Source organism: Mytilus trossulus, chromosome 8 (assembly GCF_036588685.1).
Source record: "Mytilus trossulus isolate FHL-02 chromosome 8, PNRI_Mtr1.1.1.hap1, whole genome shotgun sequence".
In the NCBI taxonomy this organism is placed as follows: Eukaryota; Metazoa; Mollusca; class Bivalvia; order Mytilida; family Mytilidae; genus Mytilus; species Mytilus trossulus.
Window position 1 is genome coordinate 34328022 of NC_086380.1, and position 52809 is coordinate 34380830.

At 33.1% G+C, this 52809-nt stretch overlaps 3 protein-coding genes across 7 annotated transcripts; all 3 read right to left on the reverse strand.

Moving 5' to 3' along the window:
- Positions 1–288: 288 nt before the first annotated feature.
- On the reverse strand, positions 289–19719 carry LOC134680870 (piwi-like protein 1). 4 transcript variants are annotated; one of them, XM_063540141.1, is made up of 17 exons: positions 19611–19719; positions 15935–16039; positions 15369–15609; positions 14577–14791; positions 13778–13902; positions 13234–13314; positions 12568–12765; positions 11759–12112; positions 11150–11267; positions 10266–10453; positions 9869–10020; positions 9219–9343; positions 4844–5018; positions 3690–3846; positions 2257–2385; positions 1710–1857; positions 289–1227 (listed from the first exon to the last, which is right to left on the reverse strand). In XM_063540141.1, exons 2-17 carry the CDS (start codon positions 16034–16036, stop codon positions 1111–1113), a joined length of 2625 nt encoding a protein of 874 aa, XP_063396211.1. In that variant the 5' UTR covers positions 16037–16039; positions 19611–19719; the 3' UTR covers positions 289–1110. The 4 variants fall into 4 exon arrangements, with proteins under 4 accessions (XP_063396211.1, XP_063396212.1, XP_063396213.1 ...); XM_063540142.1 differs by lacking the exon at positions 4844–5018 and adding an exon at positions 6978–7152; XM_063540143.1 differs by lacking the exon at positions 19611–19719 and adding an exon at positions 19260–19367.
- Positions 19720–25475: 5756 nt separating this feature from the next.
- Positions 25476–35523, reverse strand: LOC134680871 (uncharacterized). 2 transcript variants are annotated; one of them, XM_063540145.1, is made up of 7 exons: positions 35400–35523; positions 32398–33067; positions 32062–32092; positions 31330–31497; positions 29847–30484; positions 28941–28992; positions 25476–26281 (listed from the first exon to the last, which is right to left on the reverse strand). In XM_063540145.1, exons 2-7 carry the CDS (start codon positions 33058–33060, stop codon positions 25620–25622), a joined length of 2214 nt encoding a protein of 737 aa, XP_063396215.1. In that variant the 5' UTR covers positions 33061–33067; positions 35400–35523; the 3' UTR covers positions 25476–25619. The 2 variants fall into 2 exon arrangements, with proteins under 2 accessions (XP_063396215.1, XP_063396216.1); XM_063540146.1 differs by lacking the exon at positions 28941–28992 and having other exon boundaries at positions 26037–26281.
- A 4651-nt stretch (positions 35524–40174) lies between these two features.
- Positions 40175–52404, reverse strand: LOC134681849 (uncharacterized). Its single transcript, XM_063541492.1, has 7 exons — positions 52371–52404; positions 50429–50664; positions 48284–48736; positions 45180–45246; positions 43292–43450; positions 41624–41784; positions 40175–40377 (listed from the first exon to the last, which is right to left on the reverse strand). Exons 2-7 carry the CDS (start codon positions 50645–50647, stop codon positions 40279–40281), a joined length of 1158 nt encoding a protein of 385 aa, XP_063397562.1. The 5' UTR covers positions 50648–50664; positions 52371–52404; the 3' UTR covers positions 40175–40278.
- Positions 52405–52809: the final 405 nt, after the last annotated feature.

Below are 52809 nucleotides of genomic sequence, written 5' to 3' on the forward strand. Positions count from 1 at the left end.
CAACACCATTTTCCCTTAAAGCTATTTAATTTTAGTAAATGACACCCCACAATAAACAGGCTTCCAGCCCTTTCCAACATTATCTAAAGGTGCAAGTTTTGTATCCACTGAGCAAAAGGGATTAATCTGGAATTAACACACCTTTCATTAGATTGTCATAGCAAAACCTCATAAATAAAATTGGTTTAAAGAAATATCTCCACATATGAATATATACTACAAGTATTTCATATTTTTTGGTGTGTCAATCTATCATTTCACTAAAAAGTTCCCATATCTTTATTTCAAAAAAAAAAAAAAAAAATTAACAAAAATTCTCCAATTTTCTTCAAAATAAGAATTTATTTTAATTTGAAAAAACTTCAATTCAGAGATTCTCCTCACAATCAGACATTTCAACAAGATTCTTTTAATCTTTGTGGTAAATTTTCTTATTAACTTCTATTCTACATGTAATGAACTATAAACAATGATATAAGCAACCTTTGATCACTTGTACACTGATATTGATACACATGATTAAAACATCTGCACTTATACCACAAAGCTTATTCAAAGTCTTTCAACTCAGTAAAATAAAACAGTATAAAAAAAATAACAAAACCTACTCTAAAACAATAAACTATGTATAAAAAAAATGGTAAACAAAAAATCTCATAACATTTTTTTTTTCATTTTTGATTGTACATGTAGTCCCTTGTGGGTCAGTCTTTTGATATATTTAGAAAGGTCTATAGACAACATAGCTGCTATAGACCAATAAAGTTTAAAACCAACTGTGTAATCGTCCAATTAGGTCTATAGATAACATAGTAGCTATAGACCAATAAAGTTTTAACCCAATTATAGCAACAAAAAAATCAGTCGCATAAAACTAAACTGGTAAAATAATCGTTGCTCTGTTTTTAGACAAAACTATAGTTCACCAAATATCTTGCTTCACAAATATAGTCTTTCAAACAGCACCATTTCTAGTCATTGCACAAAAGTACATTGCATCTGAAGTAAACAATTCATGCTCCGATATAGAGCTAGGTAGGCACTTCATTCTGCACAACATCTTTTAAAAAAGTTAACATAGTCCTGTCACTCTTATAACATAGTGTCAGTTTACAAGAAGTAAAGACGATCTGCCAAGGCTGGTGATGGGTCTCTATGAATACTCTGTCCAACAAGGAAGGCAAGCTTATGTGCATACTGGCATGGAGCTGGAACTCGGATTGTACCCTGAAAGATTAAAGAAACAAGAGAATTAATATCAGATAAAACTATATTTTTTATAAAATCATTAAAACAGATTTTGGTCATCCATATGCATGATAAGGACTATGGTTCTCTCTCTCGTTGTTGAAGGCTGTTTGGTTGCCAATAATTGTTAACATCTACTTCATTTGACCTTTGATTGATAGCTGTTTCATTGGTTATAATACTACATCTCCTTACTTTTATATTCACATTACAAGCTAAATTACTCTTAAAGCAACTATGCATCAATGACCATAGTGGTCATTCTATAGAAGATCCATCACCAAATTTACTCCAATAGAAAAGGACCTAGGTTAAGAACATCTCTGTATTATATTGAATAAAAGTTAACCAACAGATGACAAAATGCCTGTTGCCAATGACTATGCTAGCTAAAGATTTCAACAACCTCAAGCTGCATCCTGGGTAATATAAAGACAAAATATTCAATGTATACATCTTACCGGCCAATTGTAATACAGATGGCACATCTTGTAGGTTAATCTCTGCATATGATCTGGTTTAAGTCCTGTTGTATCCCACACAACATTGTAATGAGTTGGGGTAACAGTTCCCTGTCTGACAGACTGACTTACAAGGAAGAAGTCATACCTACAAAAGGATACAAACATGAGTATGCAGTAAAGCACATATACACCAATACACACTTTTGTCATATATCAGTATGTTTTTTTATCTGAATGCAAACCAATAAAAGATCTTGAAATATTTAAGACAGAAACGTGGTAGTTATCAATAGAAGATAATAATGATCTGCAAAAGTGAACATGCTGAAAAACATCACTTGGTTAAATAATTATGATTGAATTTTATGTCATTTTATATTGCAAGTCTCTGACCATCACATGGTTCTACTACATGTTTACATATACTTAACATTATATTCAAGATATTCAAGATAGACATGCAAACTGTACAAAAAATTATAAAGACAACTAATAGTTTACCATATGCAGACTGCTCCTCACTCAATATAGTAATATTACTTACCACTCCGGTTTAGTTACTTCTGTATCAATGATGGTTCCTGGGGGTGGGTTACCCAATTGTCCTCTGTTCAAACTGGCAAAGAATCTGGTGTTGATCCTCTTCTTCACAACCACTACACCAACCTTAGGACTGAAATTATATATTTATAGATGATATTATATTTTCTGCTTCTCAAAAAAGAACAGATTATATAAAGATTACACCAGTAACATAGAATATGGGACTGAAAGAAAGGACATTACGAATGGTGACCTATTGTTGTTAAAATTTCTGTCATTTTGGTCTTGTGTGGAGAGTTTGTCTCATTGGTTATCATACCACATCTTCTTTTTTTATATTATATTTTTCCACTGAATTAAGCCAGTTATCTCCCTTTAGTGTGACAGGAATGACATAATCTAGGTTATTTTAAGGAGGTAGACCATTAAGGAAAATAACTCTTAAAATCATCAATACCTTTGTGTCAACCATTTTCATGAATATATTCTAAGCTTCTATGTTACATAGATTATTTTCTATCTGTTTCGGGTAAATGCTTAAAATACGTTGATGAAACTTGACTTTTACAAACACACAACTGATTTAAAGAGTTGTCTCCCTGAACCAAGGTCTACCACCATAATACATTGAGAAAAATGACCTAAAATGTTCATCAACTGCATCTCCTCAAAGTTTATAGCCTGATGATGATCTGATCTGGTATAAAACAAGGAAATCTTTCAACTAAAACATGATCACAGACCAGTATGTCTTGTTCAGAATAATCTTCCATTTTAATATACCAGTAAACTGTTAACATACTTTGTAGAATCTAAATGTTGTTTGAACTGTTTACCTGTTCTCAATCTGGACAACTGACCAACTTCTATAAAATCTTAACAAATAAGAAAAGTTCCAATTTCCCCCTTTTCCAAAAATTTAATTTGGTTCTTATAATTGATTGACAGATTTTTCAAACTTGTGTGATAGACATTGTCAATATGAACCTTTAATACAAGTTTCAAAAATATCTGACAAGAGTTATACCACAAGGCCACTAACAACGCATGCAACTTCCCATACAATATTAACATTTCTGAGGGGCGCAACTCTTTTTAAAAGTAGTTGATGGCACCGATTTTTGAATTGCATGAGAAATAGCTTATATAAACTTATGATGCTTCTTTTTTTTTTTTTTTTGAAATCCAAAAAGAATTGTAAGAGTGAGATTACTGACAAGTGGAAAGATGCTTGGTATTACTATGTCCGGGCCAGAGTTCGCTAACTGTCAGTCCTCAGGATTTTACCAACAAAATTTTGCTTGGACTGACACAATTTTAGTTTTTTTCAATAGAACTAATAGTGAGGACCAGTAGATTTTCTTCAAGGACCACCAGGGGAAAAAAGATTTTGTGAACTCTGCTGTCCCTGTGGGAATAACATTTGTGACCTACCTGTATTCTGTACCACCTGCTTTCTTGAAACAGTCAATCATCTGTGGTATTTCATGTTCATGTACAGCCTGGAGCTGTCCATCACCCACACCATCTCTAAACACAATAATTCTCTCTGGTAAGGCACCATTTACTTCATGGTACTTCTCAAGGGCACCTGCAATTCATTGTTATTATATTCTTGATCAGAGTTAATTGGTATATTAAATACAACAAATGAAACTCGATTTAATGCTGATTTGATTTTATAATATTTTTAGCAAGAACATATTGTAAAGCATTTGTTTAATAGTCAAGTGTTCTGTTGACTTTTTCAATCATGCATATGCATACAAATACAAAACATTTCTTTTTAAACTCTTTGCTGTTCTAAGAGGAAGAAAATCTAAGGCCAAATAAAAAAGCATGTGTGTTTCCTGTTTCCCTACCTACCCTATATTTTAAGCTTAGAAATAGCCTACCCTAAAGTTTTTTTGGTCATTTTTCAATAAGCACTGTTAAAGTCAGGATTTCTCTCCCATAGACTCAATGTAAAAAAAAATGGTAAAATAAAAAAAAATCCCTACCTACCTACCCTATTTTTTTCAAAGAGGAAACAGGAAACACACATATTATTTTATTTGGCCTAATACTTATTTTAACATAAAAGTCGAATTTATATGTTATTTCATTTGAGCGAGTCATTTATCAGTATAAAAGTAAAACCATGAATTTGCAACTATGGGCATGTGAAATATCGTATATAAATTTAACATATCTGCAGGTCTCTAAAACATATTTACCAAGTCTATAGATTTGTTTCTCTAGGCTTTTCACATACAACTTATATTGAAAATTTGCTAGTAAATCTCTTCTGGATAAATAAAATTACTTGAAGTATTTGAGAATGTTCGAAATTGTGACTTATTAGAATGTAAATCCAATTAAATTTTTCAATCAAACTTGATATTTGATGTTTACTTCCTACCCCCCCCCCCCCCCCCAAAAAAAAATTGAAAAATTATTTCAAATTTTTTTCTGCTTGAACATCCTTTTCTCTAAAACATGCAACTCAAGTTGTTGGTAAATAAAACCCATAAAATCATAACCTACAAGGCATTGATAAGCAAAAAGCAAAGAATTTTTATAAGAGTGTTGTCATTGAATAAGCGTACCTCTCAGTTTTATACATGCTCCATCAACGAGTTCCTGAGTCTGCATTTGGAATGTTGTACTAGAGTAATACCTGGTAAGATTTCTATTCATGCTACAGACAATACCTCCTACAGAACGTCCCTTCTTGGCTGAATCGTGGTATGTATCAATACCTACCACCATCAAACCTTTCAGCTGTAAACAAGAGCTGGCTTTTAAGTAACAAATAACCAACAAACAAAAAGAAAAAGTTGCAATGTGATTACTTTAAAATTGGTGAGTTTTTTTTTTTTTAATTTTAAGCTTTTTTTCAACTGAAATTACTGAACACAAAAGGTTGTCTTGTTGATTTATAATAATTTCTACAGTAAATCAAGTCCAAAGAATTAATGTATTTTCCTTCAACTTTATCCAGTTATCTATTCAGATTGCAGGTCAATAGGGATGCACTTTTATACAAAATTTGACAAAAATTATTCGACAATATTGGGAAGAAATTATCTTTTTTCTCAAAACAGTAACATTACTTGTAATCATATTGCAACACAACATAAACAAAATATATCTTCTCTTGTTAGTAATAAGCATTAAAAAGTTAATAAAGCAATTAGTACAGCTAATGTTCTTGTATACCTGCAATTTAACATCTTTTTTTTTACAATTACAGCAAAATGCCTCAAATGCGGGTAATATCTTTGGTGCACAAATTGCTAAATGAACCTTGAAATCTTTAATAGGTAAGGTATATTACCCTCCTTATGGAATAGTGTAGTCCTACCGACATAAATTGGTTATCTGTTGGACTGGTCTAATATTAAAGGAGGGTAGTAACTTAATGACTTCACAGTTCATCTAGCAAGAAAGCTAACCCAAGATATTTCCTTCACCTACACACATCAGGCATTTTGAAGTCATGTGGCAAGCAACACTAGACCAACCTTTTAGGTGGCTCTGGTTTTTGCTACTGCAGAACTTGTAAACATGGGGTGTTAAATGGTCAAGTAGAAATCTTTGATCTCTGGAATCACTTGTCACAATTTTGAGACAAGAAAGCTTTATAGAGAATTAAATCATTTTGAAATTTGTTAGTAAATAATGCTACAGGCTGTTCCAAAAAAACAAGACATGGGACAAAGAAAAGGCATTTCAAAATCTCATCTATGGTTGGACCTTTTTGTCAAGTTAAAATGTGAAGCAAATCTTAATTGCCTTCTCTTGGTACCATGCATGCTTAATTGGAACAACCCGTATGCTCAAGTTCTCAAAATTAGTAAGCCGCTGTTAATACGCAAAGCAAAATTAGTAACCCTTAAAAAATTTGCTAAGGGTCGATCTTTCTTTAAACTTTTATTGCAAGGTTATATAACCATGTTCCTGTATTTTCTTTTATGTAGAAGAACATTCAAAATATTTGTGGTAAGTACATTTCATCTTTTGAAACTTGAGGCATGTATATTTATATCAACAACATATCCCTTCATCTGAAGAAAAATATTGAATAAGAATGTAGCCTATTCATAAATTCTATTAGAAAGGCATATATAGTTTTTTTTTTTTATTAATCATTGTTTCATAAACTGTAAATAAAACATTTGAAATTAATTATGTTATAACATACAAACAAACAGCAAACAAGCATAGGCCAACATATAAAGCAAAGCATGTCATGCATCAGCAAACATGACATATACACAAAGCAAGGCCAACACATTACATAGAAAGCACATACAAGTATAATCACAGCACAAAAGCAGATGAAATGAAATAAATGAAAATGAACCAAAGATTAACTTATATCTCCACTTGGCTGTCCACTGAGAAAAAGGTATGCATCACAACTAAAAGACAGGCCAGGACCACAAGATAACCAGTTCATTTCTTTGATTAACCAGCCAAGTGTAGACATTCTTACCTTATATTATCAAGTTCCTAGTCCTCTCAACTTTTCAAATTCATACCTTAAAATGGTCACTTCCTCAAAATTAGCCTATCCATCAAACTACACCTATTCAGATCTTGTCGGATGTATACTTCTATAGAGTGACTATTTCAGATGACCTATACTTACCATACAGCAGTGATAATGATTGTACTAGAAAACCTCGAAAAACCCTTATAAACTCAAAATATACAGCCAACTGCTGAAATGCCAACCTTTCATACAGACTTTGAGACCATCAGACAACTCTTGCATCGAATGTTGGAAAGTGCAGCGTGAATAGTATCTTGTCAATGCTGGATTAATGCTGGCAACAACACCACCGACTGACCGACCTTTTTTGGCCGAGTCGTGGTAACTGTCAATACCAATCACCATCAAATTCTTCAGCTGATTGATGGGGAGAAACGAAAAGCAATGTAAATGAGTAGTGATAATATAGATGTAGGAAACGACTGTTTCAGAAAATTGTTTGCATCATTTGTCGAATTTTTTTTAAAAACTTCACAAGGAGATTAACTTCAAATTCTTTGATCAACAGCATTAAACTGGCAATATGAAGCTATTCAATGATAATTTTAATGCTGCATGTGATTAAAACTATTGAATATTCATTCATTTAATCCCTTTCCTAAAAAGCTGATCATAACATTTATTTGTTTAATTTGCTACAATACTGAAAGTCCTTTTTGAAATGCAGGTTCCAGAGCATTGAGGAAATCTTCAATGATAACTGAAGCTCCCAGAGTAAATTACTGAAACAGACATCCCAGAGTGATAATGTTTGAGGAAGCACAACACTCATGATAGCAAGTTTTACTAACCAATGATGTAGCAGTGACAGGAAATACTAAGGAGAGGAAACATAGATCACACATGTTAACAATTCAGAACCAAATGATATAATATATAAGGCCTAAATTTATATATTGTTCGTTTCCCCAAACCCGACCCTGCCAAGCAAGGTTTTGGTTGGTAGGTAGGGAAATAATTTTATTTTTCCAAAAAGCTTGAACAATATCGTACAATCCAGCAAGCCAGGAAATTGGAAATGAATAAAATAATATTTGATTTAGTTTTGACAATAAAATTTTATGAGTAGCACTAATTTTGCAGGGTCGGTCAGGATTGGGGAAACTAACAATATTTTATTTTAGGCCTAAAGCAATAAATATATATGTGTACAGAGCTATTCAATTAAAACTAATGTTGGAGGGTAGGAAAGGAAATTTGTTTTACATGGCTTGAGGGTCATTTGTAGTTTTATGCCATTTAAATATATGCAAAATTACACAAAGATTAATATTGGTAGTTTCTTTTAAAATCCATTTCAAGGGAATAGCTGGATTGTCTTTTCAAATGATTTTTTTTTTTTGCTCAAGGACTGTTTCATAAATAAATGTATGGGAAGGTTTCAGAAGGCACCACACCATGCATACAATTCTAAACGGATATTTTCTTTAAAATAAAATGTTCAAACAATTCTTTCTTAAATAGCCATCATCTATCAAATTTTAAATAAAGTGCATTCTTCCACCGCCCCATACTTTTAATTAAGGGAAAGCCCTAATGTCTAGTGCTATGCATGTTCATGAAATAAATAAATCTAATAGTTTAGCAGTTTTTAAAGCATCACCTCACACATTAAATTCTAATCAAAAACAAATACAGTAAGCACCCACACTGTGCACACAGCTACAACACTTAGTGTTGTAAAAAAACAAAATCACTATTTTTTTTTTCATTCTTCTGAATATTCAAGCATTTATCATGTTAAAATGTCTATAGCATAAATGTTTCTAATGCTGTACCATATCAATGTACATGGGATCCAGTGAAGGTACTTTGAAAACTCCAGAAGGGAATGAGGTCCAACTTTTACAGCCAATTTCCTAATGCATGTAAAGCAAAACTTTGGTTGGCTTGCTTGCTTTGTTCCTATGATTGTTTATACAAGCTTGGTAAATAAGATATACATCTTTAAACAATATATATAGGGGTAGTCGAAACCGTATATGTAATATTTGAATTTAATTGAGTGTTATCCTAATGATTGTACAAAATAAAAACAAAGCAAGGAAGCTAACTAAAGTCTTGCTCTACATGCTTTTGGAAATTAGCTGTAATAAAGTAAAATGTCAACACGATATTCCAACATTGGCTTTTTAGATGGAAAACTGATTGCCTTCCAAGGATATCATGCACATTGAAATGGAACTGCTTTAATACATCCTATAACCCCACACAGATGTTAATTCAAGATTAATGAATCCATTTGATAAGGTCATAATCCCAATATTTACACATATAATAAAATACAAACTATACAATTTTAACACCAATGACAGGATAGTAAGTATGGATAACATACGACTTATATATATTACTCCAGTTAGCAATATCACATTAGATTTATTATACTTAATGTTTCCTTTAGTGGTGCTTTCAAAACTTACTGGAATTTCTAGATGCCAAACCTCTCCACCAAGTTTACAATTCAACTGGATAGCTATTTTAGTAGCGACTGACATCAACATCTGTTTCTTGGACAAAGTTCTGCCTACTACAACCTGACTAGGAACTACAAAATTCATTCAATATTATCAGATTTAAGTGAAATTACAAAAGAATAAATCCCCCACCATGCAAAATCAATATATTAATTGATGAAAGTAGAATTCATTATCTCCCCTTTAAAATGTTAAGACCTGTATACATATCTAAATTTATTGCTCTTATTTCATCCTGTGCTGGTGGATTATCAGTCCCCAAGGTTATCATCAGCTCAGTTGTCAGCCCTTTAGTACTGACATAATCCTTTATTGAATAGTGAAATTCTAAAGAAACTAAGGTTTGAAATCATCAGGCAAATTTGGCTTTAAAATGGATTTGGCTATTGGGTTATTATTGGACAAATAGCTCTTATTTATCTCGGTTCTAAAAGAATCTTTGGCTTTTTGAGTGTTTCTGATGAAAATAAATCCAGAAAAGCACTGTGGACTCCATGAAATTTATACATGTTTTAATTTTTGGATAAATTTGAATGTACAACCATGTTATTTAAAATAAACTTCATGATCACACCACTACAAATTTATTCCCATACCTGGGTGATCAACACAGCAGAATTTTTTGATGGCATCATATCTGTCCTTTCTGTTTGTTGGCAAAATACACAAAGCCATCTGTGTGTCTTGCTGTACTTGCTGTCTAAGAGCAGAGAGGTAGCTATCATTCCTATCATCTGGAATTTCACATCTGAAAAGCGAGAAGGCAATGGCATATAGACTTGTAACAAGCAAGCTAATGAAAAATCTTGTACATTATTCTAACTGCATTCATTGAATCTATTTTCACACAACAAAAGATCATTTATAAACTGGAAAAAGAATACACTATTACAACTGAGGGCTATTCCAGAAAAAAATGTTATGGAGAATTATAGTGTGAAAAGTTGCTCTGATACCCATACCCCATCCTTTGAGTGCCTCAATATAACTTACGGAGTAGGTTGAGCAATCCTCATTCCCATGGGAGGTCCAACTTTGCTCAAGGTTTGGACCAAGTCTTGAGCCATTGCAGAGTTTTTCCTTGTGAACACTATTACCCATCTTTGAAGGTCTACTGGAGTAACCAATTCTTTTCCTCTCATGTCTCTTGACCAATCAGCATCTTCTTGCTTATAATTCAGCTGCAATATGGATATATGTGATTAGTTCATATTTTACACAATACTTCAAAGTACACACACAAGACACAGTTCTCAATCATTTTTTTTACTAGGGAGTACCTTCTTTCACGAGTCATTTTATATCTCAACCTGTTCCACCCAATTACTTCCTTTGTGATTTTTTTATATATGAATTATAAACCAGGGTCTATGCAATGCTAGTATATTGTTGCAATAGAAGAAAATTAAAGTCCTGGTTCCAGCCCCTGTTTGGAAGGAAGTAAAGAAGAATCAGATTTACTCTTAACATTGTTAAGATGATTTTATAGGCACTTTGTATTTTTTAAATGTAAAAAAATTTAAATTATAATATATACCAGTATTCATATTGGTTATTTAACAAAATTTTGAATTATACATTCAACATTATATTTCACACACTGGCAAGTATAAATACCTGTTAACCATTAACAATGAAGTCACAAAATAGTACATTTTCTACCTGATGTTCAGTGGTTAATAAATGTTTCTTGTTTTTATGTAGATAGGACTGTTGGTTTTCTGGTTTCAATGGGTTTACACTTATCATTTATGGGGCCATTTCCAGCTTGCTGTTCTGTGTTAATTTGACATATAATGGTTTACTTTTACAAATTGTGACTTTGATTGAGATTTTGGCACCCATACCATATCTTCTTATATGTATGTAATACTTACAACAGCATCATATCTCTGCATAATCTTCTCTGGAGGAGCAACACGAGCATTAATCTGTACCAGATCTTGTGAGAAGCGAAGCCCCCAACCTCCCATTTCCGTCTTTACAGCTTGGTTACTGAAATTAAAACAAATGAAGGAACATAAAGAGTCGGTCCATCAAAACTCATTACAATGTGTAAAATAACTACAATAAACAACCAAATGTGGCATGACTGCCAATGTCACAACAATCCATTTCGAGTTGGGAGTTCAGTTAAATGAATCATTTTAATTGGCAATTTTTTTAACTAATCATTTGTAATTTGCCTTTTCTTGTTGAAAATTATCTATTTCATTTTTATCTATGTATACTTCTGTTAACTTACTTGTTGATATTGTTTTGAAGGGGTTGGCATATGTTAATGGTCTAATAAAAGTAGAACATGGAATTGCTAATTAGAAATAATTTCAAATCTATGGTCATCAAATGTTGTTCTCTGTTTCAAGATGAACGTTGTTCTTTTAAAATCAAGTCAACGAAAAAGATAAAATGTTCATTAAAATAAATTTTATAAGCAAAGAGTTCAAAATTCTTTATTTTTAGATAAAAGTAGAAAGGTATCTTACGTGTTGATCTGGTTGATGAAGTCTGTTAAGGTTTGTGTTCTACCCTGAGGTGCAATTCTAGTGTGAGCTGCTACATCCTTCATTACACTAAAATCGGCTCTAGCTTCATCTGATAGTCCAGTTAAACAGCACAATTCTGGTAGTAAGTATAATATGTCTGTTCTTCCTACTTTTATGTCCTTTTTCTTAGGTCTGCTTACCAACAAAGGCTGATTGAGGTCATTTATTGTTATGGAATAATTTTTCTTATAATAGTCTACATATGAGATTTCTTCTCCTTTCCTGAGTGTAAATGTTGATGTGGGCCTCTTATCCCATTCAAAATCATCTACACGATATGTCTTGTTATTGTATCTGAAATGTAATACATCAGAAGTTGTACTTTGACTTGTTTGCTCAACAAAATATGTAATGGATATTTATAAAGAGATAACATTACATAAATCAGTCAAGAAACATTGATAAGCTTTTTCTTTCACAAGAGAAAACCAAACTTTAAAATGTCTTTCTTCCTATTTTCGATCAGCAAAGAGATAGTGGTCATAGATTTACATCATCAATTATGGCATCCACTTTTTCAATAAATATCACAGCACAAAAACAAGAAGTTTCCAGGCAAAATTGAATTTTGACCAATTAAGAATTGTATCATATTTTTTGTGTGTTTTCTTTTATATGAATATAATTATACATTAACCGGTTAAGGAAGTATAAATAGTCTGTAAAATGGAGAAAAAAAATTGTATCAATACAATTTCTTTACTATCAAGAATGGCAGAAATTAACAGATACTTAGTCTAGCAACCTACCTTGTCAGTACAATAGATCCTACAAATTTTCTGATACAGTTTTCATAAAAGGCATCTCCAGCAGAACGATTGTACATCTCGTACATAATATCAAGAACTGTATCACTTCTTAAGATCTTGTGAGAAATGTCAGCACACAGTAATGTTTGTGTTTCATATCTCAATATGGAAGTTACAAATCCAGGCATTACTTCAAGTCTAAAAATAGAAAATAATAGCACATTAAAAAGTTTGTTTATTATGTTAAATATTTCTCAAGATACAAACAGTGAAACAAAATGAACTTAAGTTTGTAATCCATGTTTATATTTTGTTCCTGTACATCATATTTGTTTGTTTTTTTGCTTTGCATTAAATTAGTTTTCTTTTTTTTAATTCTTCTACATATTGTTTTGTAAGGGCCTTTTATAGCTTGCAAGATAGTTGGATTTACTCATGGTCTTGGTCTCCCATGGTTAGTTCTAATTGGATATCATACTTTTTGCTCATGTCATATGTCCCCCAAGCACAGCACAGTTTAACTTCCTACAGGAGAGTCTACCCTTTTTTTATAGCAGTTTTTGGTAATGAATCACTAAAACCGCACCCAGAGGTGGGCCTCAGCTGGCCCCTAAAAAAAATTCTTCAAATAGAGCAACATTTAGTCAAAGGACAAAATAAGCTTACTTGTGTTGAGGAATTTGAACTGCCAATTTAGGATTGAAATAATTTCTTCCAATAAGCTGCATATCCACCATTGTTAGAACCCTAAAATATAAAATGTGAAAAATAAAGTGTGAAGTACAAACATGCAACTACATGTAGGAATGAAGCACAATACATTTCCTGTAATAGCTAGTTATTTTGATAATTGATTAACAATCTTTAAAAAAATAAACTAAGAGAAATTCCAGTATTTTAAGTTACAAGTACTTATAATCAAAAGAACTGGTTTTTTTTTTAAATGTTTATTTATATTTAAAAGTTATCTGCTGTTTGATACCAATAATTGCTCGTTATATATATATAATCCTTGCATTTATTTATTTATCTAGAGAACATGTTTTTGATTCAGATAATTTAACACAAGACATCAATGAGACCAAAATACTAATTTAGGGTACACCCATGAAAAGGGATAATAAAGTAAAATTTTGTCAGAATGCTAAATTTAAACAAGAAATATTTTTTTGTCACATTTTGCGCTACATTCACCTGGAATTGTACTCACCTTCTGAAGATTATATTGAAAACTTGTAAACACTGAGGACTAGTGGGTGGCAGTTCATTGGTCAATGTAATGGTCACTCGGACCTGTGTATCATCAAAATTCTTTTTTGAATATACCTCTGTTACCTAAAAATGATATCAATGAGGATCTATTATTTGAACAAGACAGAATACACTACATAAACATGTATATATGTTCCAGAAACCATAGTATAAGTAAATTCGGATAGTGTAGTTTAAATATATCTTTGAAGGGTTCCTTAAGGATGTACTTGGGCGAGGTTTTGGAATTTGTGTCAAATGTTTGGACTCCTTGGTGTTTTTCCAGACAAAACAATGTATAATCTCTTGCCCCATAACACCCATTTATTTTTTCATATAAGATTAAATACCTCATGAATGGTCATTTGCCAAAATTTTAGAAGATTCTTAATTTTCTTTCTTTTGTTTCGAGACCCAATAATACCAATGCAAACATAAGGTAAAAGTCTGAGTCGGTCTTTTCGCGCCATATTTTAAATCTCAATTATCTCGAAAAGGAGGTCCATGACCTATCAATATTTTTATCATTAATTTTTGCTCTACCAGCTTATAGAATCAATTTCAACTTCTTAATTTATTAATTTTCAACTGACCTCACCTAAGTACATCCTTAACATTGCATGCTTTTGTTGTATATAAATTAATGTTCAGAAGAACACCATACAAATACCTAACTAACATAGACCATGCTGCTTTGTTAAATGTGAAGATGTATATCATACAATAATAAATAATAGAAATATTCACTTGCTACATACGTTTTGCTGTAGTTTGTGAGGCAAGAACAGAACCATTCCATCAAAGGCTTTAGTCTTTCCAAGAAGTTCTTCATGGTGAAATAATAAGGCAATTTTCAACCTCTTGCTATCTACAGGTGGGTTGAAATCAACATGGTATTGATATAAATGCCAATCTGGTTTTGATTCAAGTTTGAAATAGTTTGTTTTCACTGGTAATGCTGTCCCTGATGTTCCTATAAAATAAAAGAAAGTTGGTAATTATTTCCAACCTTTTTTCAGGAACACATTCCTTTTAAATGTAACAAAAACTATATTCTGATTTAACTTGCTGTGGTTGCCATATGCCTCCATTGATGTTATAAGCTTATATCAGGAATCTTTTTTGTAATCTGAGCCTTTTACAACTTCTTATGCATTTTGTAGTGGGATCTTTGTTGAAGGGTGTACTACAACTTGAAGTAAATTAAATCAGTCATTTGAAATGTTTCTTCTTTTTTTACCACTATACCTTAGAACCCCCTTAAATTTAAAATCTTGCATTTCTATGTAAAATCTAATTGTTGCAAACTTTTGCATAGTAATCCTTTATTATAAACAAGAACAAAAAAGTTTGTCAATATTGCAACGAAAAAATTGGTGAGTGTGTTTCAAGTGAATCTAGTTACATGTACTTGTGATACTTTAATTTTGACATATAGGACCAAAAAAAACCCCAACACCATTATTTTTAAACAAACAAGCTAGAATTTGAATGAAGCACACCATTCTTAGCATCTTATTTGATGGATTTTATTTGGTATAGTAGTTAACCTCGTTTGTCAGTAATCCATGCAGGCTTAGTTTCTGGATCTGTATAACGAGGTCTTCTTTTAACCTGACTAGCATCACCAGTCCCAATACTCATCTTAGCAAGTTCATCGGCTGGAACCTGGCCTTCGCCCCCGCCCATACCTGGACGTGGTACAGCAGCTCCACCCCTGTAGGTGGCCCTACCACTAGGCCCTGGGGGACCTCCTGCAGGTGCTGGAGCAGGAGCTGAAGAAGTTGGAGCCTGCAAAACAAACAAGAATTTAAAGCATTTCAAACAACTTAAAAGTCTTTATCCAATACATTTTTGCAGTAAAAAAAATCTTTCAAAGCTGTGTACCCCTCCCAATCCAACAAATTCTGTATAATTTTTTTTCTTATTGTTGGAAGCATTACACTGATCTTGAGTTGTTAACAGCCCCAACCTTAGATATTTGGTCACCTTGAACAATTGTCTCATTGGCAATCATACTACATTTCTATATCAAATTATAACAGAAGTAAAACTGACAAAAATATTGAAATTGATCAAGTTTATTAGTATCACAACTCAAAATACATATACTCACTGGCATAGACTGGGACTCTCCTTCCCCTGGTCTTCTGGCTGGCTCTGTCTGATCTGCTCCACGGGCTCGGCCCCGAGCTCTACCTCTAGCACGACCAGACATTTTCTGTGAAAAAAAATGAATTTTCATATGTTTTATTCTTATACTGATTTAGAATTGATTTGCTATGAATTGTGATGTTGCACTTAATAGATATATATAAAAAATTGACATGCGACTTATCTTTATATTACTCAACTTTGTACTCATTTATCAATGAAGATCACTGTTTACTAAAAGAATTTAAAATAGAAATAGAAATGAAAGCTTAAAAATGATGAAAACTCTCTTTATTTCATTATTTATAGTAATTGACCACTCAAAATTTTAAGCGACCAGTATTTACCATTGCAATTTTTAACCAGATGCTCCTCAGGGACCACCTTTGTACGACTGCAGAGATCGTACCCTGAACAGTTGGGAAAGTATGGAGACAACATTCAAGCTTGATACTGCCTGAATTTGGATTGTGTTCAAATTTCTGACACAATATAGATTTCTCACACAAAATAAATGTGGTCGAAGATCTTACAAATTTATTGCTCATTACTGTCAGTGCGCAATTAAAGATTTCATCTTGAAAACTTTTTCAAAAATTTGAAATTTTGAACAAAAAAAATATGAATCCAGTTAAATAACTTGTAACCCCCCCCACCCCAACTGAATCCAAACCTTCTACTTGTGGTAATTTACATTGTGGTACAATTTCAGAGCAATCAAAATATTTATACACAAGTTATTATCATGAAACAAAAACAGGCGCGTAGCTCCCTATACGCCAACACGCAGTTGCGTGCACATCGGTTCGGCATGCAAAAAAAGTATTGCAAAATTTAAAATTTTAAAGAAATCACATATGTTGCCACTTTTTTGATTGATGAAATGTCATTTAATAACGGCACTTTGTATTAAAATAGAAGTTTTATTGGAGATCATGCATGACAAAATCGGACACTAATTAACTTGTATCTTTTACAAGATTTGAATTTGTTATACTCAGTCTAATACATATAGCATCGGAGCACATTCACAGAGTACGGTTTATCTGTTTGGAATGTACAAGATGTACCAATCGGGCCGGCATTAACTCCTTTGATATCGTTGAAATTATGCCACGGCGATGTGTTCGAAGGACTACCAGGGCCACTCATCCTGCAAACACGCCAAAACAGTATTGGAAAGTCTCATTATAATTTGCGTTTATAGACCATATGATAATGGAACTGGAGAGAGGAGTCGCGTCTGGTATTATCAGAAAATCGTTTCTCTGTGCCGTATCTGCTTCCTCGTGTTGTAGGAAATATAACACACGAAAAAATCTCAACATTGTCTGAGACATACGAAACTGACCTGGTATGTTATATGGACGAATTCAATTGGGAGGTCGCTCGATGGCAAACACGTACACTGGTTTATAACATCTCGCGAGTGCTACCGTGGTGATCTATCAGTGTACTACGTTTGTTGAAATCAAATGTACGATCAACAATGAACAATGACAGGTTACCATCGCTAGCATTACTGCATATTCACCGAGATTTCAGTGTGAATATTGACAAATAAATAGAGAATATAAAAAAAGAAGATGTGGTATGATTGCCAAGCTCGTTTCTGCCTAGACCCGAAGAGCAGATTTTGGACAATTTTGAGTAAATTCTGTATCAGAAAAATGTGTAGTTTATGTTTTCAATTAACCATGATTTACTTTATTCAGAAGCTTTATGAATAGTTTTACATTCATAAATTGTTTCTAAGTCATATCTACATCATGTACATGTAGCTCTTCTTTAGACTGTCCTATGACCGAAAACCGAAAAAAACCATTTTCCTGCATAAAAGGGTCCCCAAAAATTTTTCGCCTCGCTTACGCTCGGCGGTAGATGCTTGCATATCGTTTCTTTCTAGCTACGCCCCTGAAAAAAATGCTTGTTTTGAGCCCCCTTATACTTTAACGGTTTGGAACATCATCCCCAAAATTAATCTCAGTCTTCCTTTTGTGGTATTGCACTCAAATTAAATTTCAAAAAGATCTATTAACGAAAACTGAACATATTGTTCGGAAACCAAATATGTCTTCGGATGATAACATCATACCAATACATGATCTCAAAAAACTTAAGTGATCATATAAAAAGATAATTCTTTGGGGAAGTTTTTCCATTCATATTTAAAAAATTAAGTTAAATAACCCATTTTTAGAAAATTTTGTTTATAGCACTGAAATGTAGTGCAAATAATTTTGACGTCTGGCAGGGCTATTTTAAAAATTTTCATTTATCTCTTCCTTTATGTAAGCTTCACCTACTTTATTTTTTCTTTTTTTAAAGAGTTTCAGTGACCCATCGATTCAGACATTTTTACTCGTGTTTTCTAAAGGATGTCAAGATCATCATGTGACTGCCAGAAAAGTGTTGATTTAAGCAAATGACCATAATCGAACCTCTTGTTTATTTACCAATGCAAGACGTGTAAATGTCCAGAGAGATTCGGAATGTTATCATGGTTGGCACTAAAAGCTTAAATCGATCTCTTATAAAGGAGGTGAAAAAAGTATAAAAAATATTTGCATATTTATGTCTCAAGGTCGGGAAAACTCTCGAAGGTAGGTGAAGCTTACATAAATGAAGAGATAAATTGACAATGAACAAATCGATATCCGATTTATATAATTCCAAGGCTGTTAGTTGGCACCAGAAACAACGAAGCAGTGCATCCATTTTGGATGGCAAAACAGCCGATGGACGTCAGAGTAATCTCAAACTACTCAAATAAGGGATTTGTACTCATTTGAGGAAAGGAATAGTTCCATTTGGTGGGTTGTCCCCAACCCCTTAGAAATTTATTTATCAGGGTATGATATGCCTTTAAACTTTTCCAGATGAGCAGGTTTGTCTGCTTTGAATTCTACTCTAGTCAAATTGGCACCCGGTATACTCAAATTTGCACATGGTTAAATCAGCACTTGATATAGTCAATTCCACATCATTGTTGGGTTTGTTTTAAATAAATTTTTAACAGTAATTTAAGCTAAAACTGTAAAAATAAGGAATGGGTTGTCCAGATCATTTTTAGTGTTTACGCAAAAAGAGTTCAATAAGGAAGGGTTTGTCCAGAAATATCTAGCCAAAGGCAAGGGGGCCTCAGAACCGAAAGTTACGAGGACCACAACTTCTCTTTGAGTCGATTGTAGTTTCGGCCGGCCGATATTAACACTGTTAATTATTTGACAAGGAGCTATAGAATGATAAGTGCTACGTTACTGAACAATAATGTCAATATTGTTTACCTCGGCTTCTTTATAACAAAATGGCTGCCTACGTCAATAAAAATCGCATGCTATCTTCACTTATGGTATTGAAAAAAAAGTAAAGAATCTAAAAGAGTCACTTATAATTTATAAGTAAACCAATTTAAATTGTTTAGTAAATTTTGCTTGATGAAGGCAGAACTAACCGCGTTGCTCGTCCCTCAATCCGACAACATACAACACGTGTCAAACCACAAACAAAAGACATTCTTTGGTTGATTGCATCTCAAACAAAACAAACTTTTCATTCACATCTTGCTATGAGCTTAAAGAACATGCAATTTTGTTTGTAATTTATCAAACAAAATTGGTGATTACAAACTTATTTACTTTAAAATTTCTTTGATCTGTTCAATATGTGTGTCACTCTCACTCTTGTTGCTGAAATGGTTAACCGCGGGAAGTATTATCACGTGGTACGATCAAGGGTACGCGATCAAGGACCAATCAAATTGCCCTGTATCATTGATGGACTCAGTAGAGCAGAACGGAGTTTCGGAGCGGTGCAAAACCAGATCTAGTTTAATTTATAACGCTCAATTTTATTTTATTTTAAAAGGTAATGAGGATTGATTTAAAACAAGAAAAAAATAGTATAAATAAAAGCTATAAATAGAGTCATGGCCGTTATCAAGTTTTGCTGAAATTCGAGATGGAATCTTTATTTTCGCGCGGCAAATCATCGAGATTAATAAGGCGTAGCGTGGACTAGCGTTGCCTCGCCTTGGTACGTAGTACACAGCAATAAATTATTAATCCCAGTATTAAATGTAAAAAAAAAATTACACTGAAACCAGGAATATAATATGGTCGGATTACTGTAAACAGATTGAAACAAAACATTACTACTGAATGTTCCGATCAGTTGCTTATGTCACGGCGAACGCATCTAGATATCCCATTGAACTAGAGATAAAGGATACAACAGATACAGTTAAGTCGGCCTCATATCTTGACGAACATCTAGAAATTGACAATGAGGGTCGATTGAAAACAAAATTTTACGACACAAGAGATGATTTCAGCTTTCCAATTGTGAACTTTCCATTTTAAGTAGCAACATTTCGGCAGCACCTGCATGCGGTGTCACATGTCTCCCAATCAGTAATAACCGTGCTATTTCCTATCACGATTTTCTTGAAAGAGGGTTGTTGCTCACAATGAAGCTTTTAAATCAAGTGTTCCAAATGGTGAAGTTGAAGTAATCTCTTCGTAAATTTTACGGCCGACATCACGAGTTGGTTAACCGTTGTGGAATACCCGTTTCACAAATGATATCGGATATGTTCGTTGCAACAATTAATCACGGCACCCTTCCGGAGCACCTGAGATCACCCCTAGTTTTTGGTGGGGTTCGTGTTGTTTATTCTTTAGTTTTCTATGTTGTGTCATGTGTACTATTGTTTGTCTTTTTGTCCTTTTCATTTTAGCAATGCATGGCGTTGTCAGTTTATTTTTGATTTATGAGTTTGACTGTCCCTCCCTCTGGTATCTTTCGTCCCTCTCTCTTGCTTAATATTAAAAAAAGAAGAATGTGTTATGATTGCCAATGAGACAACTCTCCACAAGAGACAACAATAACACAAAAATTAACAATTATATGTCACGGTACGGCCTTCAACAATGAACAAAGCACATACCGCATAGTCAGCGATAAAAGGCCGACCGAAATGACAATGTTAAACAATTCAAACTAGAAAACTATCGGCCTTATTTATGTACAAATTGATCCGTTGTAGTAAAAACATAAACAAACGACAACTACTGAATTACATGCTCCTGACTTGAGAAAGGCACATACATACAGAATATATTAGAGTTAAACATGTTTACTTAGCGGGATCCCAACCCTCCCCCAACCGGAGACATTGATATAACAGTACAACATAAGAACGAACTATAAAAGTCAGTTGAAAAGGCTTAACTCATCTGATCGACAAAAAAAAAAAAAAAAAAGTGGACGTGGACGGGTATGCTTAAGTTTTTCTGTTATACACATTCTAACATCGGACTTCTTAATGTCATTAATAACTGTGTTTTTATATACTGTGTGTATTGTTTGTTTATTCTACATTATCGAGATGTATAGTGGATGATTGAGATCTCATAAAAGATCTTTACTCTCGCCTGTCCTAAGACTCGAACATCTGGCCTGCAGTGTAGGCCAGGTCTTGCCGTATGTTTTTTAATCACTTTAATTTTGGTCATTTATATAATTATATGTTTGGGAATTTAATGTGTCGTCCATTTTCGCTGAACTAGTACAATGAAAGGAGAGAAGGTTCACGAAGGGTATACATCGGCCCTAAATTTTTGATGTTTTTTATATTGTGTAAAAAAATACAAATTTCACATAGAATCTGAATTATACTAATATCACTTTTTTTTATGCCCCACCTACGATAGTAGAGGGACATTATGTTTTCTGGTCTGTGCGTTCGTCCATTCGTTCGTCCGTCCATCTGTCCCGCTTCAGGTTAAAGTTTTTGGTCAAGGTAGTTTTTGATGAAGCTGAAGTCCAATCAACTTGAAACTTTAAGTTAGTACACTTGTTGCTTATGATATGATCTTTCTAATTTTAAAGCCAAATTAGACTTTTGACCCCCATTTCACGGTCCATTGAACGTGGAAAATGATAGTGTGAGTGGGGCATCCGTGTACATTGGACACACTCTTGTTTATATATCCCTGTTTCTTTACAAAAAACTTTGACTTCATGGAGAAGTCAGATGTACATTACTTATCCATCACTAATGTTTTCCATGATCTACTGCCTGCAAATTACTTTAGATAGTCAAAATACAACCAACAAGAATGTGTTCATAGTACACGGATGCCCAACTCGCACTATCATTTTCCATGTTCAGTGGACCGTGAAATTGGGGTCAAAATTTGAATACGGCATTTAAATTAGAAAGATCATATCATAGGTAACATAGTGTAAGTCAGTTATGTTTCAAGTTGATTGGACTTCAAATTCATTAAAAACTACATTGACCAAAAACTTTAACCTGAACTTCGCACTATCATTTTCAAAGTTCAGTAGACCGTGAAATGTAGGTCAAAACTTTAATTAAATTGGCACTAAAATTTGAAAGATCATATCATGGGGAACATGTCTACCAAGTTTAAAGTTGATCGGACGAACGAACGGACGGACGGACGGACAGACCAGAAAACATAATACCCATCTACTATCGTAGGTGGGGCATAAAATATCCTGCAGTTTACTTGCAGAGAGCTGTAGAACCGGACGTGACTGTGATCTTATACATTTACCCCAGCTAAACGAACGATCCAATCTTATGACTGTCGGTAGCAAAAAGACAAAAGAAACCATTTTTCTATTATCATTCAAGTCGCCCGTGAGTGTTGATTTACAATAGTTCATGTACAAGAAAGGGAGATTGTTTTTATTGTCAAAAGAAACTGGAGAAGAAACCATCTAAATATGGTAAGTTGCGCTTTTATGGCCTATCAAGATGAAATAATAAAAATGAAATTTAATGAATAAATAAGACAAAAGGGAAAACAGTTTCTATCTGGAGCTTTCCATTTCCGTTTTATTCCAGACAATGCCAACCCGGGTAGCTTAAAGGACAATTCTACTGATAATGGCTTTTGGACTAAAGTACTCACAGTACTTTTATACAGAAGAAATCCAAATTATATATATATATTTTAATAACCAAAAATTTTACTTTTTGATAAAAACAATTTTAATAATTTATATTCTTATGAACAACTAATATATAGCATATTAATCTATTGCAATAAAATAATAATTTCAAATAAAATTTGTAGATTTAACTAACTAAGTCCTAATATTTGTATAAAATAACATTCGTTTATAGTGGAACATTGTTTTAACAATGAATTAGATACAATTAAATTTGCTTGCTAGTCCCTCTCTGTAGTCACAAATAGATAACTCTGGCTCATTTCCCAATCTTTTTTTTATCTTTATTAAACTCATTTCCCAATCAATCTATCATGAAGGGAAGTAAATGCATGCGCTCATCATTCATAGTCTATTTCAAAAATGATAAAAAGTTCTTTATATTGGTATATAAAAATTTTAAACGTTTCAAATTTATGATTTATATTCGTACATCAATTGTTTTGATACATCAATAACAAAAACTGAAATATATTGCATTGATTCATTTTGTAATTATTCAAAATTATATCAGAAACCAAAACATAATTATAAAAAAATGAACCTGTTAAGGGGAGACAATTCTCGTATAACTTTTTCGAAGTGGCACATAATACCACGGAATGTCACTCATCATACAAATGGCACATCCATATAATTAATTAACTGCGCAATCGTGCTCCACCTTCAATTATGATTCTGAATTATAAATATAACCAAAAGTTGATAATCTATAGATAGTGAAGACTAATGAAAGCTAAAAATATTTTTTTGCACTTTTTTAAAACTTCCTCAGAAAAATTCGCGAGCCACTTGACTTTCATAGCTCAAAATTAACGTTTCTACAGAATATTTGAATAAAAAGTTACAGATTATTCGCTTCTCAAAGTGTAAGACACAATAAAAATCGTATGCTTGCACAATATTACCGAAATACAGATTTAATTAAGTCCTAAACATTTTGACATTTCTTCGTATATTTTTTTTTTTACCGAAAACCGGTTTAAACAAATCACAAGTATGTGTTAAGATCCGACTAAATACCTATTTCCCGATATGGTCAGGTAAAATTGCTATAATATAACACATACACTATTTAATGAGAATACAGATGATTCTATAACGTTTCTGTAAATGAATTCACTACTCTTAAAATGTTAAAACCATTAAGAATACTACGTTATTCTACAACAACCATATGCGACCTTAGGCCAATTTGGCACAACTTTAGGAATATTTTGTTTTAACTTATTTTCGTTCTCTAGTCGAATGTCAGTTGCTCAGTTTATATATCAATTACTTTGATCAAATATGGTTCTTTAGGGTTTGTCATAAAGCTCTTAAACTGTTTCTGTCCTTACAAATACTTCACTGGTTTTAAAAATACCGCTTTAATCGTTCCTGATAAAGAAAATCTTGAAAAAGCACCAAGGACGCGCAATTCATAACGTGTTGTTTCCAGTTTTTACCCCCAGAAAAAAGTTCTTACATTATCAAAACGACAGCAACTCTTCCGGATCACTTCAGATCACCTCCGTTTTGGTTTGGATTCGTATTGGTCTTTAGTTTTCTATTTTGTTTTTGTGTATTTGGTTTTTTTTATCTGTTTTTCTGTTTCATTTTTAACCATGGCGTTGTCAGTTCATCATTTTCAGCTACTAGTAAACACTTGCTACTTTTAATTTTCAAAAATAAACTTTCTTGGATATCAAGCCAGAGGATTTCATTTGTGTTTACAGCTAGTGCAATTATTAAGGTGGTATCCAACACTTGCACTAAAATTAATTTCGCTCGTTTAATTTTCATAAAATTTTGTCAAAGTACTTTCTTTGACCCTTTAACAAAAAATAATAATTTCAGAAATTTTGAACCAAACGTTTAGTCAGAAAAATTACACTGGTTATATAGCAGTTTGACAAACACCAATTTTGATCATTGAGAAGCTTAATATTTGTATTACAACACAACGTACTTAAAATGTTTAGCTGACTTTACAGAATTATCTCCCTGTAGTGTAAGGTACCACCTTAAATGGATTGTGCAGGTAGTTTTGACAGCATTTTATAGGCCAAAAAATAAGAATCTATCTGATCAATCGCATTTAAGTGTTTGTAGATATGCAAATCATGCAAATACTACGTGACGTGAAACACAACACTTTGTGAGGCTCCTATAAAGTGCATATGATGACTGAACATTACTTTTTAATGAAGAGATGTGTAGTGAAGAGGTTATCCGACCGTGCGAGGGCTGAAAGGCCAGTCAAGGTCGTTAAACACTTCCATATACTGAAGAGGTTTCTCACACCTTATCTACCCTCAACTAGTATATTAACCCTTCCAGCAGAAGGAATCATATTTGTTCAGTGTTGATAATTATATTTTTCCGCGTTTCGAAGTATAGAGGAAAATTATTCTCTAGTCTTGTGGGCGATCGGCAATTATAAATTGTGTTTGATATATTTATTGTTATATATAAGTATAGTGTGTACTATATGTTTGTGGCATTGAAAGAGCCAATAGATATTTGCAGATTTGTTTTATTTTTGCATTATTAAACATTTTACGGTTATTTTTCATAAAATATGAAATGACATTTAAAGAACACTGTCTGATTCTTGACTGTAATTATCATTTGATCATGACTATTTTTCTTTCAAAAGACAAAATCACACATATTCTCTAGTGTTTTTTTAATTCTGAAATCCAATTGAATTGAAATACTTGGCATTGAATATGATTTAAACGGTTTTTTATGCTTTCTAACTCAAGTTTGATGTCATGCAAATGGTAAAATGCCTGATCGTGTTTTTCTATGCTCTTTTTATTCTGAAGGTCTTGTGAAGTATATTCTATATTTTGCTTTATTTCATTTAATTCCCGAGTGATATTTTTCACGTGATTGAAACAAAACGACCGTTTCCCTTTTAAATCCTTTTCGGCCTCGGTATCAATATCAAAATGAGAGGTTCGATTTTCTACAATTCCACGCAAAGATTTTTGTATCTTAAAACACTGCTTGTCTATTTTTTTAAGAATTGTTATTTGTTTTTGCATTAGAAAATCGACCTTTTTCTTTAACTCATCTAGTTTTTGCTCCGTACTATCTACCAAGGAAGATAACCCATATTTAGCAGCTCTAGTCACAGTTAGTATATCCGGGCATTTGATATGGTTACTACAAACACATTCTACACAAATGATTGACTCGTGAGTACAACAGAAAAAGCTCATATGTTCCATGTGTAATTCACATACACTTTTCGGAATGGTTTCAGTATTAGCTGGAATAAACCCACTTGGAATATTATCAATATCTGGTTCGGTTGCAGGTATTTCCAATTCTAAAAAAAAAAATACAGCTGATTTCCTAATGCTTGCAAAGTAAAACTTTGTTTGGCCTGCTTTCTTTGTTTGTTTAATTGTTTATACAAGCTTTGTAAACAAGATTGACATTTTTAAACAATTCATATAGGCTTAGTTTCACCAGTATATATCATATTTGAATTTAATTGGATGTTATCCTAATGATTTTACAATATACAAACAAAGCAAGCAAGCTAACCAAAGTTTTGTTTTACATGCATTAGGAAATTAGCTGTAACTATAATTATCTATTACATTAATTAAGCTTTTATTATCATACTAAAGTACACAGATTGTAACCGGTTATTATAGTTTAAAAAAAATGTTACTTTATAATACAAATGGTTAGTCGATTACACGTATTCTCATAATAAATTACACGGGTGGATTCAATGATAATGTTTATTCAAGTAGTTCAAGTACCTTTGCACGAATGATACAAAATCCTGCACACGCAATTGAAAAATTTACGTGAAATAAAAGCGTTGTTATTGGGCTCAAAACAACGGGTATATAATTATTTAACGACCTATGAATCTATTCTACTTTATACTAAAAGGACTCTATATCGGATCAATCCGTTACTTTCATCATGCTAGCTGAAAGTCTTTGAAAGCCTTCGAATTTTCGTTTCTAAATCCACCGTCAATAGTGAGAAGCAGTCAATTCCTACTTAAAAACAATTGGCCCGAGCGAAGATGGAACCTATGACATCCAGTCATTGGATGAGCACTATACCAGGAGATAACAGTTCCAACATTGAAGACAAAAAAATAATAGAAAGAATATTTGTTTCTCTGAAATCATACACCATAAAGTTGGAAATTGTTAAAATTAACGATTACTGGCCCACATTTCTGTAATGACACATGTTACAGGTAACTTGATTACACAGTTCAAAAATGTTATGTTATGCTGTTACACCAATGCCATAGTTAGGGGAAAACGTAAAACAAAAATACTGAATTCCAAGAATAAGTCCTAAAAGTAAAAATTAAACGCTTTCAATCAATGGTACGAGTGAAGATGGTTTATTAAACCTGGTTTATAGCTTGCTAAACCGCTCACTTATTTGATAGTTGTTTAGGACGATTAGGACGATGAGCAGCCAAAACTGTGTGAACATGCATACAGTAAGTTTGTTGTACAGAGGGTAAGGTGCCCGCAAATATTAAAAACCCTGCCACATTATGTATGCACCTGTCTCAAGTCAGGTAATTTAGTGGCTGTCGTTTAATGCTGTGTATTATTCTTTGTTTTATTCATAAATCCGGTTCTCCTTTTAAGTGGATAATACGTTATCATGTCGGAACATTTTAAAGCTTGCTTTGCATGGTACGGATTTTGCTAAAGGACAAGGTCATACAGGGGAATATTACAGGAAATATCTTTTTCATTTGGTCTCTATATTGGCTTTAAACGTTTACAAAGGACAAGGTACGATATAAGGCCTGTTTTTGGCACACCTATTTTCTCATTTTTCCAATTCTGTTTTTAAAAGCTACTTATTATGTTAAAATATTCCCTAATTCTTGAAATTTGATAGGATGAACTCCAAAACCACTAATTTTAGCAACTGGATGAGGTAAGAGGGGTAAATTTTATGTTAATATTCAAATATTGTAATTATTCATTTTAGGGTGTTTTGTACAACTTTTTATTTTTATTTTTAGTTTTGAAGTGCCTGCGCCAACGTGGAACAGGATTTTTTTTATTCGAATGTCATCAGCACTGTTTTTGTTGTCTAAATGGACGACATTTTCTCTGGGTCACGTAGGCGCACCCTATTAAATCTTAAGAAACAATGATCAAAAATTGTATTTTTTTCTTCTTTTGGCGTTTTTGGTGCCCTTTAGCCCCCTAACCTCACCCATTTTCTTAAAAAAAATGGTTTTGAAGTTCAACAAAACAAACTGCAAACCTAAGGGAATATCTAAACGTGATTAGTAGTTTCCAAAACAGAATTTAAAAAATGAGAAAATAGGGGGTCCAAAAACGGGCCGTATCGTGCATTGACCTTCATTCAACTACGCAGCATCCTGTACCTTCTAGTCGTTGTTTGCCGTATGTCTTATTTTCTTATTTTTTATGTTTATTATATTTCGAAGTCGAGTTTTTTTTTTCTGCATGGTTTGAATAGTTTTAAATATTTCCTGTCGGGGTCTTTTATTGTCTACTTTGTTGAAAATATTTTTCTAACCATGTTGAGGTTCGTGCATAGAACTATAATAGTTGTTTTCATTCACATTATTTGATGTCTAGTGAACAGTCGTCTAATTGACAATCTTGCCACAACTCCTTTTTATCATAATGAGGGTATCACAAGCCCAGTAGTCAGCACTTTTTGTGCTGACATGAATTGTCATTGATATGGTTATATTTATAAATTAACTGTTAACAACATTTAGAATTTTTGAAATACTAAGGCTTTTCTACCTCAGGCATAGATTACCTTAGCTGGATTTGGCAAAACTTTTAGGAATTTTGGTCCTCAATGCTCTTCAACTTCGTACTTTATTTGACCTTTTTAACTTTTTTGGATTCGAGCGTCACTGATGAATCTTTTGTAGACGAAACGCGCGTCTGGCGTATATACTAAATTTAGTCCTGGTATCTATGATGAGTTTATTTACATACCCTTCTGATTATTTTCTCCTTTGTTTTGGTTTGCAGGTAAAGCTTTACAGTACTGTAAAAAAATGAAAATAAGCATATAAAAAATAAGGATAAAAAATTTAAATTAACGCCAGACCAGACTCGCGTTTCGTATACAAAAAGGTAATGAGGCCAATTGAGTTACGAGTTTACATTCGGCAATCCTCGGTAGAATCCGTTACTCTCCGAGGGTACGGAATCGGCCGAGTTGAAACGAATGACGAGTTTAAAGAGCATTGATGACGAACAGTTCCAAAATGTTTTGCCAAATACATCTAAGCATTCCTGAGGAAGAAAAGCCTTAGTATTTCAAAAATAAAAAGTTTTGTAGGAAGTTAATTAATAATTATGACAATATCAATGATAATTCATGTCATCACAGAAGTGCTGACTACTGGGCTGGTGAAACCTCAAGGAGTAAAAGCTCAACACAAATGTAAATAACTGCAAGTACTTCTCTAAGAAGGAGTAGGCAAGATGACGGGCAAGTATAAGAGGGGCGAAAAATACCTAAGGGACAGTCAAAATGATAGATCGAAAATAAACTGACAACGCCATGGCTAAAAAAGAAAAAACACAAACAGACAAATAATAGTACACACAAGACACAACACAGAAAACTAGTGACTAAGCAAATACTCAGGCAGTAGGCATATTATATTTCAAAAATTGTAACAGTTTTATATAGCTCTTAAATTCTCAAATAAAATTACTCTGGTACGTTTCTGTTCTTTTGATTTTGCTTCAAGTATTTTCTTTAATTGATAACTTTACAGCTATTATTTGAATTATACGACACTAAATCATTAATTGCTCTTGGTGCTCTTGGTGCTCTTGGTGCTCTTGGTACTCAATAATCTGTTTACTTAAAGTTTAAAATAAACATACCATTTCATATTCAAATATTTGTTCACAAAGTTGTGGATTCTTTGTTTTAATATCATTGTAGATGGAACAAAGACTTATTCCTTGTTGAAAAAGTTTGCTTCTAGGGAATTTTTGTCTTTTCCTTGCAAAGCTCCGTCTGTAATAGAAGTTTGGAAATCCTCTGGCAAACATCAAAACAACATGCGGTTCATTAGTGTTATGAGTAAGGATTAGCCCGGGACAACCCGATGCTCCATGTTCAAATTGGCACTTGACAACAAGCCTGTTTTTATGACGTAGTTCTTCGTAATTGTTGTCATAGTTTTCTGTTATTTTATATTTAGAAGCACAAAATTCTTTTAGGCTTTGTATACGAGTAAGACTTGGATACCACAGTTCAACATCAAAATGAATCTGTTTCTTTTCAATATGTGCTATCAAATGAACAAGTGCGCCGTCGTCCTTCTCTGGATCAACAATGGCAAACTTTGTAAAAGGTGGGGGAAGATTTCTGCTTGCAGCATCTATCTGTAAAACAACGGTGTCCAATTCCTTGCTCTGATAAACTATAGATGGTTTGATATTGAACCGTTTCTTGTTGCAGAATTCTACAGTCATATCCTTCAACTTATGCTCATTCATTTTGTTATCATGACCTCCTTAAAGTAAGAATTTAAAAAAATATAACCGATAACATTATTCATATATCACTAAGCCGATATTAGTCGATGTCTACACGTGGTATAAGGAGATCAGATTGAAATCAACTGTTGTGTTTATTTTTGTACGAAATGAGTGTACAATAGACATGAATTATGCCTTTAAACCAGGTTCAACCCACCTTTTTTTCTTCAAATGTTTTGTACCTAGTCAGGAATATGGCAGTTGTTAACAAATAGTTTTGTTTATATGTGTGAGGGCGTTTGTTTTATTGCCCTTCGGTGTGCCTTTGTTCCTGTGTTTTTATGTTATATTTGATGCGGTTCCCTAGGTTTTGGATTGATACCCGGTTTTTTTTTCTCAATTGATTTTTTGGTTACTTTTGAACACCGGTATACTGCTGTTGACGTTATGAAGTATAAAAGTGTTCAAAACAAAAACAAAATATTTTGCTGTATTTTTAGAAATTAGATAGATGAAAGTTTGCTATTCAGGTCGACAAATCTTTCAGAGACAGAACAATTATATAGCAGTTTAAGTAAGTTAGTAAATATATTTTATATAGTGTCGGCCAGATATGTAAAATTCAACAAGGTAAACATGAGCTATGTAGAGCTCTAAACCGACTTGGTTTACTACAGAATATTTACTGCAGAATATTAATTGTTAATTGAACAAGGAGATGTGGTATAATTTTCAATAAGTTAAACATCCATAGTATACTCATTCACAAAGATGTGTGCAATTAAACGATTCATTATTTTCATAAAATTATGTATGCACATTATAACTGAACTTGTTTTATAGAATGCAGTTGTCGCCATAGTAATACAAAGACATTTACTTATCTGCTGCTCTATACCATGCCAAACGGTCATGATAAAATTCTGTCCAACACGCCAACAACTACTGTTCGTAAACTGACCACGAATGATACCCACAGATTCACTGGCTGTGTTGAGTGCACTGACTTTGTCGGCTTCGTGAATAGCTGGTAAAACCACATTTTCCGCTGAAAATCATAATGTATGTTGAAGTTGTAATGATAGGCAATCGTAAGCCGGGTTGGTGATAACATGAGCAACACTACGGATGCCACATGTGGAGTAGAATCTACTTATTCTTCTGGAGCACCTGAGATCACCCCAAGTTTTTGGAGGAGTTCGTGTTGCTTAGTCTTTAGTTTTATCTGTTGTGTCTTGTGTACTGTTTGTGTTTTTTTGTATTTAGTCATGGTGTTGTTAGTTGATTTTCTATCTATGAGTTTGACTGTTCCTGTGGTATCTTTCACCCCATTTTTTAAAGGATATAACAAATAAAATAATTTTGGGAATTCAATACTACATTTGGTTTCCAGTGTTGTTAATTGTAATTAGAGTCAAATGCAGCCATATTGACGTCCAAAAACTTTCGGCGAAGAAGTCTTGGACACATTTCGGTGTCTCAGTCGTACAAAACAGAAGCGTCTTTCCTTGCTGCTTAGCTTTATTTTATGTCCAATAGAAAATCATTTCATTTTATCAAAAAATATTTTTTCTTATATGACTTAAGAAGACCCATTACACCATATGCTTACCATCTATTAGTTCCAGAAGTGTCTGTTTAAGCTACAAAAATAAAATACAAGTTGAGGTAATACATTGAAGATCTTTTTTGTCAGTGCTTCGATATTAGCCCGGTTCTGAAAGTTATACTAAATTTGGAAAATTAGGGATAATTATATTTTTTTCTGATTTATCAAAACTAGTTGATCTTTTAAGAAAATGAGAAAAAGATAAAATCAGATGTACTCGTCACATATTTTCAGTGCTGACGCCCCTCAGATATGAGCAGATTACATCTTATACTTATACTCCATTGCACATAAGTGGATAGAATTATAGATCTGATGAAGATCTAAGATCATTCTTACACTGCGAGTCATCCTATAAGTGTCTGTCTCCTGAAGAATATCTTTGAGATAATCCGTTGAAAATTCTTCCTGAATCGACCGAATTTGCTTCTTTTGTTCTTTTTTGAAGAACTCTCCAACATCCCCGGCCAAGCCAATAACAGCTGTTTCTAGGATATCCCATAGTTTTTGAAACTGATCTTCAGAAACTTCTGCTGTGTGAGCAAGTTCGTTTCGAACATCACGCAAACTGTTCAGCCATTTAACTTGAGATTCATCCAAATCACAACACTCTCTAACAATAGCACATGCAAGAGTTATATCTAACACCGACACATCTATATCGTCTTTTGGTAAGTATCTGCAAATACAATGTTGCAACACAACACCATTTTCAATTTTGAAATGGCCCTTAGTTGATTTCCCTTTGATGTAATACAGTACTTCAAACTGTCGTTGTCTCAGTTTATGACATCGTGATTGTTTTCTAAAAGTTGTACACCCACAACAAGGTGTATCAATGATATATCTATGGAAGAGTTCATGTCTGTAGTTCTCTAAAAATTTCGAAAATGTAATCTTATCCAAAACTACTCGTTCAAAGTGCTGTCTAATAACATCCTGGGTTTGCCCAAAACAAAATGTCAATAATCTCAAATAATTCTTTCTCTCGGGATTGTTCATAGTATGACTGTGAATAGAAAAAAAAATAATCACAAAAATATCGAAATTACAAAGCGAAAACTCCCCAATCAAATGGTAAAACCGAAATCTCAAACACACCAAACGAATGGATAACAACTGTCATACTCCTTCCTTGGTACAGGCAATTTCTTATGTAGCAAAGTGTGGATTAAACCTGGTTTTGTAGTTAGCTTAACCTATCAATGGTATGACAGTGGCATAAAATTCCATTACATTAACAACGATGTTTATCGGCTTTATTTTTGCATTCGAAATACCATTGGGGGTGCCATTGGTGAATCGGGTACTAGTACTGTCTATTCTTCCGTACTCCTCAGGTGATAGCTTACAGGTGATTTATTTTGTATAATTCCTTTTCCATAGTTTCCAATGTTTATAAAATGTACATGGCCTATCTTGTATATTTGTGTTTTTCTTTGCCTGACACGTAATCGACTTGGATAATTGATTTTCTCATTTTAAAGCATATTGATAACATTAAATTGAACTTTTTAAAAAAGCTACAAAAATAAGGGAGAAAAAAAATGAGGTAAAACAAAGTTTATTGGTATTTTTCAAAGAATCCTCTTAAAGACAAAAGGAAAGTTTTTTAGTTTCTCACTACAGATATGTTAATAACGTTCTGTGACTCAATGACAAACATTTCAATGAGTGAGTGCTTATATTTTTTCCTTAGTTGGTTTTGTAAAAGTCTTAGTTCCGAAAGCTTTTTTTATTTGATCGTCACAAAAAGAGTGTCTGGTGTACCAGATTTGAATCCTGGTATCTATGACATATAGTTCATCAAAGCAAACCTGATATTAAAGGTATTTCTTTTCATGTTTGCGTGTTTTGTAATGGTGTTTTCATGTTTGTCTTCAACTTTTAAGTTTTTAATATCTCTTTGGTACTAGTATCACCAAATTTTTTTTTACAGTCACTATAACGAATTGGTTACGATGAGTCACCATCTACATGTTAATGTTGAGTTAGATAATTGTATACTAGTATCAACGTCTAACGATTGTGTTCTATTTACAATTATAAGATTTTTACAACCCAACGTGAATTTGCTCGATGGGTAATGCATGTACAGCAATAAACGATTACCCTTGTCGATGCACTCGTTTCTTAAGGAAGTCATGTGGGCACTTTTCAGGGGCGGATGCAGGAATTTTCGAAAGGGGGGGGGGGGGGGGGTGCTAACCCAGGGCAAAAGAGGGGTGCAAAACATATGTCCGATACAAATGCATTGATCGGCCCAAATAAAAGGGGGGTTCGCACCCCCGGAACCCCCCCCTCTGGATCCGCCACTGCTCTTTATGTTTGTTATCTTGATTTATCTTTTCTTAGTAGAGTTTTGGGATTTGAATATTGATCACTACAGTCGCCCTTATTTTGTCTAACATGAAAATACCAAATGTAAAGTTGCATGATACAAGACTGCAATTTATGTTCTTTTCTTTGTAACATATGTGCATTTCGAATCAAAGATTTTTGTTTTGTTTTCACAGAATCAATATAGAAAAATAATGGAAATCATCGGATTTGAATATTGAATAGTTGTTTTTTAACATTTCATTTATAGCTAGTAAATGTTAAGTCATATTTGGGACTAGAATTTTAATATTTAGAAATGGCTATAGAAAATATTTTCATTTTTACCAGCTTCTGATCTTTTGTATCAGTGTTTGAATTTTCAAAGTTTTTGATTTTATGTGAAATTTTTGTCATTCTTGAAATATACCTATAAACGCTGTATTGCACATAACCATTTTTTATTACCTTTGATTTCAATTTTCAAAATTCTATTCCCAGCCCTATGTCTAGAAAAGTGTGCTTGTACACATTTTAGTTCAAAGTTTTTGAAAAAAATTAAGAGACCATGAGCTTAATTTTGGATTTTTATTCATTAAAATGTAAGAGATTTATAAAAATTAAAACAGATTTTTGAAACAGGCTTTTAGAGAGTAATTTACGTGACAAGAATGTTTTACATGTTATAATGGTTTTTTGTTTTCTCTTTCAATATCACAAAATTTTACTTGATATCACATATCTATGTGAGTATAAATAAACTCAACATAGATACCATAATATTTTTTTTAATTTTCGCCAAACGCACGTTTCGTCTACAAAAGAAGTAATGTTAAGAAAGGCAAATAAAGTACGAAGATGAAGAACATTGAAGACCAACAAATCCTATAAGTTTTGCAAAAGTAATTTATTCCTGAAGTAAAAAAACCTTAGCATTTCAAATACATCATACATATCTTTTTGAACGAGTCGTATATGTAAAAAACACACTAATATAAACCACAGAATAACGTATACTGCACCTTAATGATATCTGGTATTTAAAAACCTTTAAGCAATCCAAGAAGATGAACTTCTTGCCAAGTGTACTTCCTCAAAGTTCGAACGACAGGAAATAAATAATCGTGTACTCCACATTGTTATATAGTATACGCATGTCTGTTGTGTCAAATTGATTAACATACATGTATGGATAAATGTGAAAGGTTTACTATCACCACATCCTGTTTGATTCTGTAGTAAATGTAATATTAGGAAATTCACATTCAGTTTTTATTATTAAATTCGAGCATATTATTAAGGGTCAATTGAAATTTAATCGACAGGGATTTCTTTTAAATTTTCAAATAAACAATATGTGAATGATATCAACATTTTCAACTGTTTCAGCATACTTAGTTTATAGTACATGACTTAATTCAAATTCGTGCGTGCAATGTTACTTGAACGATTTTGTATATTTTTAAAGTAGAAGAATATCTTCTCATTGAAAATAATCAATATATAATCAATAATTAATATAATTAATGTGACCTGTTGACACCATTTGTAATGCATTCCTTTTCTTCAATGTTTACTTACTACATGTACGTGTTATATTTCGTCTTAGTATTTTTTATATGCACCACCTTCAATAAGTATTTTGTATGACGATAAATGTTCACCTATGTACTCGTTCTATAAACACCAACTTTATATTCGTAAAAATGTTCCGGTACTCTTTATAACAAAATTAGTTTATTTCAATTCACCTGTGTACTTTGCTTTCTTTGACGCCATTTTGTCCTAGGTTGAAGTCGTCCTTTTTTATTGATATTGTGTCATAAATAAAACTTATTCGTTCAGAGTATATCTACTTGTTTTGTTAATAATTCTTTTTGATTGAGTTGAGCCATTTCAATTGATATTTTATTGTGTGTCTTTTTATGTTGTAATGTTACACCACTGTTTCAAGTTAGAGTGAAGGTTGGCGCCTGTTAAAACGTTTGAACCAACTGCAATTAAATGCACCTGTCATAAGTCAGGTGCCTGTTGTTCAGTGGTTGTCGTTTGTTGGTAATGTTCATAAGTGTTTCTCGTTTCTCTTTTTTATATATAGATAAGACCGTAGTTTTTTTTCTGTTTGAATTGGTTTACATTAGTCATTTTATGGCCCTTTATAGGCTTAGCTTGCTTTTCGATGTGAGCCAAGGCTCCGTGTTGAATGTCGATCTTTTACTTTTAATTGTTAACTTTTTACACATTGTGACTTACATGGGATAGTTGTCCTATTTGCGCTCATATCACATCTTATTTATATGTTTGTAATCTAACGGATCTTTGAATGTTTTCAGTTTCTTCATCTGAACAATAGGACCCTACAGAAGGTTGTTTCACACTGACTTTGACGCCCAGATTCATTTTTTGATAGAATTCATGTTAATAATTTAGAAAGAGGTGTCGTAGAGCAATTAGAAGATCCAGCAATATAAAAGATATGAAAATCCATGCGGTACACTGTTTAGGACCATATATGTCTGCTCTGTTCACACATCATTGTAAATACAATAGAGAGGTTTAGCGCTATAAAACCAGTTTGAATCAACCATTTTCTACATTTGAAAATGCCTGTACCAAGTCAGGAATATGACAGTTACTGTTGTTATCCATTCATTTGATGTGTTTTATCATTAAATTTTGATTTTGCCATTTGATTAGGGACTTTCCGTTTCGAATTTTCCTCGGTGTTCAGTATTTTTGTGATTTTACTTTTTATAATGAGAACAAACTATTGGAAAACGATAGAACTCAATTTGGTAAAAAAATATTCAAACTGTTTTTGTTTCCAATGCACACAACGATGCGTGGAACGACTTAACCTTGTGTATTTTGAATTTATTAGAAACACATATTTCATTTGTTAATGATTTTTGTGTGCAACCTATAAATCCTTATGTTTAATTCTTATGGTTGATAATTTGGTCCATACTCAAACGATTTCGTTCACCATCTAGTGTGAGTATCAACAGGTAAATGTTTATTTCATTGTGTTGTATATTTCTCTGCAAGCATGATATGAGACCTTTTTAAAGGGATTTCCCCCCAATATTTAAATCAAATAAATAATCTTAACGCATTAGACAACAATTGAAAATGTTTTATTTTAGATTGCAGTATAAAGACAATAATTGTGCATTGACTTGACATATCAACGGTATAAGGATTCGGCCCGAAACAGGGAAATAGCTCGGCACAACCTCGCATTTCCCCGTTTCTAAGCCTCATCCTTATATATATCATAATATCGTTGATATGTCAAGTCAATGCACTATTATTGTCTCTATATTGTATTTATGCAGCTTCCATAATAATCTCAAAAAGCATTACCCTAATATTCATATTTTCAATTATGTTCACTCTGTAGTCAAAAGACATGCTTTTTTCATACCAATGTGTGCCATGATTCATTTAATACTACATAAATCGGTAAATTGGAAAATAAGCGAGGATCAAATTTGTTTATGAGAGGTATGCCTCGCTGTAATAATAATTAATAAGGATAATTCAAGTACATATATTTGGGATATTGGCTACTCTAAAGCAATTTTTTGAGTTTTTTTATCATCTGAACTTAACAATGAATGAAAATCTTAAATTAAGTTAAAGTTCAGTTTTAGTGAAAAGTTATGTCAACTTAAGTTCTTATCGAATGTCTATTGTATTTACAACGATGTGTGAACAAAGCAGACATATATGGTCCTAAACAGTGTACCACATGGATTTTCATATCTTTTATATCTTATATGATATATGACACGGATCTCAGTTTTCATACAATTACGCAGCGAATAAATTGAAAGTTGTTTATACATACATATGATTCAAAGCATGCCTATAAAGAAGCAGTGTACTTTTTTTGGGCCCTTTTTTTTAACATTTTTTAATTCGAGCTTCACTTATGAGTCTTTTGTTTATTAGATTCCGAGGGTATCACCAGCCCAGTAGCCAGTACCTCGGTACTGGCATGAAAATACGGATTTTTTTGTGTTATTAAAATTTGCTTTTACAAAATGTTAGAAATTATTAACTAGAGGCTCTAATGGGCTTGTGTCGCTCACCTTGGTCTATGTGAATATTAAACAAAGGACGCAGATGAATTCATGACAAAATTGTGTTTTGGTGTTGATGTGTTTGTATATCTTACTTTACTGAACATTCTTGCTGCTTACAATTATCTCTATCTATAATGAACTTGTCCCAGTAGTTTCAGAGGAGAAGATTTTTGTAAAAGATTACAAAGATTTACGAAAAATGTTTAAAAATTGACTATAAAAGGCAATTACTCCTAAAGGGGTCAACTGACCATTTCGGTCATGTTGAATTATTTGTAAATCTCACTTTGCTGAACATTATTGCTCTTTACAGTTTATCTCTATCTATAAAAATATTCAAGATAATAACCAAAAACAGCAAAATTTCCTGAAAATTACTAATTCAGGGGCAGTAACCCAACAACAAGTTGTCTGATTCATCTGAAAATTTTACCCCTTGTCAGATTTGCTCTAAATGCTTTGGTTATTTAAGTTATAAGCCAAAAACTGCATTTTACCCTTATGTTCTATTTTTAGCCATGGCGGTCATCTTGGTTGGTTGGCCGAGTCATCGGACACATTTTTTAAACTAGATACCCCAATGATGATTTTGGTCAAGTTTGGTTTAATTTGGCCCAGTAGTTTCAGAGGAGAAGATTTTTGTAAAAGTTAACGACGACGGACGACGACAGACGACAGACGCCGGACGCCGGACGCCGGACGCCGGACGCCGGACGCCGGACGCCGGACGCCGGACGCCGGACGCCGGACGCCGGACGCAAAGTGAGCTAAAAATGAATGAACGTATCTCCCTCATGCAAAGCTCTGATTCCTGTCAAGAATTTGGCTATACTTTTGAACCTTTTGGGTTATAGCTCTTCATCTTTTATATAAGCTTTGGATTTCAAATATTTTGGCCACGAGCATCACTGAAGAGACATGTATTGTCGAAATGCGCATCTGGTGCAGGAAAATTGGTACCGTTGATTTTATTGTAGAAAAAACGCGCGTCTGGCGCAAATATAAAATTTTAATCCTGGTATCTATGATGAGTTTATTTGTTTCATGGATTGGGATAATATTAGGGATTAACAGTGCACTGCGTGTACCACCAAAAATGATATAAGCATAATCAATTAAAAGAATATGGTGTGTATAAACAAAAAAAACAAAAATCAATGAACTTTGAACTAATATAACAGTTTAACTGCACGAACTACGAATGTTCCAATTGTTGTAACCACAATCACGTCATCTTTTTCCAACTTTCCCAATTAAACTTATCAACGGATTTGTACCACATGCCGGATATCACATGAGGAGCAAAATCTTCTCAACAATCCGAAGCACCTGAGATCTTCACCGGTCTTGGTGAGGTTCGTGTTGCTCATTTTAAATGTTTTAATTTGAACACTGGTGTTAGTCTTTTGATGTTTTTTTTATATAACTTTTCAGTTTGTTTTTGAGTTATGAGTTTGAATATCCTTTTGGTATCTTTTGTCTCACTTTTACAATGATGATGCAAGTGATATGAATAATCAAGAATTACATTTGAGGTCGTGAAATATATACCCTACATAAAATGAAAAAAGGGATGCTTAATCTATGTGTTAAGACATTTAAACTATTTTCGAATATCAAGAAATTTAAAAACATTTTCATGGAACATTACTTCAATAGTACTTGCAGATATTCTATATATTGAATGAGGTGCGTGTACCTATTTCTTCCGCATTATGTTTTAACAGTCGGACGTTAAGAAAAAAAAATCAAAATGAATTTGAAATGATGCAATTGGGAAAAATTTGTCACTCTCTCCGGAAAATCGACTTCAAACACAATTTTTGGTCTGAAATGTTACAGAAACTCCATAATGGTCAGAAAGCGGTATGTTTTGTCCATCTACATCTATAAATCTGTCAAATACTCTCTGAAAAAGATGTTATCATAAATTGTGTGTTAACGTAGATTGTTAATAATGTACTGATATTTTCGTATTCTGTGTATTTGTGACATTGTATAACATAATCTCATTTATTGATTTGTTGTGAATAATATAGAATAAGAAATACCATAAATAAATAAATACCCAATTGGCAATGACAATCGACGCACTTCTTGCTCGTCCTTATATGATTAAACATATAAATTGGATCATAGATATTTAGAGATTATCGTTGATCATCTCAACGAGATTGATTTTCTCCCTTGAGCTGATACACTGAAATTGAGGAAAGCAATCGAGTTGAGATGACCAATGATAATCTATTTATCGCTATTTTACCTATGATGACGTTGTAAATTTCTTTGGTAACGAACACGTGCACCCTTTGTTTTAAGCGATAATTTCTCATATAACTCTACTGTGCGAAAAAAAAAGAATTATCAGTCATGAAGATCAAAGGAGAATTTCGTAAAATTTCATAAAAAAATATATAGGATATATTTATTCAAGAAACGCTCATCAGATTCAATTACATTGTTACCGTTGATATGTAGATCACATATGTCTCATCGAACTTTTAAAATGAAAAAAAAGGCAACAACATGACACAACCATACCACTTATATATAATTAACAAATTATCAACAAAATTTTACACATTTATACACGCATGTAGAATTCCTAGGAAAATGTTTATCTTTCAGTTGATAAATTTGTTTAAGTTCAATATCGGTTTTATCGGAGTTACTGTCACAAATTAATAGCATATTTGTCCATTACGTATATGACCCTGTATGAAAGGATATATTTGATATAGTTCCCTTATGAAGGACATATATTTTCATCTTATATGAAAAAGAACTATCAGATGGAGCAATTTTTTTCTGTGTACATTTTGTATAATCTTGATGTTTTTTTTAATCTTTTATTTACTCTGTATGCTTTGCATGTGTTAAATCTTATTTTTTATATACAAAACAGCGTATAAAACACGCCTATATAAAACTTTAATCTTATCATGCTGCTCATGGGCAACATTTACTTTCGTATGGTTGAGAACCGTCTTCAATTAGCAAAAGAAAACAAGTTGTGTTAAAAATGTGTGGTAACAGAATCAAATCCGTATTTGGCAGACTACTTTGTGATGACATAAGTTCTGTTTTCTATGCTTGGGACTGCAAGTTGAAACTTTGTTCATTCAATGACGTCAAACCACAAATGCTATACTAACCCTTGTTGATTTGACATTAAATCCTTTGTGGACGATGTGATCCAAAATATAATTTCCAGACCGGTTTCTGGACAAAGAATTGACAATTCCGTAGGTTGGTAATCCAACGACATCAACATAGCGATTCGACAGACCACTCGATAAAAAGTGCTTATAGTTATCTACAATAAAATCAAATTATTTTCTATTCGCCGATAAATGGTATTTGTACAGTATAACATTATAAGAGAATTTGTAAAATGGTAACTAATTCTTGGGTTTTAAGCTCATGTAATAATACAGTATCTGTCATATTCATAAATGACACAGTGAAAAATTGTGGCCGAATCATGTTATTAATCATTTTCAAGGTTCGTCAGATATTTCCGGAGCACCTGAGAACACCCCAAGTTTTTGGTGGGGCTCGTGTTGCTTAGTCTTGAGTGTTCTATGTTGTGTTTTCTGTACTGTTATTTGTTTGTTTCTCTTTTTATTTTTAGCCATGGCGTTGTCAGTTTATTTTCTATCTTTGTGTTTGCCTTTCCTTCTGGTATCTTTCGTCCCTCTTTTGTATTTAGAATACTTTTTTATTCTGATACAACGAAATGTTAAATGTATGCTGGTGGTGGAACAAATAGAATTATTATAATGATTCCAGATATTACTGCTGAATTTGCAATTCCAAAATTTTATAAGAGGAAACAAATATTTGAAACCTAACTTGGCGCTTACAAGTTCAGTAAGGGAAACAGAGATATATAACTGTGCTTGGTGCTCAGATGAGTTTCTAGAAAGAGAGATATACAATTATAATTTGCACTTTGTAATGCAGGAACAAGATCAAGTGAAATGGTGATTTAAATGCGAGTAAGCAGCAGACAAGACGACGAGACCTCAAGTCTGATTTAGAATTATCAAGATTTAAAATAGGAAAGAGCTTTAAATACTCTCCCTGAAAAATGTTCATGCGCTTCATCTCTGACTTTTTGGCTTTTTAACTATTTTGATCTGAGCATTAATGAATGTCTGAGTAGGCGAAATACGCGTCAGGTGTATTAAAATTATAATCCTAGTACCTTTGATAACTATTTACGCATTTTCGAATCACACTATACACTATTCAAACCATAAACCTACCAAAAACAGTACTAGGCTCGTCGAGATGAAATTATGGACATTCACGGGGTCGGGGGTTTGGGGACAACACTTCTTATGTACAAGGTGTTAGGACGTGCCGCTGGAATAGTAACTATTTGGGAAAAAATATCAGAAATAATGATTAGGTCAATAATGTTCCCATTACTTGTAACATGAAAAGCCCTGTATTTTTTCACAGCCAACAGTCTCGCCGTAATTGAACATTACACAAGGAATCTGAACCTCAGATATGAAATCAAAGCATGATATATTTTCGATTCTAAGAGACTGTGATTATTGTTCGCTCCAGCACTCTTAAATAAAATTTATCACGTTACAATGACGTCACTTACCTTAGCATTACGTCACAGGACTTTTGTAATGTCGGAAAAGGATAAATTTTACCTACACATTATATGAAAATAAATCAGGTTTTTAAAAAATGAAATCATATGAAAAGGCTTGGGTAACAGAACCCCAGCGACAACCACTATCAATTAAATATTGAAGTGCCCCTGCTCAACCGATTACACTGTACGTGTTTTTACTCACCTTCAAATTCAGGCGTTATATTTGTTGCCTGAACACGTGGTGACTGATTTAAATCTCCCAACAAAATATATTTGTTTTCTGCTTTGAAGAATTCAAGTATTCTTAAAGTGTTGTTCAAGTTTTCTTCTTCATATGTTGAAAACAATGGCGGTGAAACAGCTATCAACGAAACATAAAGCATACACACATTTTGTTTTATCTTTGTTGACACATTGGCGATTTTAACAGCTATTAATATTATGACACAATGTTGACAGCTGTATCCCAATATTTGACATTTGTAACTATTATGTCTGTTTCTTTTTGTCACACATCGTTATTGATACAATGGAATTTTATGCATATGTCATACAAGTGAGAGGTTTAGCAAGCTATAAGTATAGGTTTATAATACCTCCATTTTCTACACCCTAATGTGTACCAATGAAGTTTTTCTCGATTCGTTTGTTGTGTTTGAGCTTTTGGTTTAGCCATTTGCTATGGGACTTTCTATTTAGAGTTTTACTCGGAGTTCGGTATTTTTTTGTTTTTTTGACTTGAACACCCCAAAATGTGGAATGATAACTCCAACATAAAATCATTTGATGACAATACCCTTACTGAATTTAAGAAAATTGAAACAAGTATCAAAAAGTAAAGTCTACATTTAAAATCAATCAACATCATTTGTTATAAACAATGAAACAGTTACATTTTTCAAAAGATGCCAGACGAAACTATTTACACCACTGGAACGATGCCACTGCTGGTAGACGTTTCGTCTCCGAGGGTATCACAAGCCCAGTTGTCAGCACGTCGGTGCTGGCAAGAGTATCAATTATATGGTGATTATTTAAAATTTCCTGTTACAAAATTTAGATTTTTTCGAAAAACTAAGGATTTTTTTATCCAAGGAATAGATTACCTTAGCCGTATTTTGCACATCTTTTCGGAATTTTGGGTCCTCGCTGGTCTTCATCTTTGTACTTATTGGCTTAACAACTATTTTGATCTGAGCGTCAATGATGAGTCTTATCTAGACGAAACGCGCGTGACTGTCTGGCGAATAAAATTATAATCATGGTACCTGATAACTATACACTATTACATGTATTAGTTATCAAAGGTACCAGTTTTTTTTTAGTACGCCAGACGCGCGTTTCGTCTACATAAGACTAATCAGTGACGTTCATATCAAAATATTTTAAAGCCAAACAATTACAAAGTTGAAGAGCATTCAGGATCCAAAATTTCAAAACATTGTGCCAAATAAGACAGTTTGTCTTGTTGGGTTTAACATTCTATCAATTAAGAGGAAAACGACAGGCGAATTATATCAAAGAGACTTTTAAACCTGTAAGTTGAAATTAAAATTACAATGTCAAAGCTTCAAAATCAATTACATGCGGTAAGTCTTAAAGTTTTGTTTCAAACAAGTTCGTTCGGAATGGGGAATGGTTGAATTTATTACCCATGGAAAAAATGGCATGGGGTGTGCAAATAAAAATCCTGTTTCCCAACTCTTTGTGACATCCGCGTAAGAGTCTTATGTGGACGAAACTTGCGTCTGGCGTAATTAATTATTAACCTTGTATATTTGATAATTGTTTAACAAAAGTGCATTTTAATTGTTAGATAAAACAACACACTGAGACTTGAAGAGGTTGTTCGGGTAATGCAGAACAAAAGACAAATCTAAGAGGCGAGAAAAGATTGTCAAAAAGTTTAAAGCCTTCGAGGTAAGGATCTTGATGATTTGCTTACCGGTGCACCGATGTAGTGCATTGTGTGTTTCTGTTTAGTGTTTTATGTCGTTTTAAGTTGTTTTGCATGGTATTGACGGTTTTCTTCTTCTTATTATTTTTGTTCTCCTTTTGATATCATCTGGTTCCCTTTCATTTATACTTACGGTCAATATAGCGGCTTGTAATTGCTGTGGGAAGGTGCGTACAACCTATTTTGCCAATACCTTTTACCTGAAATACAGCGTAATTTAAATTAAATATTTGGGTAGTTTTGGTTTCAAACGAAAGCACTGTAGAACCCTGATTTCTTTCATATAATAAACAAAGTATATAAAATTAAAATAGGAGTGCACATTTGCCCTGTTGTACAAAAGAACCTGTTATTGTACTATCAAACTTCTAGGAACCAGTACTTTCTATTATGCAATAAAGAAATGTAGAATTTTTCAGCACCAGTAGGGATGAGGTATATTTTTTACATTGCCTTCAAAGGGCGAGGTTTGGTTATCCATAGGTATAAAAAAGAAATCCATAGATATATAAAGAAGATGTGGTATGTCAATGAGACAACACTCCTCAAGAGACAAAAAAAAAAACCCCACAGAAATTAAGATCTATAGGTAACTGTACGGCCTTCAATAATGAGCAAAGTCCATACCGCAAATTCAGCCATAAAAGGCCGCGAAATGACAATGTAAAATAATTTAAGCGAGAAAACTAACAACCGTTAAGTCTTTGGTTCTGTGAACTACTGTTTGCACGTTGGGCTGCGGCATTATCTATCGTTTTACGTGTACACTTGTGTTTGACTGTCCACTTGGTGTCTTCTTATTTCTTATAAAAATGTACATGTGCTAAGTATATGCATATTCAGGTTAGTTTTGATATAAAAACGAATACACCAGCGTCTTTCCCTGTATGTCGATGTTATTTTACTGTTGCTTACAAACTGAATGTATAAATAAAGGCAATAGTAGTATACCACTGTTCAATAGTTATAATCGATTTAACGGAAACAAATCAGGACCACAAACCAAAAGAAAGGGAAACACAACAACTATACGAGGACAAAAACGGACCAACAGAAACACTGAGCTGCTATAAAAATAAACGTCAATATACATAAACACAGTATTTCTGATAATTGCCATATTGACTTGGTACAGAACATTTTAAGAACATAAGGTGGGTTGAACCTGGTGTTATGGCTAGCCAAAATAATAAAAAATGAGAGATGAAAGCTATCATAAGGATATTCAAACAAAAGTTGAAAACAAACTGATAATGACATGGCACGAAAAACAAACGAAAACGACGAAAAGACAAACAACTGTACACAACAAACAACAGAGAAACTATAGACTGAGTAACACGAACCCAATCAAAACCTGGAGTGATCTGGAATGGTACTAGTAAGCAAATTTGGTTCACATTTGGCACCCGTCGTGAATAATTAACTCAGTATCTTTTTCTCAATTACCATATGTTATAACAGTAGGGAGTCACAATTTTACATGCCTACATTTGTTTTGCTGTATAATTGATTGATTGATTGATTGAGTGCTGGTTGGTTAACGTCCAATGGCAAATATTAATGCATGCTCAGGGCGAGAATGAGCTAAAAATAAATATAATATGAAGGTTTTGTTATAATAGAGGCCATCCGGGAAATTTAGACTCACTGGAAAATGAGGGTTTACTGTATAGGGACACACATTTTGCCTTATAACAGACCACCCACGGACACTTTTGCTGTATGAAAAATATCTTCGATCCTTCATAATTCCAGCTGGCCAGTCATCAAGAACTCTAGTCTGCTGCATGTCCGAAACGGTAATAGAGTAAAGTTATTGTTACTATCAGTAATCGTCGGAGTCATTTGGATCATGACTTTGTAGTCTCAAAACAGCACATGTATATTTGTTGGGAATAAACGGTCAGATATCTGTCTTAGTTGTACGTTCATTTACAGTAACGTAACTAACGGCGCGCGTTTTTAATTCGAATTCCAGAGGCGTTCAATTACGTGAAGTTTGTTTTAGTTTGATACTGCAAGCCAACTCTGTATAAAAAGAGGGACGAAAGTTACCAGAGGGACAGTCAAACTGATTTATCGAAAATAAACTGAAGTGAACATTGATTGGTTAAATATTTCTCAGTGTGTTTGAATTTGTTTGTTAGCCTTTTGGTCATGAATGTTTGTCTCCAATATTTAATTAACTGTGCATTTGTATTCAGATATCGCAGATCAAATTTATTCGTTCATTGTGTAATCATACGTTTTTTGATTGAGTTAAGTCTGCCAATTGATATTTTATCGTATGTTTTTCTATGTTGTGATGTTATGCTATTGTTTCAGAAAAAGGGAGAAGGTTTGGGCCCATTAAAACGTTTAATCCCGCTGCAAATGTTTGCACCTGTCCTAAGTCAGGAATCTGATGTACAGTAGTTGTCGTTTGTTTATGTAATATATACGTGTTTCTCGTTTCTCGTTTTGTTTATATAGATTAGACCGTTGGTTTTCCCGTTTGAATGGTTTTACACTAGTAATTTTGGGGCCCTTTATAGCTTGTTGTTCGGTGTGAGCCAAGGCTCCGTGTTGAAGGCCGTACTTTAACCTATAATGGTTTAATTTTTAAATTGTTATTTGGATGGAGAGTTGTCTCATTGGCACTCACACCACATCTTCCTATATCTATTTACAACACCATGGCTAAAAAAAAAGACAAACAGACACTAATTAATAATACACAAGACACAACATACAAAACTAAAGACTAAGCAACACGAACCCCACCAAAAACTGGGGTGATCTCAGATGCCCCTGAAGGGTAAGCAAAACTTCAAAAGTAACTAAAAAGTTTTATAACTTTTAAATCTAAGGTTCCTCGGAGGGGAGCATAATATGAGGCGAATGTTACCATAAACAGAGGATGAATTTTATTGGCCAGCCATGTAAGTAATTTTTCTCTCGTCTTCCGTGTCAATCACAAATCAAATAGATGAAATTACCTATTATCTATTGTTCATATGATTTGAAAGAAAGCTATGGTTTTACACTAGTAATTTTTGGGCCCTTTATAGCTTGTCGTTCTGTGTGAGCCAAGGCCCCGTGTTAAAGGCCGTACATTGACCTATAATGGTTTACTTTTATAAATTGTTATTTGGATGGAGAGTTGTCTCATTGGCACTCACACCACAACTTCCTATATCTTTATTTCGTGTACAAATATTTTGAAAAAAAAGAAGATTCTAAATGTATAATTACCTTTGCGGATAACAACCATCTTGAAAAGGGCTTTTGAATACCAGGTATGAGGCTTTGTGCTTTCCTTTGTGTCATTGGATATTTACTAAATAACGCAAGACCAGGACCATTAAATGCACCTATTTGTTTCTCTGGAGAAGAACGAACGCACTGTTCCACTGACCGGTCAAAACCGCTTACAATCACACATGCCAAACAATCATTCGACAAAGAACGAGCAGCTTCGCATCTTAGAATTAAACATTCTATGTGTTCGTCTGGTGAAACTAAAGCATTGCAATGACTCAAAAAACATTTCAAAACTTTTTGAAAATTTACAGGATTGCATGGATGCGTTTTAAGTTGTTGTTGGTTCAATAAGACAGTATCGTCGTTGTGGGTTTTACTAAATGAGTATGGGAATTTTCTTCGTAGAGCTTTTTGAACCAAAACTAAATCCTCTGCATACCAAATCTGAAATTACACAATAATATTAGATTTTTACCGGCCACAAACTGCTTCCAATAGTGGATATCAGCTGCGCTGTTCCTTTGCTTTTTGTGTGTTTTTTGCTGTGCATATACAGCTTTTTTGTCATGGATGGATCATAACCCATATCCGTTGACTTTTGACAATTTCTTTGATACTTATAGATAATCGTTGATCATCTCCACGAGACTGAGCCAGTACGGCGAAAGCGAGAAAATCAATCGAGATGATATGACCAATGATAATCTGTTTATCGCTATTTTACCTATGCCGACGTTGTCAATTTCATGACAATTTCACAAGCAATGCCACGTGCCTCCTTAGTTTCTAGCAATAATTTGTCATCTCAAGCTAGTAGTATGATATAAATAATTATTTAAAAAAAAAGATCAAAGGAAAAATGCACAAAAAAGCCATAATATATAATACCATAATAACAGACAACAAAGACATATCGATAATTAATCAATGAAAAAGTAAAGACTGCTTGTGACTTCTTGGTTCCTATTCAAGCTACTTCTAACCTATTGTTATAAAAAAAAAAATCCGTCTCACATTTAGTACTAAATGATACGATCTTGAATTAAATGCAAAATTGAATTTCCAGAGAATACGATATATAAAGAGGAAACAGTTTTTTTTCTTGTTTTTATCTTTTTCAAATAGTGGGTGTACAAAAGCTACAGGTAATCGCTCACTTATTCTAACATGCCAGGAGGCGGATCCAGGATATTTTAAAGGGTGTAACCCCCCAAAAATCTATATACATAGTCGAGCGATATATTTACCAATCATAACAGGGACTTATCTAATCTGCAACTGATTCCTGTCCGAAACAAGTATTTTCGTTAAAGATTTTCTTATATATTTCATGCTTTGTCTAGATTGGTCTAACTTAATTTTGATCGATAACTTTGAAAGTCTTGTTGAATTCATTTCAAATTGTTATCGTACGGCCTTCAACAAAGAGTAACACCCATACTGCATAAAGCGATAGTATGATCCAAAATGACAAATTCAAAACAATTCCAAAGAGAAAACTAACGACTTGAGACTCTTTTCACATAAAAATCTTACGATTAGAATTAATTGTAAGTTACACTGAAATGTTCAGTACAATCTCTTGTTTTTACTTGTTTTATTTTTGTGTGGAAAGAGCTGCTGTTTTATGAACCAAAAATTAAATGAAAACAAATATGATATACATGAACAAACGACAGGCATATACAGAATGTGGCGAGGTTAAACATAATTGTTGGCGCAAGACCCGTCCCTTATCCTGGGAATGGGCCGGATGTTACCGTACAACATTAGTAAAACTTTTAAAAATCAGATGAAAGGGAGTTAACTAACCAGATCGATACAAAGCACACAAAATGTATAGACAGAACAATATGACCTTGTGCAATTAAGACTGATAAAGCACGAATCACACCAGAAACCGGGGACAATCTCTGGAGAGCAGAGCCTGCTCCACATGTGACACTCGTCGTGTTACTCTTAATAGATATGTTCATACCTCATATTAATTGATTAGGCATCACACAATAGCGGATTAGTAGAGGGCTTTTGTGTAACCCTAAAATATCTGATTTTTTTTCTGCTCAAATACTGGTTTATCAATATACAATTTTTTGCTTATCTTAATGTGTAAAAATATCAATTTTACTTATATACCTCGTTTAGACAAATGATATCTGGATCCGCATGTAAAATAGCATCAACGATATGATTCCGTCTTTGGTCATAAAATTGTAAAAACGTTGCCAGCCCAGTGTTAAAAGTGATAAAATGTACTGCATTGCCAGTCTTCTTGTTTTTCCTCCATTTAGTGACATATCTACCATTAGCTTGTAACACAACAAAACACAAAAACAGCTGTACAAGTAACCTCATTATCAAATACCTGAAATCTTAATAAAATTTTCCACTTTACATGCTTAAATAAACATAATGTGGATTCATTTATTTTCGTGGGTATCAATTGTATTTGATTGAGTAGTTATGCCAATCTCTGCTTTTAAAGTCTATAGAAAATATGTAAATGGTTGAACATTTAATTCGTCGTTCACCTTTACCCAAAATAACCCACGAGGAAAGAATTCACAGTATGTGAATCTCCACTATACATATATTTTTTTTTGTACCAGATCAAGACATCGCTTGAAGGTTTCATTTTAGTTAAAATGCGTTTTCAAACGAGGTTCTAAATGTTAAGATTTAAACAAAAAATAAATCTTCTTGCAATAATTGGAGATGATGCTATTTTTAACAAGTGACGTGAGTTAAATCAATTGTGCTTATTTCTGGACCGTTGAAATAAGATGTAAAACTAAGATGCAAGAACTAATCTTTTACTGGATTTCAGTATGAAAATGATTTTTTGACCCCGAGGAGTCGAACATGAAATGGTTTTCGGGGATTGCAAAATTATAAAAACTATCTCAGTTTGTATCCCGAGAACTAACTCAATATAAAAAGAACCATCGTACATATCAAAGTTTATCATATTAGCAGAGACATGGGGAAAATAAGGGCAATAGTAGTATACCGCTGTTCGAAAGTCATAAATTGATTAGGAGAAAACAAATCCGGGTTACAATCCAAAACTGAAAAGTAACCATGGGGTGTGACGTTATTTATATACTTCACGTATGAGATTGATTGTCAAATTTGTATCTTTCGCCTATCTTTGAGAATTGGGATAGCGCCATAACCCAAATGCATTATGGTTCCTTTAGTTCTGAAATTGAAATATTCAGTTAAAACGAAAGATAAATGAGTCAAGTTTATGACTCCTTTAGTTCCGAAATTGAAATGTTCAGTTAAAACGAAAGATAAAAGAGTCGAGTACCCTTTCTTTATACTATATTTTTGTAACAGAACTAAGTTTCATGTTTAGAATTATTGTTACAAAGGAATGTTAGTGTACAGGGCTTATATAATAGCCGAATATCATATATTACCGACACACACCTTGTAAAGCATGAGAAGTATGTTTTTTAAATTCTATATAAACGAAGGGTACAATTACTTTTGACTGTTTCGTGCCTGGTAATTTTATTGGATGGTAGAGGTAACTGGGGTGTACAGGTCATGAATGTGAATCAATGAGACGGCCACTTATTGACAAAATTAAAAACGTGATATTGGGGTCAACATATGGTCTTGAACAATACATAAGTAATATAGAAAGCCCTAAGTGGCCACAAGGGTATAGTGAATAATGTAAATAATGCTGTGTAATTTCACTTAAGGTGCAAATGCTTATTAATATAATTGAAAAACAACGTAAAAAAGTCTTGATTTTGGAAGACTTTAAAATAATTGACCTTATTGGATTTGTAATAACAGAAGCAACACGACTGATGCCACATGTGGAGCAAGATATGCATACCCTCCCGGAGCACCTGAGATCACCCCAGGTTTTGGTGGGGTTCGTGTTGTTAAGTCTTTGGTTTTCTATGTTGTGTCTTCTGCACTATTATTTGTCTGTTTGTATTTTTATTTTTAGCCATGGCGTTGTCAGTTTATTTTCGATCTATGAGTTTGACTGTTCCTCTAGTATCTTTCGACCACCCTTTAAAGCCGATAGATACACAAAAACAATTATCCTTACCTTCAAATGAACAAATTCAATACAGACATAACACAGTTAACTACGGATATAAAATAAATTTATACTCAAGCTGTTGTATTTATTAACTAATCACAGAATTATAAAAGCAATTTTAAGAAGATTAAAAATCACATGACATTCTGTTGTGAAACATCAATAGAATTGTTTAATATATATATAGATATTAGATTTGGAACAAATCTTGAATTATCAGCTAAACACAGTTTCAAAGGAATTAATTTCTTACGTTTTAGTGATATCAGATATTTATATGTTTCCATTAAGCTGAAATGAGACACAGGTACTTGAAATCAGTCAAGAATCCACAGTGACGCGGCGTAAACGAGGCTTCGTGTATAGCAATCACATGGCACGCATAGACGTACTCCTTATAGGAGTTTGACCAATTCCTTTAGTTATAGTTTATCACCTTGATTTA

Bases quoted from the DNA above. Each gene is read 5' to 3' on its own strand.
- LOC134680870 (XM_063540141.1), bottom strand. From the start codon at position 16,036: ATGTCTGGTCGTGCTAGAGGTAGAGCTCGGGGCCGAGCCCGTGGAGCA. The intron at 15,610-15,934 runs GTGAGTATATGT...TTTGTTTTGCAG, and splicing joins GAGAGTCCCAGTCTATGCCA to GCTCCAACTTCTTCAGCTCC. The intron at 13,903-14,576 runs GTATGTAGCAAG...TATCATTTTTAG, and splicing joins CTCACAAACTACAGCAAAAC to GTAACAGAGGTATATTCAAA.
- LOC134680871 (XM_063540145.1), bottom strand. From the start codon at position 33,060: ATGAACAATCCCGAGAGAAAGAATTATTTGAGATTATTGACATTTTGT. The intron at 31,498-32,061 runs GTAAGCATATGG...TATGATTTTCAG, and splicing joins ACTTCTGGAACTAATAGATG to CGGAAAATGTGGTTTTACCA. The intron at 30,485-31,329 runs GTAAATGTCTTT...TCTTACTTTAAG, and splicing joins TGGTATAGAGCAGCAGATAA to GAGGTCATGATAACAAAATG.
- LOC134681849 (XM_063541492.1), bottom strand. From the start codon at position 50,647: ATGAGGTTACTTGTACAGCTGTTTTTGTGTTTTGTTGTGTTACAAGCT. The intron at 45,247-48,283 runs GTAATTATACAT...GCTGTATTTCAG, and splicing joins GATGGTTGTTATCCGCAAAG to GTAAAAGGTATTGGCAAAAT. The intron at 41,785-43,291 runs GTGAGTAAAAAC...ATTTTATTGTAG, and splicing joins TATAACGCCTGAATTTGAAG to ATAACTATAAGCACTTTTTA.